Source organism: Lepisma saccharinum, chromosome 2 (assembly GCF_977018435.1).
Source record: "Lepisma saccharinum chromosome 2, izLepSacc3.1, whole genome shotgun sequence".
Taxonomy (NCBI): Eukaryota; Metazoa; Arthropoda; class Insecta; order Zygentoma; family Lepismatidae; genus Lepisma; species Lepisma saccharinum.
The window spans coordinates 19,969,536-20,041,624 of record NC_139230.1 but is presented as its reverse complement, the minus strand read 5'-3'; the positions used below and the strand labels follow the sequence as shown (position 1 = coordinate 20,041,624).

Genomic DNA, 72,089 nt, shown 5'->3' with positions numbered 1-72,089 from the left:
AATGAATGTGCCTCCGAAATTCGAATACTAAAATTTCCGAATCCCAGATATTTTTGGCCATCGCCAGTTCAAAATCAGTGAGCTCCTTTGACTTTCCCATTCTGCTTGCACTAAACAACGCATAGCTCCAGCGACTTCTAGACGTCAGATTACGAGTTAGAAATAAGTGTCCGGATAATTTTGATCAGATAGTATATTATTCACAGAAAAATTCGAAAGACACTGTCTCATTGTGAAACGTCGCCTTATTTCGAAGTTTACCCAAAAGTTTAAAAGTTAATGCGAAACATGTACAGTCACGGTCAGTTCTCTGTTGTAACGATTCCGTTGAAAGTTAATGGGATTGTTACATCCTAGAAGTGTCCATGACTGTACACTCACCTCACTTAGTACTCCGGCAGTTTGTTTCTTTATACATCATATTTGCAGGAGACACAATTAAACCTACAAGTGTATCAATATAAGCTGTGTAAAACACACATTTATACTAACTTCGTTGTCCGTACAACGTAATCATATTTTTCAAATGGTGTCATGACAGCGAAGTTATTTTGTTTCTAAAAGTGGGGGACACACAAATTTTTTATGCGCCTCGGCCCCCTGCTCCTAACTTATCATCGGCACTGCCATTGCATCATATAGTTATCTTCGTGTTGTAATATCACAGTGAAAATTAAATATTTTTCTACCCGTACAAATATAGTAATTACTCGCGTGGATGGCAACACTGCAACAAAAAATATTATTTTTGCTCTTTCCTTGTCGAACGTGATGTCACTCTCAAAATCCCCGCCCTTCTTGTGTTTTCATGCAGTGCTGTTGAACATTAAATCTTGCGTCACGCGGGAAATTTTCTATCGCAGAAACCTGATGACAAAGGAAGGGTCGACCAGTTTCATTGTCTTGTAAAGAAAAATAAGTGAAACTGTACCGAATCGTCTTAACACCTCTGTGGTTTCTATGGGAAAATAATTGTAAAAGCGGCCTCCCAGATGGCGCAGTGGTAGCGTCATCGCCTTGTAATCAAGGGCCCCGGGTTCGATACCCGGTGGAGGTACATAGTGGTTCGGATCCCACTTTAAGCTGTAGGTCCAGTCCCGATTAGCCTTACTGTGCATAAAGTGGACTTAAAACAGCAACTCAAACAAACAAACAGATAATTGTAAAAAATCAATACTGGAACAGTATCTGGCCCTCGCCGAAGCATAGGCGGAGTTCTGGAGGGGCCAGGGGGAACCTGGCCCTCCCAATTTAAAGACTACTAAAAAAAATAACATATGATTAAGTTCAGTTACTACATTTTTGTTATGAAGCCATACCGCAAATCTTAACGTTTGGCATGTTGGCATGTGCGGTAATTGCGCCGCAAAAGCGGGTATTAGACGATTTGATTGATGTGTACAGTTTGAAGAAAGAAAAACGTAAAATGACTTTGTGTTGAGTCAACAGTTACTGCTGAGGCATCAAAAGAACTCTTCAATTTAATTTTTCTAAAATTTCTGAAGCTTTCTATTGGACCGTAACTTTTTTAAAGTAATACGAGTATTGTATCAATAAAAAAATAATGAAATGCAAACTGCAATAATCGTACTGTTTTGCTTCTTTCAAAACTGACAACCAATAATTAATATTTGTTTACTTAAGCGAGGAAATTTAACATTTTCAAATCTGAAAGGCCTAAAACTCAGTGTTTTTAAGTTGTGTTTTTTTTTAATTTCCGGGGGAAGGCCTCTGGACCCCTTATAAACTAGGGAATATTCAATAACCCTGAGGTACATCATATGCTTCTCCCAGAGTCTGCCCCCCCCAAATCAAAAGCAAAAATTCCGCCCATGCCCCAAAGGCGTAGCGGTAACGACGTCGCCTTGTAAACTAAGGTCCCGGATTCGATACGCGGCGGAGGCACACATACCACTTTAAACTAGAGATTCAGTCCCGATTAACCTTAGTGTGCATAAACTGGACTTACAAAACAAAACTCAAACTCGAACCGTATCTCTGGCGTGTCGTATGCATTTTAATTTAGAAGGTTCAAAGTTGCAAGCCGGCGCCCGTGTCTGAGTGGGTTAGCTTGCACATCGCGCTACGACGCCAAAAGTCCCGGGTTCGAATCCCGGCCTGGGCATGGATGTCTGTGAGTGTCCAATCATCATATCACTCATCCCCATCTTCGCAAATTAGACAAAAGTGGCACAATAAGCGAAGTGAAATAAAGCAAAATCAATCCAAGTTACAAATCCACCCTGTATATTTATTTGGGTATGTGAATCTGGGTGTACGAGTATTAATTTAACATTGGTTAAGTGGGAACACGGAAATTTAGTGGTGATGAGATAAAATATGGACACTGATCTCTCTTTTAGGAAATCCTGTACACATAACCCATGTAGTGGCTGAATTTTTCATGTTTAACCTTTCTTTTCTTCCACTTTTGGCTGATCGCGACGGTGGTAATAAATGATGATTACATGACATCGATGAAGAAACACTCACAAGAAACATCCAAGCCCTGGCCGGAACTCCAACCCGGAATTTCAATCGAGTACTCAATAACACGCTCGTTCATCGAGAATGCATGAAGCTGTGGATTACGTCACAGAACAGACACGCTACCGAGAGAAGATTCCTAATTGCGTACAATATTTGATGGTACGTAGCGCATAAATATAACTGTAAAAAAGGAGGGAAATTATGCTGAATTTTCTCATTTTGGTTTCAACTCTGCACGTCAATTCAAAAGTAAACAAAACGGGTATAATTTGCGGCACGTTGCACGGAAATAACTAATGCAAGTGCGGAATATTTTAAGCTAGGTTCTTGCACGAGAACCACAAGTGGTTGCTTTGAAAGGCAAAACAAAATCCCTGCTGATTGGGTGAAAGAAAAACGCAACTCTGCCCGCAGTGTTGCTCAATATTTCGAGTGACAGCCGTGATGTTTCAGAAGCAATGTGCGTGACGGAAATTTGTTGTCGAGTCGGAAAAAAAAAAAGACCAAAAGAAACCTTTGACGTTCTGGACGGGAAACGTTCAAGATTTGTCGACTCTGAAAATGTCCAATTCCACACCATTTCTGCTCTTTTCACATTTCTGGATTGAAATTTGCGACACGTACATTGCAGAAAAACTTTGAGAATTAAACTGTTTTCATTATAAGCCTTTTCAGGGCCAAGGCCATGCCGCTCTTCGCTATGCGAAGTCAGCGCATTGACTCAGTCCCATTGCCGCTGTTTTCTGGCTTTCGAGACTGGAACCCGCTCCATCTTTCCAGTGCGGGACTGGTTCACCGGAACACCTGACAAATACCTGGCGCGGCCTCTCAAGAACACGCATTCGGGTTCTTTCTGATACCATTTTTCACAATCCGTCACAGATGTGGTGGCGGTGAATAAGCACAACCCGTTTCTTTAAGTAATTTTTATTTATTTCTTGTGAAAGAAGGGATTTTAAGGTAGAAAAGGGAAATTTCTCTCTTGGCTAGGAACGTCAAAACCGTAGCACCTTATACTCTGTTTCGGTTATTTCTGGAGCAAGACTGCGCATAGCGTCAGAGAAGGGGAGGAAATCGAGTGGGCAGAGCGAAGCAGTACAGGCTACTGTGAAGGCTGGTAACTGCTGTCGCTTTCCCCCTCTTCAAGCAATACCGTTTCCCCTCGCGTGTTCATTGGTGGAGCCGTCTCGCGTCACTACTTGCGCAGAGACTTGTTTTTGTTCGCTGAATCGAAAGGGGCACCAAACACCATAGCAAAAGGAGAAAAAGTTGAAAAGGAGTAAACGCCACCGAGACCCATGAGAATATTGCCACCCTATTAAAGTTATATTGCCGGCTTGGAAAGAAACACATTTAGTAGAAAAATTCATGTCCGTTGAGACACAGCACCATGTGTCACATTCGCGCGCAATCGCATGGTACCCTTCTTCGAAAGGAACGTACGAACGGAAAGTTCTGTGCAACAAGGTGTCAAGCCACAGGAAAATGTCGGATAACGAGGAAGGTCTGCAGAGCACCTCCTCATATATTTGTGATTCTGATGAGGAAAATGGCCCTCTGTGCGGTGACAACAGCTTTGATGACCCAGACTATGTGTGTGGAGTGTCGAGCAGCGAAATCACCGACTCTGAGGTAAGAAAGAAGTTTTTATTTTCGGTATTTTTTGAAAATTTGGTTAACACCTTATTGTCTCAGACTTGGACACGGTGAAAACGGTTGGTAAGTGTGCGTCGTGATGTGCATGTTAATGCGCAAATCAGCTCACTATGCATTCGTCATGCCTCTTGCAAGTTGGTACAGTAAAATCATGAACTTATTCTGATGACAACTGCTGCTAATATAATGAATGTAGGTTAGCACCATATTGCTGAAATGATTAATCACGCAGAAATCGACATGACACACGTACTAGTACATGGTTCCCTAATAATGACAAATTCTGACAACGTACCATCAAGGACATTGCGATAAATCATATAGAATAAGAAAGGTGGCCTCCCGGATGGCGCAGTGGTAGCGTCGTCGCCTTGTAAACAAGGGGTCCCGGGTGCAATTCCCGGTGGAGGCACATAGTGGTTCGGATTCCACTTTAAACTGTAGGTTCAGTCCCGATTAGACTTACTGTGCATAAGGTAGACTTAAAACGACAAATCAATCAGTCAATCAACAGGAAAGGTATTGCAGAAATAATGTAAAGATAAATAATCAGAATTGTTTTGTCATTTGCAAGAATGATGTGTTTCGGAAATTTCTGTTTGTTGAGTGGATTGGACTGTTATTGCTTAGTCATAGTTTACATTTTCAAATAAATTTGTTACTCTGATCCATTTCAGAATGACCTTCACATCACAAAGACGACAGAGCGATCTCCTGTGAAACATCCTCCAGCCAGAAAAAGACGATGCGGCCAAGATAACTGGGAGAGAGTGAAACGTAAGAGAAGAAGAAATAAAGGGGAGCAGTACACATCCGGGCACACAAAGGATGTTGTTCCAGCCAGGAAGATAGGTGAGCCATGTACTTGTCCAAAGAAATGCTGGAACAAAATTAAGGGGGATGCAGAGTTCATTTTTCACACATTCTAGGACTTGGCTGATTATGCAACACAGAACACATATCTCATGCAAAATATTAGAATTCAGAATACGAAACGTTCCTACACAAAGGGACAATCTTCCAGGAGGTCATTCACATTTTCCTATAATATACAATATACAACAGACGAATGGGCAGATATGATCAGCAGTGCAAACAGAAAGAAGAAATTTCATGTAACACGCATGCAGCAAACCGACTTCAAGAATCTCACACCACTTGTGGCATCAATTACCAAGAAAACCACCACAGATGGTAAGGAGCCCCTCAAGTTTAAAGAGGCTGCGGTGTTCATGATTGAATCCGCTAATCGCCATATTCTGCATGAGAGTTATTCATACCAGAAAGAAGCTCCAGTATGGGCTAGGTGCACCCTAAAGAAAAGAGGCCGTCCACTACCAGAGATACCCTTAAGTGATTTGCCAAGGAACAGATTAACATAGATGTCCGGAAATATTCAGACATAATGTCCCTGTTGGAATGGATCCCTCCAATATACCATAATTTTTATCTCAGCCTTGTTCCGACGGAAGTAGCTGGCGAGGAGAGTGCAGAAATTCTGGATGGACTTGATGACTGATACATTAGGAGGGCCTGGATCAGTTGAATTCAGAATAGTTTGTGCTACCTGCATTCATATGCCACTATTTGGTGTCAGTGCTGAGAATATTTTGGCTGACACTGAATATGAATTAAACTTGTATGTAATTTTTTTCTCCCTACAAACTTAACTTTGATGTTTCATTCTTATGTATTATTATTTTGTTCACAATATAATGGTCATGCATTCCTGTTTGTTGTTATTCCACAGAACTGACACCGAAGATTGTGTGCAATAAGGATCTAACCAACAATGAGAAACAATGAACTGAAAAAAACTAATTTAATCATATTTGCAATAATTGTACCACATTTGAATGTGTCCATGTAAACTGGAAACTTCAGACAATCTTTTGAAATCAACTATACGACAATACAAACAAAACTCAGATTTATGGATTTTTTCAAACTTTCAAATGCTAATATCTCGAAAACAACTTTTTGAGGGTTAGCTCCTTCTTGCACCGTGCCCTTCATATATTTAAACCCAAAGCAAAGCACTTTTCACAGTTAATTTATTTTATGTTGCAAAATTAATACGAATAATCCAATTTAAGATATAAATAAATGGGAAATATATCTCAACAAACCCTCCTCTTGGATACGTCACAGTAGCCGTAGCAACTGACGTGTGAAGTGTCTACAATCATGGAGGAAGAGTTCAGCAAGAAAAGGAAACTGAACTGCGAACATGTAGATGAATAATGTAAAGCCTGGTCCACACGCAATATGTAGTCGTCAGTCTTGCACAGATAAAACTGAGGCAAAACACGCGGCTACACGATTCATGCTTTCTGTCAGTCTTTCCCTCAGTCGTTCCAAATACACCATGGCTGAAGAAAGCACTATTCATAAATATGGGGCATTCCATGTGAAAGTGCCTCTCAACCTCAATTTTTAAAATTAAATGCAATGCTGTAACTTTATCATATCTTGTGAGTGAGCAATCTAAAATTTTCATTTCCATAAAAATTCAAGTATTATACATAATTAAGTTAGTAGATAGTAGGTATTTTACATATTGTGCGCTTATTTTAACTTTTCTATTTACTTTTGTTTTCTATTGTGTCCCACCCGTGACACCAAAAGCAATTAATTTATCCTTGAACTGTTAAGATTTCCCCCTCAACTCCAGTAGAATATTCAAAGGCCAATTACCTTCTCTCTTTGTCATAAATAATGTATATTTCATCATTTGACAATCCACAGGAATTAAAATAAATTTCTTATTAATAAGTGAAGAAGCAGTGTTTCGTCTGTCCCACCCATGACACAAAATTTTTCACTTTCATAGCTACAAATCCGGGAAACTCTTTTAAGAGTAGTCATGCTTAATCAACAGTGATAAGTTTCATATTTCATTGCACAGAAACTAAGAAAAATGTTACTTAACTATCAGAAGAATAGTTACTTTAATATAAAAAAAATTGTCCGCGTGTCCCACTCGTGACAATGTAGTGCCCCATATAATTTTACTCTATGCAGTGAGATATTGGGGGGAAAAGAAGAAGTTTTCACATCGCTCACTGTGATCTCGAAAGTGGTTTCTAAGGGGTTAAATTCTGGGGCGCGTTAAGTATCTGAGCGCTCAGCTACTTGACGGCCAAATAGGCGTTGCTCCGCGAGCCCTGCTCACTTGATCGCTGAGCGAACTTGAACCTTACTCGCCACAGAATATAGCGTTTTTGTGTTTCGATCTCGTGAGGCAAAGGGAAGAAGAGGGAAACTGTATGAGGATGGCGGGGTGGCGACCAATGAGGAAATATTTATGATGAACGGCTTGCGATATAGCGTAATTAGAGAGGAAGTTCAAGTAACAGAAGGTGATGTAATATTCCAGTTTTTGTAATTGCATTAAAATGAAAGTGTTGTTTATTACAAAATAATACATATTAGTAGTTTTGGAAAGTTGTGCAAGGGTGTGAAAATGAAAATTTCGACAGTTTTGTTCACATCAACTATTCCATTTCCATAAATAACAACTTTCCAAACACCGAAATCTTGTCCACTCGACGCAGTCACATTCATCACACAGATTATTCAAAGGCACCGATATTTTGATCAATGAGCAAACTGCGTCAAGTAAATGGTCTGTCTGCTCAACGAGCGAAAATCTTGCTCAGCGAGCGTCGCTCAGAAACTTGACGGGCTCCTGATATTTTAATTTGTTCCGTGAATTACGGCAGGAACATGAGGATTGGCGAATTCTTTACATATGGATGTGGACACCTACTGCAAATTATTAACGCTAGTAACTCCAGAAATTGATAAACAAGGTATTACTCGTTCAATATCAACGAGATTCGGCGCAAAATTAAGCGAAGTTTGACCGATTAGATGGATGTGCGTCTACATGCAACAAGTTGTCTTCCGTTCTGCTTGAAAACAAAGCTCTAACTCATCCGTCTTTCGAGCAGTCTTCAAGCCTCATTCAGTCCATGCAAGACGTCAAACTTGCCATCTACACACAATGTTTTGTTTGATTGCTGACGACAAAACATTACATGTGGATCAGGCTTAAGATTCGCTTTAACCTAGACATACTGTGGTGTCTGCGAAGACGTCACCTCACCACTAATATCACTAATATGGCCCATTGCCTTGACTACCGTCAGCAAAAAGGAAGCTTGCTCGCTGAGCACGCTAATTTGACCGTCAAGCACTTGAGCAATTACTTCGCTCCCTGAGGGCTCAGATACTTGATGAGTATCTACGCTTTCTAGACCAATGTCCTGGTTAAGCTGCGTGATAATTTATTTGTATCTGTATTTTTTGTAATTTACCGTCGCTTTTTGTCAACTTTTGGTTAATCGTGACGATGAAGATGAGTGATGATTGTGTGAAATTGATAAAGGGGCACTAAAAGAACACCCATGCACAGGACGGGATTCGAACCCGGTAACTTCGGTGGCGATATCGAAAGTCGCCACTGAACGCGCTCGGTCACGGAGCCGGTGCATGATAATTTGAACACAAATATGTTGCAGATAAAGTTATCCAGCAGTGAGTTACAGCATATGCAGCGGGCACATTGTTTAAGTACGGTAGATATCCATGCGCAAAATCCCCAGAGTAGTGTTTGCATCCACTGAGCTCTTTTAGCCATTAAATATAATATTTCCAATGAGCTTATCGGAATCCCCCACTGGAAGTATTTCATGTACTACACTGAAAATCTCTGCTGATAAGATAAAATATAAACATATTTGCAGGTATCTGTGTTGCGCATGCCTCAGGCGTGAAACTTTGTAGGAGGCTGTAAAATAAGTGAAAACCAGAGGCGTAGCAAGGGATGGGCAGGGGGAAGTGAGCAACCGCCCGGTCCCTCTCATCCCACAGGGCTTGTACCAAACATTTGCAAGAAATAATGTAAGTGCCGACTTTGAATTCTAGTTAAACGCTACAATTTGAATGAATACGTCAAATATTTATTATTTTAAATAAACCGGGCGAAGCCGTCTGATTTACAAGCCACGCCCCTATAAATAAGCCATGAATAAAATAATTTCTCGTTGTAATTGTTGTTCGTGTTAGGCGTTTTAATGAAACTCGGAAGTGAGCGTTTACGTTTGCACTAGGCAACAATGCACACAATGTAGAAGAATGAAATAACCTTTTCTAGGTTGAAGATAAAAACTTACCTCCCAACAACCATGTCACAAGAACGAATGTCAAGTCTGGAAATATTATCCATAGAGAATATCGACTTAGTTCGGGATTATGCAGAAGTCGTGAGCGAAATCAGCTCCAGGATAAGCAGAGAAAGACATTTTTAGGGTGAGTAAAATGATTAAATATCATATTTACCAGTAACTATTATTATTATTATTATTATTATTATTATTATTATTAAGATTTGATTATACTTTTGCTGACGTTGTTTGCCTGAAGTTTTTATATCGATTCACATTGAGATTTCAAATTTAAAGAACGTATAGAAACATCCAAATCTAGCCCAGGGACTCGCGCACTGGCGTACGCAGAGGGGGGCTGAAGGGGCTACAGCCAGCCCACTCCGAAATTTTGAGAAAATGAACATTTCCAAACAAAAAATTGAAAAACTCTGAAAAAATCCAGAGTGCCATTTTTGAGAGTGAAAATATCTAAATATACGAAATATCTTACTGTATATGCCGCATACTATAGAAAGCAGCTATGCACTATCCACCTTTACAATTCCGGCCCCTCCAGAAAAAAAACAACCTGCGTACACCAGTGGCCTCGCGATATATTGCTACCCCAATGGTGAAAAGTTTTTCTTAACCGCCCCTCAAAATATCCTGGGTACGGACCTGGTGAAAACATTGGGCATGTTTCTGTTTCATGTCTAATTTATGATAGGCTAATCGGGACTGGACCCACAGTTCAATGTAGGATCCGAACCACTGTATGTATCCACTCAACGATCTCTCCACCGAAAGGTTCCAGGTTCGAGTGCTGACGTGAGCATTGGCATTCCTTTCGAGTGTTCATTCAATATTCTAAGTTCAACTCCTGGCCAGAACATGGAAGTTCCAGTGTACTTGCTCTATCACAAATTTCACCCGCTCATTCATCCTCATCGTCGCGATTAAAAACAACAGGTAGACAAACGGTAGTTTCCTCTCGTCTTTTTGATTGTCACAATATGTCACATTTATAAGAAATTATTTTGCCTGTTCATACTTACATGCAGAGACGCAACCACGATTTTTTGTCGGGGGGGCAAGTACCAGAATAAACGTACCAATAATAATAATAATAATAATAATAATAGTAATAATAATAATTGTAGTAGTAATAATAATAATAATTATTATTATTTTATTACTATTATCATTAGTAGTAGTAGTATCAAAGTCGTTATTACCCTCGTAAATTACGCAAAAAGAGTGTAGAAGTCCGTGCTAAAGCATTTGGTTCCAAATGCATTATAAATACAACCCGAATATAATTCTTTTTGTACATATAACATGCATAACTTTCATGTACAACATATGTTTTACACATGTGGAACATGGAGCGACGTAAAATAAGAAAATACATGTGCAACACGCTAACACTAAATTGTGTGCGTATTCAAAGCTTCTTTTAATGCATATATATAACACGTATTATTTAAATACATTACATAATCAATTTATCAACCTCATAATAAACCAACAACAAAAATTACGTAAATTGTGTCTCAAATGGGAACGCCCCTTTTCCTCAAAACAATTGTTCATGCATTTAAGACAAAATCAATTAAGATAAGTCTTATTTTTATATCTCTCTCTCATAATTTACAATACATTACAGAAAACAATGAGACTGCGAGCGAAGCGAGCAAGAAAATTTTTAGATCCAATTTTTTGCAAACTGAAAACAATATTGATTTAATAGGGTGCAAATAATTTCACGGGGTGCCATGCCATTCTTTTTTCATTTAGATCGTTCGGCATCCAGGGTCGACTTCCGTCGCCCCCTAGTGAAATCGATGGGGCAATTGCCCATTCTCTGCCCCCTACAGGTGTCATTGGAAGTCAATGTTTGCTCCCCTGTGGTTGCGCCACTACTTACATGTGAACTTTTACACAATACCATTTGCCGCTAAGTTTCCGTGTTTGAGCTATAAATTATATTGCGTTTACATTGTGATATGGTGTTCACGTAGCCTCGCTGTTGCTCGAATGAATTTGCATTTTCTCACTACGGGAGTCTTTCTCAGTCCAACGTATACATTGCTCAGTCATTCTCCTTCTAATTAGCATTTGTGTCACACAGAAACCGGCATTCGACCTTCATTCGTGCTGTTTTGGTGGTTATAATACGCGTATATATTTAACGATAATAGAATTTTTCTTGTCAACGAACAAGAAGTAATACTTCTTTATCACAAATATATACCATGGGGTCATGTAGCGTTTCTTTGGTGCTCTTTCTCGAGCAGGGGTCAACCAAAACCAGATTCTTTCTAGCCTCAAAACGGGTGCCACTACTAGGGGAAACTAGAGGGGAAGGTGCATAGTAGAAGAATTCGTCACACGGATTTCAGATGTTCAGGGAGGAGTCGTGTTAACTGATGTGTGAAGTGTCTTCAGTCATGGAGGAAAGGTTTATCAAGAAAAGGAAACTGAGCTGTGAACATGCAGAAGAACATATAGCTAACAGTTTTGTAAGAGAAGGTAAGTTATGAATCCAACACAAACACAATATTAATTTTGTATTGTAGTACGTTAACGAGGCACAGGTGTCGGGATGTAACTGCAATATTTTCTCACGTTAGATAATAACACATGTTCATCAAGTCAACAAGTAAGAAAGGCACGATTGGTATGATTACGTAATATTTGCATTACAGACCGTGAAATGTCATTATCGACAATGTAGTGCTGTATTTCGTGTTATGTGGTCGTTGATTCTCTATACTTGTTATCAGAAAATGTAGCGACAGCCCCGTCTAAATTGTTCCCAATGTGATATTTATGGAAGGTGTAATGTTGGACTATTTGGAAAGCACGTGGTTGTTTTATTCAATGTTGGCGGGAATATGCACGCCATTGTGCTGTATGAACGCCGATGAAAGCGTGCCATTGAAGGGGAAATTGCTAGCTGTCTGTGACCTTGAACCAGGCGTGGATAGTCGTTTGGTTGGAAGCAGACGCAGTTATCACAATCCCCAGTTCCGCCAGCAGCATGTTGCCAGGGTTGCCAACGTTGGTTGAAGGAAATCCAGCGACAGAGTTTGTGAAAAGGAAAGTATCTTCTACTTTGCAGTGAATTGTTTCATAGTAACTGTAGAGCCATGTTAATGTCCGTATCTTTATAAAGTTTCCCACCAAACACGTCCAGGTTTCCTATTCACATTTTACCTCCCCGGCGTCGCCTTGTAATCAAAGTGTCCCGGGATTGATACCCGGTGGAGGCACATGTCATACTGGTTCGGATTCAACTTTAAACTGTAGGTCCAGTCCCGATTAGCCTATACGTGCATAAAGTGGACTAAAACAATAAATCAATCTTGAGGTTGGTGCACCCCGAATTCGGTACGGAAATGTGCTTGGGTCACCATAATTATATAGAATAGGTGTGTTTCACCTACGTCACAAACTGTTGCACTGTGGGATCGAGCAGCCATGATTGTGGTGGGGTTCTTGTAAACATTCGGAATTCAAGCGGGCGGGCGGGAGATTTGAACCTTGTTCACGATGGTATACTTTATACAATATTAGGTTGTTTAGGTCGAACAGGCATTCATGTTTATCCTAGAATTTTCCGATAAAGAACAGAATGTGCAATTCACGGCACAGAATTTTCCAATTGTTGATTGTCATGGCGAGAATAAATCGTGCCAACATTAATGAACAAAACAAACAGTACAGAGCGGTGGGGTGAACATTTCTTTTCAGGTAAGTTCATTTATCGCATTTCTCTGTGACTTTTAGTACAAATAGATTGAACTGGTGTTTTTTATCATACTTGCAAGTAGCGTTTCCTTGTTGTTGTTTTTTTTTTTTGGTAGAAAGGTGTTTATAAGTTTGACGATAAAAATGATAATATTGAAAGTTAAATTCATCTTGATAATTGCACGCTTGTACTAGATTATTTATATTTCATTCATTAACACAAACTGTTATTAATTGTTATCCTATTCATGAGAAAAGGTGCCGGTAGTAGGTTTTGCGTACTGTCAGAAAAAGCACTGCTTGGTTAAAACATGTTAATGATATATCAAAGTATCTCAAGTTAATTGATTTATTTTACTTCTTTTTTCTGTTATATTTGGCTAGTCGTTAAGATCAGTCATGCCCAGGCCGAGATTCGAATCCGGGATCCCTAACATCGTAGTGCGTTGTGCCAACCACTCTGTCACTGAGGCCTGCATATCCCAAATTGTTAAAGCAAGGCGTGAAAATACGGTTTTTGAACAACTCAACATTTCAAGTTACAGCGCTTGAACAAACGTTAAAAAGAAACATAGAAGATAATGGCTGAGTCTTGGAATTTTCAGTTAATCTGTACTCAAGGTCCTTGATTATCACTTTCTCCCACCCCGAGCGGGAAACATAGGTTACTTACTGGATGTAAATATTTCAATCAGAATCCGAACCACTAATAAATACGAAAACAAACTGATTCCATGTAGCTGGTTCAAGTAAATAAACACAGGTGAACTAGAGTTGGTCTTTTCGTTGCATTTGTATCCAATGTTACCGACATTTTACACAGTACTAACAACAAACGCACCCAGCTACTGTTTTTAAATTTAAAAAAAAGTAATTTTGGAAATTTAGTAACTTCAATTAACCGTAATTTGATATGTACACAAAAGCGTATGCTTTATGATAATCGGTGGGCGGCCTTGTACCGGAGTGACAACAAACTGCACGCCACTTATAGCGTGCCTCTCGGATTGGACCGTCTTCTCTCTGCCTGGTTTATCGATGCTCAATACCGCGGCGAAATCTCGTGTGCTTCCAACCAAAAAGATTTAAAAAAAACAATAGTAATAAAAAAGCAGCAGCAGCTTCCAATGAACACGAACTTTCTCAAAAAACCGCATTATCCTCCACTTACTCGCAAAAGTAACATCGGAGAATGTCATCAATGCAGACTACACTTTTCTTTGATGTTTCGGCGAAAGACTACTACATACAATGACAGCACACTAGGCATATCATTATATAAACCTTGATTCCGGAAATGGATAAACGTGTGAACGCAGCATTAGACGTTTTCTATTTTTTTTTCACAATATCTATATTTTGCATTTCTTATCTGAAGGGATGATTTATCGGCCCATTTAAGTTTTATTTTTCACTCAAAAGATATAAAGCAGTAATAATTATTTAATTTGTCAAGATAACAACTTTGTAGACAGTAAGCTTTGACTTATCAAATATAAAACTTGCCTATGGTAGTTGCCAATAACCTGATAGCTGTTGACCTTTATGTAGTGGCAATTATTCACGCTGGGAAAGCTAATCACAAGTCGATGGGCCGACCTCCGTGGCTGAGTGTGTAGCACAGCATGCTACGACGCCAGGATCCCGGGTTCAAATTCTGGCCTGGGCATGGGCAGTGACATCCCCAAGAGGGAGTTTGTGGGGCTCATACCCCTTTTCCCCCTTTGGCACAGTATTCATAAGAAAAAGAGTGTCAAAGGCAGGAACAGATGTCAAAATGAGGGCTGACTACTAAGTATTATATGTACCCCCCTCCATTCGAAAATTCTTGGCATGCCACTGAGCGTCGGTGTTCTTTGAGTGTCCCTTCATCAATTCCATCATATCATCACTCATCCTCATTTTCGCGATTAGGCCAAAGTGGTTGAAGAGCGAAGTAAAATAAACCAAATCATGTCAGTTTTTTCCCCTCTTGTCCATTATAGCATTCATCACAATTAATATGTGAGGTAGAAATGGGACGTGTAATATTAAAAGAAAAAATTACGCCATAACAGCTATCCTGGAGAGCACAGTCAGGTGGGAGAACATCCAAAGGCTGAACCTCGCCCTTCAATAAAGGAAATTTGAATTCATGTTAACGAGGCTCTGTTGTCTAGAGCAACAGCCACAATAATCATATGTGGCTGCAAACTTCCTCAACAACTCCATTGCAAATAGTTGTCGCACACCCAAAACCTTGCACGATGGCGAAGGTTTTAAGTTCTAAAACACTGTATCACCAAAATTAGCAGATTTACACTTACATCGATAGTTAAAATGTGTTGCTTAAACTTTAGATAATGTAGATGAGTCAAAAAGAAAGAAGACGAATACACTGTTAGAAGAGAATAATATATTTAGCTTAGTACACATGTGAAACGAGTAATTACCAGTTACATTTTTATGGAAAAGAAATTATAATTGTTATTAACTCCTGCAGATAAGTTTTAAAACAATAATTATCAAGTTTCGCGAGTTGAAATTCTCATCATGAAATTTGAGCATTGCCAGAGACTTACGAATGAGATATAGGGAAGCTACTGTGAATTTACAAATAACTATTAAAAAAAAAATCACATATTCGACGGTATCATGATTAGCCAAAATGAGGGCAGGGCTTAATTCTTAGGAGCAAGAAAGGGAATTTCCAAAACTAAAATAACAACTGCACTTCTGCAAACTAAAAAAACATTAATAAAAGTTATTATGGATAGTCTGAGTTTTAGTGAATGATAAAATATATGTGAGAGACTCATGAAATAATTGGTTATTATTTTTTATTAATGATAGTATTTTTTGTAGTTATTACAATTAATAAATAACTGCACATATATAATCAGCAAAGGAAGCAGTGATTCAATTATAAAATGGTTTCTTGAAATTTAGTGATAAAACAAAGTGTGGTCTGTGAGCCACCCCTGGTATGTAAGTTTCTCATATGGCACGAGTAAGCTAGGGTTAAAATTAAACGTGAAGTACTAATGAGCACATCTGGCCATGAAATTGACTTAAAACAGGCTTTTACATGTTTGTGTCTCAATTTAAATGTTGATGTTATAAAATATGAAACAAATGTTAGTATCAAAATATTCGATGTTTCGGGACAATTGAAGATCTTGACTGTTCACATCACATATGCAGAAGTATACGTATTACGTGAATGTGTGTATATATCCTGTTTAACGGAGCTTTGAGACGGAAGCGACACGTGGCTCTTGGAAACCAACCCTTAAAAGTAAATTCAACCTTTCGAACCGAAGGAACATAAGCTGCAAGTGTCGCTTGTCACTTGGCCTGTACCGTTTTCTCAGGGAACTTTCAGACCGAAACATCAAGTGACATGTGTCACTTGGAAGCAGTAATCCATTCAACCTTTTGAATTGAAATGCGACAATGAGCTAAACATGTCACTTGCATGTTGCTCGGACTATACTATTTTCTCAATGGCAGGGTGAATGTTTTGCTTTATACTGCGCCCCAGTCTTGTTTGTGCATGTGTGGTGGATGCTTGCTTACAGACTGAAGGTGCCCATGTCACTTGTCACTTCAATGTAACCCCCTAACAAGATTGTTAGCTACTTCATCAGAGATTAAGATTTCATTTAGCCTGTAAATCACAGAACAAATTGCAAGTACTGTTGATGGAAAAGGCCTGCTTTTTGATAGAATGTTCCTTTTATAATCATGAATTGGCCTCTGGATTTGATTGATTGATTTAGTTTATTTTACTTCGCGCTTTGTGCCTCTTGGCTAATTTGCGAAGATGGGGTTGAGTGATGAAATGATGAAATTGATGAATGGACATTCACAAACAACCAAGCCCGAGCGGGATTCGAACCCGGGACCCTTGGCGTCGCAGCGCGATGTGCTAACCACTCGGCCACATGGTCCAATTGGCCTCTGGAGTGGAATAAAGTAATGCTGTTGCCTTGTAATAAGAAGGGGTCTGAGGTTCAATCCTCAGCGGAGGCAGAGTGCCCCGGATCTAATTTCAAACTGTAGGTCCACTCCAGATTTATTTTATAGATTTTTTCCCCATTTGCGGCCAGTCTTATTTGCTTCTACTTCAGTTTTAGTGCCAGTGTTTTTCAACTGGCGGGCTGCAAAAGTTCCGTTGCACCCAGGGGTTGACGACAAATCTAAAACTAATTTTATATTTAACAGCAAGTCTATACATATTTGAACTCCGATTATGCCATACTTGATATATTAATATTAATTAAGGTTGCATATTAATTTCCATATAAACTTTAAAGTTCAGAAATGTATTTATGAGTGAAATTGTTGGAATCAGGGCATCGACTTGTAAGAAATAAATTTACTGAGCTGTGGTCTCACGAAGGTCGAGAACCACTGCAACAAGCAGCTCCGTGACCAGGTTTAGCGGCCATTTAACCAAATTATACATGATGTACTGGAAAGCCAGAATACAAATATATATATTACTGAACACACAATTTAATGTAAATAGATTTGATACTAGATTTTCAAAAGGTATAGCAGTATTTTCTTTTTTGCTTCATGTACGTGTTCGTATAACAAATTCAAACATTGAAAATCATATCATACTATTAGGTTCTATTAAAAACACATACAAAACTACTCTAGTTATGTGAATATGCTTATACTGCATAGATATATTTAATAAGCCTACCGAAATATGAAGATTAGCACTCGGAAAGAACCGCCCATTCAAAAAAGCCAGCTTTCTTGAAAACACTGTTTTTGTCTAGCTACGAATTTCATATTGTAGGGAGATAAACGAAAACCATGAAAGAGGAAAAATACTGCCAACTCCTGTATTTTTATTGATTTGAGACACTTTTGTAAAAAAAAAAAAGCCCAAAAATGCCGCGGGGAAAAACCCGAGGTTTTTTTTTAAAAAAGTCGGGCTTTTTCCGACCACTTCCAACTCTACTTTTGGCTAATCGCGAAGCTAGGGATGAATGATGATATGATGAAACTGATGAAGGGACATTGAAGAAGAACATCCATGTTCTGGCCGGGATTCGAACCCTGGAGCCCTAACGTTGTAGGACGCTGTGATAACCACTCTGCCACGGAGTTAGGTGAGGAGAAAAATAAGGAATTACAATAATTCAAAGTTGCAAAAGAATGTTTGCATTGTTTAACTTTGTAATTCATGTGCGACAGAGGTGGTGGGTTAAGCGGACACGATAATTCGCAATAAATTAAAATTGGCTTGTGTTTTGTAAATGTATTTTCGGTAAGCGCACTGGCGGAGTATCTAGCACAATGCGCTACAAATACAAAGTCCCAGGTTCGTATCCTCGATAAAACATGCGCTGTTATATTCGTACTTTCATGTTTCTTTTCTTCGACATTTGGCAAAGGCACTCGAAGAAAAAAAGGGAATCTTAGCTTCTAGTGTTGCCCACGGGACGAGACGGGACAGGCTTTTAAAAATTCGAGACGAGACGAGATTGATCATGTGTCCCTTTGACAAACGAATATTTTCGAGACGAGACAGCATTTCATAGCATTTCCACGAGACGAGACAGGCCAAAGTCTCGTCTCGTGGGCAACACTATTAGCTTCTATTCTTGGCTAAACTTTTGCCCTTTGTATCTCGATTAACCAATGTCACTTAGGTTCGCTGTTATCTTCTCTTCGATAGTGATCAATAATTGATTTCTCTCACACACACACACTCTCTGTTGTGTGTGTGTGTGTAGCCCGCTCGGTCTGGGGGAGTGGGTGTAAAATTTCTCTGATTTTAGGCTGGCTGTGAACACCCAAGGATTTACTCCACGCGACGCCACTGATATGTAATTCCAGTCCCGATTAATCAGAGCATACAGAACTTCAAACAACCTTTGAGCGTCTTTTCGTGTTGGTTGTTTAATTTTATTTCTAGAATGCCCTCAGAGATGGTGATTGTCCTATACGTGGCTGTGTTTTTTTCTGTTTCGTTGGTTAAAGAAATCTTTATCGCAATTTAATATCTGATAAATAAATTATGTAAATCTACAAAACGCGTAGAAGCGAGGACCTTAGAAAGACTTGTGAAATGTAGACATGTAATTTTCAATCTGGGATGAATATGACCATAACTTGTTCGTAAGTCTCAAGTACTATGGAGAAAACAAGAACATAATCATAATAATAAACAAGCCATAATTAATAATAATGGCAATCCACGAGCTTTGCAAAATGTATATGCATTATGAGATGGTTAAATAAATATCTAAGGGTGTTCAAATTGAAAAACATATTATTCAGTTCTGTGTCGTACGCGATAAATTCGCTTTCATCTTGCTTAAATTAGGAATACCACAAGCTGCATTGCATTTTCGGTGGTTATAACCGCTCCAGCCTACTCCTGCTGAACATCGCCGTCGCCATCAAACAAGCCCCTATTGTGATAAATCTGTTGGCTGAAATGTCACTGTCGGAACTAGATCAACGTAGTGTTGCCAAACTGAATTAGAGAAAAAGAGCCAAATCTCACCTCAAAGGGGGCTTGAAGTAGCTTTAGTAAAATAATAATAATAATAATAATAATAATCCCCTGTGATATGAAGTTACACAGGGGGAGTGGCCCCATGCATTTTCGATCTCGGGCATTTCGCAGGTGATGTAATCTGCCTCTCCCCGGTAGTCGGGTAGCTACAGATCCGCTTTATGCAAGGGCATTTGAGTTTTAGGTACACTTTATACACAGATAGGCGAATCGGAACTGGAGCTGCGGTTTAAAGCAGGATCCGAACCAGTATGCGCCTCCATCGGGTATCGAACCCGGGAGACCTTTATTACAAGGCCACGACGTTACAGCTACGCCATCGGGGAGATCCTCCATTTAGATTTACGTAAAATAAACTTCCCTTGGACCAACCACACGGGAATCGAACTCGGGGTCTCCCCGTGTGGCAATACAAACTCTACAAAAGAAAGAGCCAAATTACTCCAAAATTCTGATGCTCTTTTGGTTATTATTATTATTATAGGATACTTTGCAGACGTCGCCATCCCGATTGCACCCTCAAATTCTCATCACTCATTCCAAAAAATTCTATTCCCTGGTCTTGATTCAAACTCTGAACATTAATCGCCCTTTACCATAGATGACCATAGCACACTCCCAAAGAAGGGATTGGATTGTCAAATACAATACAAAAGTATATTTGTTCAGGGTGTCTACTAGTCTGGAAATCCCGAAAAGTCAGAGAATTTACTTTTTCTGGAAATGTCAGGGAAATTTAATCTGTTTCTGGAAAAATCAACATTTTTGTAATAGTTAGTCCTCGGATTTTTAGGTTCTAAAAAGTGTGGTTTTAGGTTCCTAAAATAGGCTCTAAAAATCCTAAAGTAGGTTCTAAAAACCTTAAAATAGGTTCTAAAAATCCTAAAATAGGTCCTAAAAATCTTAAGTTAGGCTCGAAAAATCCTGAAGTAGGTTCAAAAAAACTTCAAACAGTTCAAATTTCCTGAAAAATGCTGATTAGGTTAGGGTAACCAGATGTCCTCTTTTATCCGGACATGTCCTCCTTTTTAGGTGTTTGTCCGGCGTCCGTTTAGAAATCGGTAAATCTCCTCCTTTTTTTGGAAAGAGTATAGCAAATGTGTTGCATAGAGAATGCTTCCACACATAACGATCATCATATCACTTGGGGGGGGGGACTCCCAGATGGCGCAGTGGTAGCGTCGCCGCCTTGAAATCAAGGGGTCCCGGGTTCGATACCCGGTGGAGGCACAAGTGGCTCGGATCCCACCTTAACCTGTAGGCCCAGTCTCGATTAGCCTTACTGTGCATAAAGTGGACTTAAAACACTAACTCCACATATCGCTTGGGACGCGTTATGTATATTCGAGCAATGCTCACCTAGCATCTTGGAGCTCACTTTGCCCGATTGAGCTCATTAGTATTATTCTAATTCGTTACTTCGCCCTCTTAAATTGTTTATTTTGCTTTGCTTTCTGCCATTCCTGGCTAATCGCGAAGATGAGGATGAGCGATGATATTATGATTTTGATGAAGGGACATTCACAAAGAACACCCATATCAAATCTAAACTACCTAAAATTATATATATTATTCTTTTTTTTGGAAATAAGCAAAGCTTACTCTTACATTTGCATTCATTTATGGGAATATTTCATTCTAATATCAAAAAATTGGAAAAGGAGTAATAAATATGCTGTGCTTCAAATTATAGATATTCTTGTTCTGATTGTCATGTGTTAAAAATAGATTAGGAGATTGCATTCGTTGCTTAAAGGTAAGAGGAAATTATTGAAGAAGATCATCTGAGAAGTATCTGTAAGCTAAGTGTTGGTAAAATATTGTATATTAATTAAATTATGAGTAATGGCAAATGTGTCTCCATTTTTTGCGGTGTCCTCTTTTTTATGACTTTGTTCTCCTTTTTCACCTGCTCTGTCCTCAAATTTGAATGTGTGTGTCTGGTCACCCTAGATTAGGTATAGTCACCGGCAATGAAAATGGGACACCTATATCCTGAAATACGCACTATCTTGCATAACGTTGTGTGTTGTCTAACCCTACGGTGATGGCAGAACTTACCATTGGAAATGTGCTATTAAAATCCACTCTTCGCCGTTTAGTTAGGCAACAATCGTTTTTCATGTTATCCACAGTCAAACTCAGCAATTTTGTCTGCGAGGATTATCTTATATGCTGAAAATAATATTTCAACAAAAACCTAGTCATTGGTGTAAACTTCAATGCTGCAATATAAGTTTGCAAGGCTTGAAGGCCACAAAGCACCGAAGTGACGCGAAAGTGAGCAAGACGACTTTGGATCGTACAGGTAACAGTGGCACCAGACATTTTGCTTTGTTTAGAGCTTTGAAAAATCACCATGGACTTGGAGGAAGATAAATCGACAGGGAGTACGTTTCAAACACGTTCGTCATTGACTTTTTTCGTGACCAAACAAAGCAAATGCCTCGGTGTGACATAAAAATCCTGTAAAACCTTAAAAAATATATAAAAACCTTAAAAAAAAGGCTTGGTTTAGACGCATAAACCTAAAATAGGTTCTAAGAAGCACAATACATTTTTTTAGGCACTATAAAACTTCATCAGCTGTTGCGTTTTTTTTAAACGAAACACTGACATAACATATTATTTCTTACATTCCTGTAAAGGAAAAATAAGTTAAAATCAGAGGTCTAGTAATAGTACACTAAAAGTAGGTTTTTGAAGAAACAAGAAATTTTAAATTTGTTGTGGACACACCATACTTCAGTTTGATATACTGAGTACTACCAGTAGTTACAGTAGAAACTGTATATTAATTACTCTAGGAAAAGGTCATTTTTGAACTATTTTCATGTCTGACTCTTGGAATTTCCCACTTTTTTGTAACACTGTTTGGATTGTGTTTAGTAGTTATTAGAAATAATACCGATATTATTACTAAGTTTTGCTATAAGTATGTATTATTTATGCTATTATTTATTTTTTATAAAAATATATAATTCTTTGATTACCATAGACCAATCCTGCCATTATCACTTTTACATGTGATGTGATTTTTCTAAAAACTTATATTACAAGTGTGATGCTGGCCAAAGTATACAGAGTGTATCAGAAGTCCCTTACCACCCCTTGTAAAAATCGCAGTGATGTATTTTCATGGAATTTGATATATGCGATACATAATAGGCCTCGGGGGACACCTTTTGGAGTATGTCACGCGGACGGCCGCCATCTTGAATTCAACTTTTTTATTTAAAATGATAGGTGGGTCATGTGATACATGACCATAGGCTATATGGAAAGGCACATTCTAGTAAACTGCCCTGTAAAATATTTGAAAAGTTTGATTAAAGCAAATAAAAAATGAATTAAATGTAAATGTACATATTTCGGTTTCTGATGCTGTACATATGAACCTATTATGGAAATGTTTGTTGAGTGTGTTAATGAAACTGTAATACATAATTTCAGTAATTTTTCTTCCAGTAATATAAAACATTCTGGATGTACTCTACAATTGCAACTGAAAATATTTTTTAGTGTTTGTAGCTGAATTTTAGTATTTTTTAAATGATAGTTTGCAAAATATCAGCTGTCATATTTATTTACAGTTTAATGATAATGACACTATTTACGGTTTAACATTATTAGTATTTTGTATATTATTTATTCTACACATGCAGTTTGCTTATTTTGCCTATAATAATTGAATTTTTTATCAAGATAAATTTAAGTGTGTTTACAGTTTGCATATTACATTTCCTTTTGTAAAGGTAAAAAAAAAAGGTAAAGTGCTCCCCTGTGCTTAGCACCACGCCATGAAGGCGTATAGGGGGTGTGGGGGTAACGCCTCACACTTTCTTGATCCGGTCGTGAGTGGGGGTGGTGTGATCAGCATCACGCCCCTGACCGCCTTTACCCCCCAGGGTTTCCCCCAGGTACCCATGTTATTCGACGCTGGGTGGGCGCCGGGGCCGCATACATTTCCTTTTGTATGAGCTTATTTTCTTTTCTGATTTAAATGAGTGATTTTTTTTAAAAAAAACCACCTGATATAAATCGCGATTTAAATCAATCCATCTTGTGGAAATTTAAGGGAATTTTGTTTTTACGAAATTATAGACACCCTGTTGTTTCCTCGGTTTCTCAGATGTAAATACACGGAGACATACTACATATTTTGTGCTTTGGTCAATCATTCCGTTCACCTTCACGTCCGTACAGTTAACACTGAACTAGAAATAGGCATTGGACAATAAATCACAACACACTACAGTCCCGGCGCGGGAACCGTCTTTATGGCAGTGACCGTCTGTTGCCCCGTTTACCTAGGAAGGAACTTAGGGTCAAACAGCCAATTAGACCCACCGCTGCCCCCCCTCCCCCCCTGTTTGGGGAACAAGCGGCAACCTTTGAAACCCTCCTCCCCGAAGCAGCCAGCAGAGAAACAAGATTTTGTCAAAATTGCCGTCCTGCGCTGCGATTGGACACCGGGGGATATAACGGCAGGACTGTAGTTTTAAGCAGTTCGTGTGAATTCCATGAACGTAGACTACGGTTTTAGGAGCCATGTGTAGGACAGATCTGGCTTCAAAAAAGCTGAGTTGGCAACATGAAGAAGTGTGAGGGCAGTCGTGCGCGTTTTGCAGTAGTGACGTCAATACATCGCTGCGGGGCTGAGGGAGAACACACGAGAACCGGTAAACAGTGCAGTCGGCAGCATCCGAAAATTAGCGGTCCACTGACCTTCACAACACCCACCCTTGCCCGCAAATCAGCGTCCTTCCTTCTGTCGGAGTCAGTTGTGTACAGGTTGACCAAGATAAGAATGTTCCTATGTCGCTATATCCTGTCCCAGTCATCTCTGGAGCAAAGTCACGCATAGCGCCAGAGAAGTGGCGAAATCGAATGGAGAGAGCGAAGCAGGTACACGCTGCTCGAAGGCTGCATTCGCTTTCCCTCCCTCCACACAATCCCGTTCCTCTCAAGTGTTCATTGGTTGAGCCGTTTCGCGTCACTATTTGCGCAGATATTTGTTTTCGTTCGCTTCCTCCAGAGATACTGGGACACAGTGTAGAGTCGTGGGGCTCACAGGAGCGTGAAAAGAAAACAAATGACTGTGCACTTTAGTTCGCGAGTTTGCCGGGGACATGCTTATCTTGGTTAAGCCGTAAGTAATACATTGACATGATATCAGGACTTTTAAAATGTTTAGAGGTTAGGTCGCCAGATTTACGATTCTGTTTTGTTGAGCTATGTTTTTTTTTCTCGACTAACTAATGTCTTCGCACTCCCATCTCCATGGTTACACGTGACGGAGTTGTTAGTACAGCGCGCTACGACGCTAGGGGCCCCGGGTTCGAATACTGGCCTGGGTATGGTATCCCTTCGTCAGTTTCATCGTATCATCACTCATCCTTATCTTCGCGATTAGCCAAGAGAAAAGCGAAGTACAATAAACCAACTCATGCAATCCATTGTTACACAGCATTTATATCTTTGGAATAGTGACAATGGAAATACAGGGTGACAGATACTTGACTTCCGTACACACTGTCCTTTACAGCCCCTACAGGAAATCCAATGGCGTCATATCGGAAGAAGATGGGGAAGGGGCAGGATATTGGTCCATGGCGATCAATCCATCTTGCATTGAAATGCTGATTCGAAACATCAAGACACATTGTGTGCCCAGTAGTAAAATGCAAGTTGATAATGTGCAAGGTGTTCAGTCTTTCTGGAAACTGGCGTTTACTTGTGAAAGAAGAAAATGTACTTCTCAAATGACTAATGAAGAACTCGTTCGATTCAATCCTCACCAGTTCCGGGTTTAGCCACTCCTTTTCCTGTCAAGAACATTGCCGTTCTCCAAAAATTTTATACCACTTCTGAATACTGTTTGCAGATCATGGATCTTTTGGCACTACGCGCAGAGATTACTTTGTGGTTAGATAAGTTTGTCTTGATATACTAACTAACTAACTCTCTAGCCTTCTTAAACCCGAAGGTTCATGGCTGCAGCAACACAGGCCTTCCATCTGTCCCTATCTTGAGCAAGATCTATATACTCTTTTCCATCCCTACCGATTTCCCTTAGGTCCATCTCGACGTTGTCCCTCCATCTTCGTCTTGGCCTTCCTACTGGTCTCTTACCATCAGGTTTCCCAACAAGAATCCTGTAAATTCCTCTTTCCTCTCCCATTCGTGCCACATGGCCTGCCCACCTAAGTCTTCTTGATTTAATTAATCTAATAATGTCTGGACATGAATACAAATTATGTAGTTCTAAATTATGCAACCTTCTCCACTCACCTGTCTCCTCATCCCTTTTAGGTCCAAAGATTTTCCTAAGGATCCTATTTTCAAATACTCTCAATATATGTTCCTCTTTCAATGTAAGGGACCAAGTTTCACACCCATATAATACTACAGGCAAAATTACTGTTTTGTATATTTTAACTTTTAGTTTCTTAGATATTAAACGAGAAGACAAAAGTTTATGAAGAGAGAAGTAACATGCATTTCCTGAATTAAGCCTACTTTTTATTTCCTCTTTAATATAATTTTCATTTGTTAATATTACTCCTAAGTATTTGAATTTGGAAACTGGTTCAAACGAGTTGTTATCGATAATTAGATTTTGATTATTACCTAACACTTGGTTTCGGCCTGTAAGCATATATTTAGTTTTCTCTTTGTTAACTTCCAAACCTATCTCTTTAGCAGTTTTGAAAAATATTTTAGCATTATTCTTAATTGTATTCACATCATCCCCCAGTAAGTCTACATCATCTGCATATGCTAACAACTGAGTCACACCATTTAATTTTAGTCCTTCTTTAGTTTCGTTTACCTTCCTAACAGCATATTCTAAGGCAAAATTAAAGAGCAATGGAGATAATGCATCTCCTTGTTTTAACCCATCATGAATTGTAAATTTGTCAGACATATTAATACCCACACGAATTTTACTTTCTGTTTCACTGGTGCATATTTTTATCATACTAACAAGCTTCTTAGGTATTCCAAACTCTACTAATATATTATATAATTTATCTCTCTTGACCGAATCATATGCTTTTTTGAAATCAATGAATAGCTGATGGACATTTTGATTATATTCCCACTTTTTTTCAAGTGTCTGTCTGATGTGAAAAATTTGATCTGTAGTTGATCTGTTGCGTTTAAATCCACATTGATAATCACCTATAATTTCATTAGCATATGGGGTTAGTCTTGTTAAAATAATGTTAGATAATATTTTATATGTTGTTGAGAGTAGAGAAATTCCACGGTAATTATTGCAGTTCATTTTATCACCTTTTTTAAACACAGGAACAATTATGGATTATTTCCACTGTTGAGGGATTTCTTCTTTATTCCATATTAAACAAATTAATTTATGAATTTGACATATTAATGAATTTCCACCATATTTAATTAACTCAGCTGGTATTAAATCAATGCCAGGAGCTTTGTTATTCTTTAACCTTTTAATAGCATCTTTAACTTCAGTCAAGTTAGGTTCTGGAACTAAAGGTTCTGCTGTGTGTACTTCATTCACTTCTGATTTATCTCCTACATGGACATTTAAAAGGTCATTAAAGTAGTTCTTCCATCTATTTAGAATATCGTTTGGGTCAGCTAGAAAATCACCGTCTTTATCTTTTATCAAGTTTACTTTAGGTTGCCACCCCTTTCTAAACTCATTTACACCTTTATATAAATCTCTGATATTTTTATTTTTGCTGTTTGTTTCAATTTCGTTAATTTTGCTTTTCAAGTAATCTCTTTTTTTACTTCTAAACGTGCGGTTAACTTCTCGCTTTATTCTTTTATAATTGTTTAGATTTGTATCATCAGAGTTATTTAACCACCTAAGTCTAGCCTTATTTCTTATTTCTATTAGATTATGACATTCATTATCAAACCATGGCTTACTTTTTCTCGGTTTATGGTATCCTATACTTTCTTTAGCTGCTGATTCTATTGCATTACGTATGTGCTCCCAATTCTTATTTACGTCTCTTTCATTTATATTTTCATCATCATTTAAATCCTGCAAAACATCAAAACTATTTGACAGTTTAATTTGGTAATCTTTCTTAATTCTTTCATCAGTAAACTTTCCTGTATCAAATTTTAGAACTTTTAGATTTTGTTGCTTATGATTTATCACTGAGAGTCTTTCTCTTAATTTAGCAATTACTAAATAATGGTCACTGGCACAGTCAGCACCTCTATGTGTACGAACTTCAATTATACTAGTATGCCTTCTCTTATCAATGAGAATATGATCTATCTGATTATGAATTTTACCATCTGGAGAAGACCAGGTATATTTATGGATATCTTTATGTTTAAAAGTGGTACTTTTCACAATTAAATTCTTTGAGGTTGCAAAAGTAATCAATCTTATACCATTATCATTACTTAATTCATGAAGACTTTCTTTACCAATCGTGGGTTTAAATGTCTCTTCTTTGCCAATCTGTGCATTACAGTCACCTAACAGAATTTTCATATCATACTGAGAAAATTTATCAAAGACCTGTTCTAACTCTGTATAAAAATCATCTTTAGTATTATCATCTTTAGTATTATCATCTTTATCTTCCGTTGGTGCATGTATGTTTATTAAAATAATTTTACACCACCTACCCTGTAAAACTGCATATGATATCCTATCATTAATAAATTCTACTGTTTTAAGAGCCGAGATAATTCTATTATTTATGAAAAAGCCTGTTCCAAAATTATGATTTTCAGTACCACCATAGAGAAAAGTATAATTTTTAGTTTTACAATTCCCTTCTCCTGGCCACCTAACTTCCTGGACAGCTACTACATCTAATTTATACTTAACTATCTCATTAACTGTACACTGAAATGCCCCGGGCCGGTAAAGGCTCAGAACATTCCAGGTGCCTAATTTAATATCCTTATTCCTAATGTAGATTTTATCCTTAGTCCAGGGACCTCCCAAAGTAGTCCCCACCCGGAGATCCGAACGGGGGACTATTTTACCTCCGGAATATTTTACCTTGGGAACATCCATGGCCTTATATTGCTGATTCTTGACATGGCTTTTTACAGTGCAGAGTTGTCAGCTCTACGCCTAACCCCCAATATGAATGGAGGAACTACTACAGAAGACAAACACATTAGACAGCACAACTACTACACAAGACACACACAAACACATCACAACTATAACACAATATAAACACAAACACACGACAACTACTACACAAGACAAACACAAACAAATTAGACAGCACAACTAGTACGCAAAACGAACATACTAGACAGCACAACTACTACACAAACATACAAATGCAAGAAAGTAATGGATTTGTCGAAAGAAATTACCTTTTTAACATTTGAGAAATTTGTCTTGATATATACCACGCTCATATTCTGTTCTTCCTGCACCTGAGCCATTTTCTGATCAACTGAAGAAAAACTTAGGAAAACCTGGTAACACTGTTACCAACGATATATTTAGGTATAAACTCAACTTTTTGAGTTGATCATTCCAATAATAACATTTATTACTTGCTAACTTATTTTACACAACAAAATTCTGAAAAAATATTTATGGAATAAAAAATATATACACCTAAAAGACGTAACGTTTCCACCCTCCATCAGGGTGAATTGATTGATTGATTTGGTGTTTTATGTCCACTTTATGCACAGTAAGGCTAATCGGGACTGGACCTACAGTTTAAAGTGCGAACTCGAGCGCCCTCCTTGATTACACTACTAGCAGCCATGGATTTTTTTTTATACATGCTGTTTCCTGGCTGATGATACAAACTTTCAGGGACGATGGAGAAGGGCACATGTATCAATTTGAGATAAGGAACCTTGGTCCGGAAACGACTTAGTCGAAAGTTATAAGCGAAAATCGGTGTTTGAAGATGTAATACTTTTATTACCTGCACAAGTTTCATAAGCTGCTACATTCACAACAGTTGTTCAAAGTGTCATCCCCCAGCTTCCCTGCAGGTATGACATCGTCCCACAAATTCCTGGTATACCCGTTGGAACAACCCCGGGGTCGTTCGAACAATGTCACAGGCAGCGAGAATTCTTGCCAGGAGATCATTTTCAGTCTCGACAGGTGTCTCGTACACAAGACTTTTCGCATGACCCCACAAGAAGAAATCAAGTGGGGTCAGATCAGGTGACCAAGCTGGCCACGAAAGAGCTTGTGAAACTTGTGCAGGTAATAAAAGTATTACATCTTCCTCCACCGATTTTCGCTTATAACTTTCGACTAAGTCGTTTCCGGACCAGGGTTCCTTATCTCAAATTGATACATGTGCCCTTCTCCATCATCCCTGTAAGTTTGTATCATCAGCCAGGAAACACCCTGTATACATATATGTACGTATCAGAGCAACCACACAATGGTTAAATCATGTGCTTCGCAAAGATCACTCAATACCTTTGAATCCATATAATATTCAGGTTCGAATCCAGCTTGGGCTAGGGTGTTCCTTGTGAGTGTTTCTTCATAAATTTCATTTCATCACTCATCTCCATTGCGATTAGCCAAAAGTGGCGGAAAGACGAAGTAAAATAAACCAAATAAATCAATCAAGTATGTGCGTGTACAAATTGACTTGTGGACAATATTTTTTCGTTCACTTTCTAATCTCGCGAGAGCGTGGATGTATGACGAAGATGTCAAAGGACAGTTGAATTCTATTTTTGGTTATTTTGCCTCCTTTTTAAACGTCACTTTTCATGGCATTAACTAATACTTTCAGAGACTTTAAAACGCGTACTTTAGTTTGTTTAAACTTCAAATCATTACACAATTGAAGCGGACGTTTCATCAAGCTCATTTATTTCATGCCTTATAATCAAGGAGTTCCTGGTTCGATACTCGGTGGAGGCACGTGATGGTTCACTTTAAATTGTAAGTCCAGTTACGAAAGCTTCTTATAAGGTGGACAAAGTCGTTGATTATTTCATAAATTTATTCATGCGCATTCATACGTTGCGTTTGACGTACAGATGTGGAAAAAGGGACGTAAAATAATCGAAAATACACACAATTTCCGTGTTGCGATCTGATCTCCAACTCTCCTCAATTGACTCTGCCAACCCTGGTGTATTGCATAACCTGGAATTGCTGGTTCCGTGTAGGTTTGGCAACTATGGTTTCCAGTGCATCGCATGACATGCCAGGTGGGAGGATGAATCAGAAATGTGGTGAGGAAAATGACCCTCCATCGCACAGCGTTGCCACATTTATCAGCTCTCCCAACTTCCGAAAGACGGAAGGAGCTGAATTTTTGAAGAAAAGTCGGTTCGAATAGTGGCATGGATTTTGGTTTTAATTTAACATGGAACTCCTTCGGAATAAATTCGTATCCGTGGCACAACATCCAATTGACAAGGCTTTCTAGACCGAAAGTGTGCACTAGATAAGGAAAACAGATAACAAATTGGTGTCCCAAACACAAATGCTACAACACAAAATAAATAACTTCACATTATACACTGCAACCCGTATGTTATCTTTTGTTCTTCAATTATCAACACGCCGTGGTGCTGCAATGAGTATTATTGATACAAACTGCTGGTCGAGCATGTTTTAACTGTTAATAATCACACTCTTAAGAATTGGTCACCGTAGCAATTCACGCTGTATGTGAGTTGTAACAGTAACAAGCAAAAACACATATAGTATTCGTAGTGCATCTCCAGATTATGTTCCTTGTGCATCTTTATACGAAGGCTGAATAGCATAGATAAAACAATTTATCTTTTGTCATTTATATTTCCAAAATTTGCGAGTGAAGATTTAACAAGTTTAACAAGCTTGTTATGTTGTGATCGAATTTAGTTTGAAATTTAGGTCCAAATAAAGCTAGTGCACTGTGTGAACTTTATGAAAATCATTAAAGTTTTTCTTTCTGAAATTTGTTCTTGCTATTACATACATTGTTTAGAACCTTGTGTAATTTTCTTGTGCAGTTATCTTGAAAGATTTCGAAGGTCAAGTCCCAGCATTATGATAAGTGCGATTTAGATAATAAAAAAAACGATTAGATGTAATTGACGATATTGTATGTTCCTTTCCGTCATTCGACCAAATTTCACATATTCTAGAAACATTTTTGTCACGCGTTAATAATACCGATTTACCTCAGGAAGATAGTAACTCTCCTCCAAGCCTTATTGGAGCCCTTAGGCACCATGGATAATAGAATCAATTGGAACAATTAATTATGTATACTGTTTTACGTATTTATTTTTTTGCACCAAGGCAATTCGCATGATATCAAAAGCAGGGTAGTTTTAGTCCCAAGATGAGATTTCACATGCCAGTGTTGTTTCCATGTTATTTCCAGTGTGATCCGACTATAGCAGATTCGTTATACGAAAATAAAATGGTTTTATTTTACTGTATTTTTGGTGACATCGAATAGTTCATATCCTCTACCGGTTTCCTTGGTGAAGGACTAGTGTCTCGAAGTCAAGAGTTCCTAGGCTCGGATGTTTTGTCTTCCCCTTCCCTTTTTTTTCAGTCATCCTCATCTTCGCGACGAACCGAAAGTGTTCAGAAACAAGCTATGAAAATAATTTAAATGCAAATACGAATAATGCAATATGCGCAAGGTCGACCAAGTATAATGTTAATTAATGAGATTGAGACACTATAAACTTTTACTTTGTGTATCATTAACATGATTGTGTTAATGGTTTGGTTACGCACTGAGTAGCATACGCATAGTCTATGAACATAAAGTGCGCCCCAGTGAACAAATGGCGAGAAAAATGTCGCTTGTTGGCTATTACAGACTGTTTCGTGTTTGTATATGTATGTATGTAGGTGGTGGAAAATAGCCAACTGTATCAATATGTTTTTCTGCTGAAGCATCTTGCAGCAACATTATGAAACCTTGCAGTGCATTTTTTGGTACCTTTCAATTCTCTGCATACGCTTGCACATGTCATTTCACAGGTGTCGTATGAAGTCAAGAGAGTGACCTTGAGGAAATATGTGCTGCGGTAACCGCAAAAAGGCCGTTAAAATTCTTACTCAACTGTTGAAAGATTCGCCTCCGTGCTACCTCTTGCAAAACCTTCAAGGCATCCATATCTCAGTTTCCTGCAGAAGCATATCCCCGACATGTATATCGTAAGACTGACAACGTTCATGATCTAGCGAAGCCTCCTCGATGTAGTCGATCGACTTGGGTGGTCGACTTAATCCTTTAATTCCTGGTTAGCCAAATGCAAGATATTATCTTGGAACCTTTCAACCGTAATGAATCAAACTTTGTCAACCATACTGTGAATAATGATGCAATTAGCCTATTTCCGAAGCATTGTATATTTGCAGTTTTTGTTTCATAAAAAGAACTGGGAAATCTCTTTGTGGAACACAAATAATCAAATGGATAACATATTCTCTTATTTTTTTTTTACTCTTGCAGTTTCTGATACAGAACAAATAATAATTTACACTGGCACTAAATTAAAAAAATCTTAACGATTAGTAAAACGGTAAAAACCTTTGGAGATCTTAAATAAAGATGAATGAAAGGAAATGCAAATTGAGGAAATGATATTTTTAGGCCTACATGCGATAAGGAATGTGTACAATGCAACTAGTTGATACTCTTGTCTTTTGAGTAGTTTTTTGAATCAATAGACAGTATTATATTAATCTGTGTTGATTATCTCAAATGCATAGCTTTTATTAATATGTTCTTTGTATTGAATGTGCCGTGTAACATTTTGCAAAAGAAAAACAATGGAAAAGTGTGGCAAAGTCACTGTATGCTCTGTAGGACCAAACCTCCAGTTTAAACTGAGATCCAAACTACTGTGCAATGTGCTCCACCTGGAATCAAAGCAGGGACCCCTTGTTAATGCAACAGCATTATTGGGTATAATTTTGTCATTTAATGAAACAGTGCGCATATTTTTCTCCTCTATTCTACCTTTTGCACATTGAATATATACTAAAAATATCTGAATACTCAAAACTTAAGCATAAATATGAAATAAATTTATATTATGCTGTTTGTGCTCTTGCTTCGATATGCTGCATTCCAAATTCTAGAGCCGTGTACTTCATATTGCCATAGCTCTAACGTAATGTAAATGGAAAACATTAACAAAAGAAAATTTATATTATTTCATGTGCTTTGTTTATCACTCTTTGTTCTCATTACAATTGACGGTAAAATGAAGTTTCAGTACGTATCTTACAGCCGAAGAAAGTCTATCGGCTCTTCTCGTGTTAAATATTTTTTGCTATAGATTTAGCTATGACTCACTGAAAGAGGAAATCGCTTTTCTCTGAACTATTACACAACAGTAATTTCATACAAGAGGTCCAGGTGCACAGCCAATTCCTGCCATTGGAAAACCCCGCACGGTTCATATCTGATGTTTCATACATAGTTATTTTCTAGCGCGGCGAATCCGTGGGAACAAAAGTACGTTGCCCTAAAGACTGGGCGTTGATTTTTCTGCCTATCATTTTTCTGTTTCAAGGAGTGAAAGTAGTGAAAGTGGGTCAAGAGGGTGTGTTATTGTCTGGCTCTCTTTGGAGATGAGCTATGTGGGTTTATTCACTGTATGCCAACTTACGGGAAGGTGCGTATATGGCCGATACAAGGTGCAGAAGAAAATGATATATTCCTGCGCAACATTATTTCACGTCAAAGGATGTCGAGGAAGAGGCATGGATCTGTTGTATCTCACTTGTTCATTACTTGTATGTTTGTGCCATCACCAGTCACGCCTTTTTCATTGAGGATAGGGCTTACCTCTGTGGCGGAGTGGTTAGCCACGGCGCGCTACTACGCCAGGGGTCCCGGATTCGAAACCCGGCCTGGGCGTTCTTTATAAGTGTCCCTTCATCAATTTCATCATATCACTCTGCAAACCATCATCCAGAGAATTAAAACGCAAGATGACTACGATTGCCAACTTACGCCAACAACTTTCAATCCTTTGAGATTCCTACACTGGAGAGCATCACTCATCCTAATCTTCGTGATTAGCCAAAAATGGCAGAAAAGCGAAGTAAAATAAACCACATCAATCAATCATTGACAATATGATAAGTAAATTCTTGAAGTGTTCATTCCCACGTCACATCTTGCACTACAAATCATCTCTGGCGTCAACAAAAGTCTTATTAGATCGAGTCAGTTGTGATTGATTGACTTATTTTACTTCGCTTTTTGTGCCACTTTTAGTAATTTGAAAAGATTGAGATGAGTGATGACATGATTAAATTGATGAATGGACACACACAAACATCCATGCCCAGGCCGGGTTTCGAACCCGTGACCCCTGGCGTCATAGCGCGATGTGATAACCACTCCTACACGGAGGCCGGAAGTTGTGATCGAGAACGTGCACAGTCGTAACATCCAGTCCTTCTGTGCTATCATCGCATGGTTTTTAGCCTACTCGTAGAAACTCGCCTGCCTAATCGAATATGTGGCGGTTATCACAGTGATCTCTTGTCCATATCTAACACTATACTGACTAACCACAAATAATACTAGTCACTAAATGTTTCTCTAATGTTGATAGCTGAACAATTCTCAAAACATTGTGTTTTGGTTTGCTTAATCTGTATAAGTTGATTGTTGTCACATATTAATGGGTGCGTGAATGCTTAGGCTATTTGCTCCAAAGTCCCTCGGTGTCCAAGAGCGTGGAGTGGTCCACTCACGATCTCCCTACGTAAAGCTCCATGTTCAAGTCCTAGACTGGGTATGGATGTTCTTTTGTGTTCGTCCCTTCATTAATTTCATGTAACAGTCATCCATCGCCATCGTCGCGTTTAGCTTAAACAGATAAAAAAGCGACGTAAAGTAAAGACCTTCCCGATGGCGTAGTGGTAACGTCGCCGCCTTGTAATCAAGGGGTTCGCGTTCGATACCCGGTGGACGCACATAGTGGTTCGGATCCCACTTTTAAACTGTAGGTCCAGTCCCGATTAGCCTATCTGGGCATATAATGGACTTAAAACATAAATTCAAAGTCAACGACGTAAATGTGCTCCTCCCAAGTCATGCACGGACATGGCCTTTATCTGCATCGAAAAAACAAGTCAGTTCTCGCGGAATTAAAACGGTGAATATCTTGATTAAAACATGTGGACTAAATTCCCCATACTTGTAATAAAAAACTGGTATGTTGTAGGGGGTCACTTAGCACGCATAAGGAGATGAGGTAGGACAACATCCAAATCCATCTAATCCAACCTAATTTTCTGCTTCTATAGGTTAATTGTCACGATGAGGATGAATGATGATAAATTTGATGAAGGGACACACCGAAAGAACACCAATGTCCAAGCTAGGGCTCAAACCCCAAACATTCCGTGGCCTTCCAACCCCTTGTTGGTCTCGTAACGTGGTAGTCTTGATCTGGCCGAATACGTGATCACCTAATAAGTTGTTTTTTTTTTAAAAAAAATAGGAAAGATATAATTGTTTCTTCATTGGGGGGTAAGGTCAGTTGTCTCTGTTTAATAGTTTATGTAGTTACAAGAAACTTGTTTCTAAAATTATGCACTTACCACTGTGAAGGCATAATTTCTGACTAATTTCGGAGAAAGCTGTGATTTTCAACAGAAGTAACATCGAAAAATATAGGTTCCAAGCCATTTAAAATGCTATTCAGTTGACTGAGTCCGTTTCGTGGTTAGAAATGACATCCACAGTAGGCGGATTTACAGATTTCCTACCCACCTCGTTCGCTAACAGGGAAACGAACACCACATATAGCTGTAAAAGAAATGTGTTTTTTACTTGTTCTCCACAAAGACCCCGTTTCCGCTTCAATCTTAAGAAACTTTCTTTCACGTTTTCTTGTCAGTACCCCCTTCTACCTGACAGGAAGCTGCAGTGATATGAACTTTACCTCTCTTTTTTTTGTAATCTCATGATTATAGTTTGAGGTTTATTGACCCCAGGTTTTGCACGAAATCGCCTTCAGCAGTCCACCTCACCTGCCTTGCTATCCATTATCGGCTTTTTGTTCGCGCAGGCGCCTTTTGCGTGGGGGGGCGTCATTGCATGGTTGATTATGGAATGTTCTCTTATCTGTTTCTTTCGAACAAGTCAGGAAAACTGCTTAGATGGGAAACAAACAATTGAGAGGCTGTGAATGTACAGCGACAACCGATAGTGCTATTCTCTCGTTCATTGAAAATTACTTCACACAGCCACAAGGTAAGGAAATCTTCGTTGACTTGTGGTCAACACAAAATTAAGCCTGTCGAAACGCTTTGAGAACATATTGCTTTCAGCAAATGCGACGTTGCCGACGTAACGTCGGTCACGCAAAACTTGCATAACTTGTGCGCCAGAATCGTTGCTACTTTTTCGTCTTTACATCGTGTATGTCGATCACCTCCTTGAAATTTACAGCTTTTCCTGTGCACAAAACGATTCCCCTTGCTGTCTCTATGTGCATAAACCCATAATGCTTTGTGTTTTAGCACGCAAATATGTATTCTTGACAGAAATCATTGTTTAGCAATATCCATGGCGATATTACTTTCTGGTCTGGATGGCCAGTGGATGGCTGTCAACGATTTTTCTGGGTCACATCCTAAAAATAAAAAATAAAAATCAGGTTCATTTATAACTTCCATTGTTATTATGTCATCCAAACAAGGATCAATAATAGCAATTTAAAATATTGGATTAAAAGTACACACACGTTCAAATGTGCACTGAAAATCTGTCAAGTATTAGAGTCCATTACATTTCACATGAAAATAACTGAAAATTATAAACTAAATAACAGTGTGTTGATGGGAATATGCTACTGTAGACTTCCATCATCCAGAAGTTAGCAAGGTGTGCTCCGAACGCAACCTGAAATTCTGGATTCTAATAGTCATGAGGGCCCGGATAATTATATACTAAAAACAGTAAAATATCTAGATATATATGTATTTAAAAATCCAAAAATATGTACTGAAACCATTCAAAAAGTAAGAAATATGTAAAACATCATATTACCGACATTTTCATCCAGTTTTTTTTAAAAACAAACTTCATATCTCAAATACAGCATTAGCAACATGTTTTACATATTCTTGTTACTTTTCCAACACACGATCCCCATAACAGTAAGAAGCAAAAACTTCAAATGTGAAATTTCTTCTATAATCGCGTTCTAGGACTTTCTATTGGCTAAATGATCTTTCCGCTTCGCACGAATCTTCTGGCGTGTACTGATCTTCCAAGGTGTTGGAGTTATTGCTACACTGAGCACTCTGTTAATAGCTAAAATTGTATTGTATTGGGTTCTGCTCCAAGAGGGACCTTTCTTCGCTGCGTCCCTAACTGATCTTTCTACGCTTTCCAAGCGAGTGTGGAGTGAAGAACTTCAAGAAGAACTTGTGTGTCTATATGCAAGGATATTTTAAAATGACTAAAACTGTAGGGAAATATGTAAACATGTAGGCTCGATTTGGCACAAGACGGCAACCTTTCACTGATTTGATCAGAAAATGTTAACTGAAAACATGTAATTACATAACTATCCGGATCCTAGTCACCATATTCATCAATTACATTTTGACAGGGTGAGCCAGCAGGTCGGCCAGGCTGGGTTTCGTTGGTTCATGGCCTCCTCTCGCTGAACCTTGTCGTCGGAAATGACCAGGTGGCCTACACACACAACTTTCACATATGCACGCGTGGTGGTTCAAAATTCCCTAAAAAAAATTACGACGTCAGATATACAAAAGATTCTAAAATACTGCAAGGACAAGGACATTGAGACTTGTAACGGGGAATAACCCGTGACAACGTGTGGTCAGCGCGACGAAGACCCAGTCGTCGTTCTAGGTTTCCGTGACCGCGACGACGTTACCATTACGCCATCGGCGATGGGTCTCAATGCATTGACTACCATGGCCCTGACCTTTCAATGGCTGTTGCGCCACAGACAACAGTTTATTTTTCAGTTCACGTTTATCCGACTACTCTCTCCAAAATCTTCGGCTTTTTAACACCATCGGAATGAAAGATGACATGAGATGCAGGGAATCCATGTATTTACAGCATTGCTATATTTAAAATTCGATTTCAATTTTATAAACCACTAGCTGAATGTCCGGCGTTGCCCGGGTATTTATTTATCCCAATCTTCTCTGAGACAGGAATATAATGAAGTCTAACTATAGTGTAAAATGAACTTGGAGTTGAACGGCATTGGGAGTGTCACTATTCATTTCAGTGGTCCCGAAAACTATGGATTCCACACTAATATCGGTCGTTTTACATATCACCCCCTTCCCACCCCCACCCCTAGGGGTGCCAGGGGTGTCTTGGAGTTGAATGGCATTGGAAGTGTCACTATTCATCTTAACGACCCCGACAACTATGGATTCCACACTAATATCGGCCGTTTTATATGTGACCCCCTCCCCATCCCCATCCCTAGAGGTGCCAGGGTGTCTTGGAGTTGATCGGCATTGGGAGTGTCACTATTCATCTTAGCGACCTTGACAACTATGGTTTCCATACTAATATCGGTCGTTTTCGATTATTTTTACATTTCACCCTCTTCCCACCCCCTCCCCTAGGGGTACCAGAGGTGTCGTACCCGCACAGTATTTCTTTTCAGATTGTAAGTCATATGTGTACCAAGCTTGGTCATCGTGAATGTCACCAATTAGCTTAGAGACTCCGAAAACTATGGATTCGACACTACTGTTAAGTCATTTTTGACATTTTTTCATCCCCTCTTACCCCCCATCCCGATAGATGTTGAACACTAGAGTTGAACGGCATTGGGAGTGTCACTATTCATCTTAACGACCCCGACAACTATGGATTCCACACTAATATCGGCCGTTTTATATGTGACCCCCTCCCCATCCCCATCCCTAGAGGTGCCAGGGTGTCTTGGAGTTGAACGGCATTGGGAGTGTCACTATTCATTTCAGTGGTCCCGAAAACTATGGATTCCACACTAATATCGGTCGTTTTACATATCACCCCCTTCCCACCCCCACCCCTAGGGGTGCCAGGGGTGTCTTGGAGTTGAATGGCATTGGAAGTGTCACTATTCATCTTAACGACCCCGACAACTATGGATTCCACACTAATATCGGCCGTTTTATATGTGACCCCCTCCCCATCCCCATCCCTAGAGGTGCCAGGGTGTCTTGGAGTTGATCGGCATTGGGAGTGTCACTATTCATCTTAGCGACCTTGACAACTATGGTTTCCATACTAATATCGGTCGTTTTCGATTATTTTTACATTTCACCCTCTTCCCACCCCCTCCCCTAGGGGTACCAGAGGTGTCGTACCCGCACAGTATTTCTTTTCAGATTGTAAGTCATATGTGTACCAAGCTTGGTCATCGTGAATGTCACCAATTAGCTTAGAGACTCCGAAAACTATGGATTCGACACTACTGTTAAGTCATTTTTGACATTTTTTCATCCCCTCTTACCCCCCATCCCGATAGATGTTGAACACTAGAGTTGAACGGCATTGGGAGTGTCACTATTCATCTTAGCGGCCCCGAAAACTATTTATTCCACACTAATATCGGTAGTTTTCGATTATTTTTACATGTCACCCCTCCTACTCCCACTCCTAGGGGTGTCTTACCCCTACAGTATTTCTTTCCAGATTTTAAGTCATGCGTGTACCAAGTTTGGTTGAAATCACTCCAGGCGTTCGAGAGTTATGCCGGAACAAACAAACACACACACACATATACACATACATCCATTTTTATATACAGTACAGTATATAGAAGATAATAAGATAGATTAGAAATGTTTGTATAGTCGTTACACGACACTCTTGCCGAACATTTCCACGCATTCGTATGGCGCTTTCGTTGATTAGGTCGCACACGCAGACCTCCGTGGTGGAGTGGTGTCGACCTCCATGGCGAAGTGGTTAGCAGAGCGCGCTACAACGCCAGGGGTTCTGGGTTCGAGTCCCGAGTAAGGCATGGGTATTTGTGTTCGTCCAGTTGATAAGAAACAAAGGAAAATGTAAGAATTGAAAAGTGTAAAAGTGAGAAAAAGAGTGAATGGTGGGGATACCTCCGTGTAGGGGGTATTTCCTTTAAAAAAAAAAAAGAGAGAGAGTGGTTAGCACAGCACGCTTCGACGCTAGGGGTCCTGGGTTCGAATCCCGCCCTGGGCGTTTTTTTTAGTAGATCTTCATCAATATCATCACTCATCCTCATCGCCGCAATTAGCCAAAGGTGACAGAAAATTGACACTAAATAACAAAAATGAAATAGTTAGTCTCATATCATGACTAACCCGGAACTTCAATTCGCTTCAGCCTGAAGACCCAACTACCACCAAATCCCAGAAATCGCACAGTTTCCAAGCAAGCTCGTTAGGTCACTCCGACCTTGTATTGTTCAAATACGTGGTTCCTCATGCATATCATCATTATTATTATTTAGGAAAAGCAGTGCCCTTGTGCTTTAGCTATGTTTAACAAAATCTTCTTGCAACCCAGTGAAAAATTGCATTTTGTCAAGTCAATGCGACACAGGAAATGACGTAACAAATTGCTGAGCAAGTAGTTAACTTCTTGCCTCAGGAACTAAAGCTTCCTTCCTCCTCAGGCATTGTTCTGTGCATCAAAAAATGCAGGCTGTGCCGTAGCAAAAGGCAGAAAAAGGGTAGGGTCTTGAAAGCCGAGTAAAATGTAGCTCTAATTATTGAAGGAATCCTTTCACCTTCAGAGCTTTGCAATGATGTAAAAGGAAGGTTGGAGAAACTAGTGAAAGGACTTCAGAGTTCTGATTTGGTCTGATGTAACAATAATCACTAGGAAGTGCAAAGTGCCCGTAAGATGGGATGCTGCCTGAAGCGCTACGATAAAAAGTGATGATTTTGTTATTGTTACGCATTCTGGCACTGTTTTTTCGCACCTTAAGAATAAGACATTTGTGAAAATCTTGCAGTCATAACTTTTTCCTGATTAAAGATAGGTTGGAAAAAACCTCGTAAAATTCTAGCCTGATCTGATATATCACATCACCCCCTTCCCATTTAAAATTTTTGAGTTGAATTCAATATTACGTCCACCAATATGGCTGACGTCCTCTTGGAACACATGGTTTCCCCTAGACCTAACCTGTTTCTATCATGACCATTTGTACCGAACCTAACTCCTTTACATTTTATAGGGGGTGTTAAGGGACTTTTGAATCACCCTGTACTCGTTAATTTATCGGATATAAGAAATATTTAGAACTGAGTTAATCCTCCCAAACAGGAACTGGAGAAGCATCTCAACCACCAAATTTACATAAAGCCCAAAAATGTGATTGTATTTGTGCAAAAATGCCAGTGCCACATACACCCTCCTTGCCTATGATAGCTATATAATAAACTACGTACATGCCAATTTTTAACCCTAATCAACACTGTAGATTTTAGCCGAAGATTGTAAGTTACCGTCAGTTTTATGAAAGTATTGCTTTTCTACTTTAACGATCCGCCGCTTCTACATATCGAATTCCTACATGTGTGTATCATGAAAGCTTTGACGTGAATTATGATAAAATTGCAAAGGATTTCTGATAACCATAGAGTTAAAGTGATAACAAACATTCTTTGAAGTGCTTGTATTATGTAATATCATGAGACCGGTATTTCAGTAGACGTGCTCGTATTCCTCATCTCCGAAACTCACCATATTTCCAGGATCTAACCGTGACGATAATTAAATATGAGTATATGAAACAGATATAACAACAAAGAATACCCTGGCGAGAACTCGAAGTAAGAATTTTCAGTCAAGTTCTCGTAATTTCCATTTTTACTCGTACAAAGATCTGTTTTACAAAGGTTGCAATTATTAAGTAATACAAAGACTATTTTAAAAAAAATAATTGTAGCATGGCACCTTCAAGGACGTATTAAGGTAGCGTAACTACTTACCAAGTACTAAAATGAAATAATCAAAATAGACCTATACTTGTTTTGCATTTCTTGTACAGTCACGGACACTACTGGGTTGTAATGAACCCATTGAAAGTAAATGGGTTTATTATAACTCGACAATCCCCCCGAACTAATTCGAAGGCAGGGATTAGATTGAGATCATACAGCTTTGAATGACGGTACTAAAGTACACTATAACTTATAATAGGTAACATACATAAGCTATTAATCAGGAGCTTTACTTTTTATCAACTAGACCTGACATCATATTTTTTGTTATTGAATAAATATTCATTTTCTTTAGTTTTCACATTAATTTCCTTGCCAGGACAGATGTTTTTATACAAATTTTAGCGATCCTAACTACACGTGAGTTAGATAATGAATACCTGCTGTTATATCGCTATTCTTATACAGTCGTTTTACCTTTCATGTAATAATAACAATAACAAAATTAATGTACATATTATTGTATATGGACATGTAAATTATATTAACGTATTAAATATAAACATTTATTATTAGTATAATAATTATTAATATTATTATTTCTGAGACATTTGGTTCGGACCTCTCTGGAAATATACATATTTCTAGATACATGCTTGGGCATCCCATTCTTATTCATATCCTGCCACGGGCACTCTGGGTTTCCACCACCTTACTGAATTCCATTTTAGTCCTTACAACCCAGAACTGTGAGCGTCTGTACAGAAACATCTGTTTGATTCTTCATCAGGTAAGGTTTCGGCTAAGCAAAACCGTAATGACTGTTGAGATATTCCAACAATTGTCTACTGTTCCTCATTTTCCCACGTATTCGGCTTGTTTTCTTTCTTTGGGCAGATCATTCGCAAAAAAAGGAACTTTCCCAAGATGGCTTCATTTCTACCTGAGTTTCGTTGCTAAGAATGGGTTTACCGTTGCAGGTATAGACAGTCTTCGAAATCCGTCTAAAAAAGAACGCATTACAATGGGTTTGGCTGCTGTTCCTTGAGAGGGAAGGGAGTGGGGTGTTGAATGGACATTGTAGAATATTGCTACAAGGTGAAATGTACAGACGCCATCACCTTCGGAACTCTATGGTTTTCCCTAGAGGAACAGTTATGAGTACACCAATGTACGCTTCAGTTTTCGTTCGGATTTAATTTAGCCTGCAAATCCGACTAGCTTGAATGTAGAATGGCCTCATTGGCCGACGCACCGAGTGGCTGGCTCGCGGTCTCGCCAATGAAGGTTCTGGGTTCGAAACCTGACATGGATGTTTCGTTGTGGTTGGGTCTTCGTCAATTTCATCGAGTCATTAATCGCGATTAATCAAAAGTGGAAGAAAAGCGACGTAATAAAAAAAATGGCTCGCATGTGTATCCATCAAATGTGCTGAAAGTAACAAATGATTGCCGTTGAAGAGAGATACACTTTCTAGCACAATCGCTAGTTTTAGCAAGTGATAAGTTACAACTAAAGCGTGTTATTGTTAGAAAGACAGGTTACTTGATTTGATTTTTGTTATTTAGCGTCGCTTTTGTGCCACTTTTAGCTAATCACGACGATGAGGATGAGTTGACGACACGATGAAATTGATTTGGTTGATTTTTACTTACTTTTTTCTGTCAATTTTAACTTCGCGAAGATGAAGATAAGTGATGATATGATGAAATTAATGAACGGACACTCACAAAGAACACCCATGCCCAGGCCGGGATTCGAAACTGGAACCCCTGGCGCCTAAGCGGGCCACGGAGGTCTGCTGGGATAGGTTACTGAAAGTAATTGTAGATAATGTATCTGTAGATTTAAGCAAAGCGGTGAGTGGTTTCTTCCAGCTCATTTTTAAACTGTCTTATGCACAATCGACGCTAATTTATATTTTCTAAGCCAATTTTCCATCACCATGTTCAGACACTATTTTTTTCACTATGTGAGTGGCCCTGAACTGAAGTAAAAAGGCCAATAAGCAGAGATCAACATCTCCTCCAGCATCAGTACAATGCCGACATCCGTGGCGGAGTGGTTAGCACAGCTCGCTACGACGCTTGGGGCCCAGGTTCGAATCCTGGCCTGGACGTTCTTGGTAAGTGTCCGTTCATCAATTTCATCATATCATCACTTGTCTTCATCTTTGCGATTAGTCAAAACTGGCAGAAAAGCAAAGTAAAATAAACCAAACCAATGAAAAGCATCAACACAGAATAAAAAATGAACGACCGTAGCGCTACACAATTTGTCTGCAGTTTTCGTAGTCGATGATTTCGATGAAATTGATAGTTTTGAGGTTTTAAGCCCAATTTATGCACAGAAAGGCTAATCGCGACTGAACTTTCAGTTTAAGTAGGATCCGAACAGCTTTGTGCCTCCACCGGGGTATCAACCCGGGACCCCTTGATTACAATGCAACGACGTTACAACTACTCTACTGGGGAGACCTCACCTGGTGGATTCCATTATAAATCGCTTCCAGTTGTGTCTCGATCTTCGCAGTTTATGGTACGTGCTTTCTTATTAATATGTATGTGTCAGTTGTTAACGAGTTCTGACTTGAAATATCAAGATGCAGTCAACAAAGCGTTGTCCAGTAAAGTGTATATCCTATGTATACCAAACAATCTTTACGAACACGTGTAAAACGTTGCTTTTTGTAAATGTAAATACTGGGAGCGTCACTCTGTTACGAACACGACAAAAGGAAGGCTAGAAGTTGGGATAATCGTGTGTGTTTTATGTACAATCACGGACAGTTCTGGGTTGTAATCATAGCATTAAAATTCAACGAAGTTGTTAGAGGGAGATTATTTCCATAACATCTTTGGCTGTTATGCATTTGAAGCTTCGGAACGAGTCACAACTCTCGAAGCAGCCAATGAACGAAGCGAGCCGCTGACGTCAACTCAACCCAGAACCTATAGCTAAGCACCCTGCTCAGGCTCTTAACGCCCACTAGGCTCGCTAGACAGACTCGCGTAGTCTGCTGGAGATGTTCCGAAAGTAATTCGACTCTACAAGCCAGAAGTGTCCGTGACTGTACGTTTGGATAATGTAGTGTATAAATGCGTTCCTTTATGAATATACAGTCAAGCGAAGTTGAGAACGGAAGATTTTTTTCCCCTTTGACGACACAATTACTTGAGTGCAACTCGCAGATTTATGTGTCAAGTTCTCATGTGCCTTGTGATAGTCTGCAGAAAATAGTAACGTTACAGGGTACAACCGGTTTTTGTTAACGTCATTAGCTAAAAAACATTTGGTACACAGGAAGATAAAATGTAGTCCGACAACGTAACTTGTTTTATTTATCAACTTCAGACGTCACCCTGAGTATGGTAAAGACGTGGTTATATTTATGAAACTTCCTAGATTTCAACAAAGAGGAATAAAAATCTTTTGTGGGTAAGTGAAATATATTTCCCCGTGACTTGACGTATCGTAGTTAGTAAGTAATTGCCCATGGCCCATTTTAGTGTATCAGATCAACAGTGATGGGGATAGTGTGCTGCGGAAACAGTTATACTACAGTCATTGCGAAACATAATACTCAGTCATATTTTTATTTTAGTTTTTTAACATGGCTTTTCAACAATGCAGTTTGAACTTTTTTATACACTCAACTCAAGGCGAGGTGCCGACTTTTTCGCAATATACGTATTCAGGATCTTCCCCAATACACATTACGGAATCAAGTAGCAGTACATTAGTGTACTTTACTCTGTTCTCTCTGAAATTCCGAGCAATCTTCATAAGCATCTTTAGTGCATGAATCTTGTATTCATCAAGTACCTTGTTCAATTCCTGACACGCCCAAGTTTTATCAGTTTTTGGAGATGTTTCTTTAGATGTCTACGGATAATGTCAGTAGTGGAAGCAGTTTAAAATGATATTAAAGTGTTGGCATACAGCAAAAATTATTTATGCAATATCACAAATGTCAGGCTTAATCGCAAATTACTTATGCGTGGCGTGCAAAGCCAGGGTTCTATGTTCGAATCCTGGAAAAAAGGGTATGAATGTGTCAATCCCATTATTTATTTCGTATATCATCCTCAGCCTTGTGATAAAGCTAAGAGGTAAAAAATTGATGTGAAATAAAATAAATTAAAATAGAGAAATATCAACAAATTTAGAATTAAGGCGAGGAGAGACAATTTCCCCTAATTTTTTTTCCTTGGGCAGCTACCGATCACTGTTGCCAACTTCGCTCTTTTGGAGCCAGATCTGGCTCTTTCGTGCACTCGTTTGACTGTGAACTGTGGCACCCGCCCTCTGCCCCACTATGATGCCACCACTGGCTCCGGCCCATAAATACCAACTTTTGCCATGAGTGTACATTTTGCACGTGACGTGATATTCGTATAGCTATAGGCTGCGTAACTCACCTCTTCTTTCCTCCCCATGCTAAGATGAAGATGACAATTTTGTTATCCGGGAACCCTTTATTTTCGATTTTATATTAACATCATTGGATTATTGAGATGGGTGATGCCGCCAAATCTAGGCGGTGAAAACTAAGAATAAATTGCCACTTTAAAGCTAACGGTAATAGCAGCACCTCCACCCCTCTGACAACTAAAATTACCCTAGTAGGTACTTTATGCAGCCTTCGTTAATCTAGCTCCTTGAAAGTCCTCTTTAGCTATATAATGGTGAAATTTAGCTCTATTATGCACATCAGGTTTGGTAACACTGCCAGGATGGCCGGAGGAGGCAAGGAGAAATGCACTAGGCTTATGGGACCATTATTTTATTCGTTCTCTCGGGAATATCAAACATCCGATGACGTAGAAAAGTACATGGACGGAAAAAGGACACGTTGAACTATGTCATAGTAGTAGGAAAAGTCGAAACTCCCATTTTATGAGCCGTAACTTGAAGTTGATGTCCCATAACGAATACATGGGATTCGGTAAATACTAATTCATCATATTTTTCAAAAATCGTATAAGGCTTAATAATCAACTTAGGAAACCGCTTCCACTTGCCACATGGGGAGAAATTCCTGCTCTTCATTTCTGGCGGAGGTCTTTTTAGTAGCATTGCTCATTCCGACGATATTTTCGAAAATTCCTCTCTCCTTTCGAAAAACCGATATGATATTCCAAATTCTGAAATATTACAACTGCTTGGAATTCCTTCTAGAGCATTCACGTGATATTAGCGTGGTTTGATTTCCCTCTTGTTAGATACAGTAGTTTCGTGGCTACGTAAGCCTATTTTTAATCAAATATATCTAGACAACAGCAAAAGCAAACCATACGAAAATTCACGTAGTGTTCTGGAAGGAATTACAAACAGATGTAATTTTGCAAAATTTGTAATATCATAGTGGTTTTTCGACATGAGAGGAGGTTTTTTTTTTTTCGAAAACGGCTTGGCTGGCACAGGACAAAGATCCAGGGAACCTTAAAGAAATATCGAGGTTATGATTTTATATTAAATAAATTTTGATTATATAATCAGTGCATGTATTTATTTGAAATTACAAAACACGTGGAGTCGAAAAGGAAGTTTGTATTAATCAGATGAAATTCTCGATGTAGTCTGTATATTGTGCAAGGAAGTAGTACAAATGCAATGAAAATGAATTTACAAATTAATGTAAGATAAAATTGCCGCCGTATGTTCAGAATATTTGCAGGATGGTCCCTTCTTTCCCTGTCCCATCTCCGTTCCCCAATACTCTCCCCCACTCGCAGAACTGTGGCAACGTTGGAAAAGCCGCTCCGAAGTTCCCACGCCAGCTGCAGAGGGAATTACGGAACGGTTGCGGAGGTTAGGGTTGAATGGGAATTCATTTCCATTTACCGTCACTAGAGCATATGGTATCGGAGGAGGGAAATTTTCCACGAAGATTTTTACAGCCTTCCTATCAGATTGTGGCTGTATCAGTGGGTTTTTTAAATTTCCGCCGCTTTATCTGACTAACTCTAACACAGTTTAAATGCAATCCTGTTCTTTGGGTCACAATTTATAGAATACAGTGTTCTGAGCGGGAGCTGAAAATTTTGAAACTTGGAGGGAAATTATTTCCCTTCCTGAATGGGAAATCTGCGCGTGATGCAAGAACATGCTCTACCCGGCGATCACTTCAGTTCACTTCACTTGCAGTGTGGTCTGCTTGCGTACGTCACTGTAGACGGGAACCGGCCTAGGAAAGAACTTAGTATCGTGGTTCGCTTCAGTACATTTGTTGTATATTAGGTAAGGAAGCAGGATATAGACTTTTGTTTTAAGTAATTGATTATACTCAATATCTGTTTGTAGCAGTCTTGTAGTTAGATACTAAAGTAGGAATACATTTTTTTTTAAATATATAAATTGGGGTGGAAGTCGCGAGACAAAATCGTTTGTCATTTGTTGGATTTTACCACCATCGTTACCACTGCAGCAAACTTTGTTCTTATGGAACTAGATCTGGTTTTATTATTTTTTTGTACTTAGTTTTAAAGTCGTAAAATAATTTCAATAAACTTCAGGATTCGCAGGAGAAAATGTGACTTTAAACCTAGCCTGTTGTGTAGGTTAGCTCGTTTTCAACTTTCATGCAAAATTTCGCGCAGTGAAATTGTGATCTGCGATAGTGTAGTGGCAGACTCGATCGGCTGTGGGGGGGATTTGATTTCCGGAAGGCGTAATGCATAGTGCCTTTGTATCCCGCTTTGGGCTGGAAGTTCGGTCCCTATTAGCCTATCTGATCATAATGCACACACCGAAGAGGGAAATATATAAGAATACCCCCATGATTTATTTTACCAATGAAAATGAGGGAAAACATTATTTAGCTCCGTATAGTGTGTGTAGAGTCAAAAATATTAGATCCCTCCGATCAGCAATTGCCACCTTCGTAACGCAAGCTCTTGATTATTCAAACTTTCATATACAAAACTCCTCATGATGACAGTAACTTGAAAATGCCATTAGTACGAGCTGTAAATATTTTAGACCCAGCGTCGTGTGTGGTTTTTACTCAATTTAGAATCTGGCCTTTTCTGTTGATGGCATTTGGCAACACTGGCCTGTGATTGAACGTGTTGTCTAGGTCCTTGAAGGTAATTCATACCTAGTTTAATGCTCTGCACAAGGAAGTGAATAGGTGCGTTAGACTATTAGATCAAATGCTTGGAGTCGCATTTTATCGTAGGGAATGTATTAATTATTATTATTACATACTGTTCATTCCTTTAAACGCATTTTACTTCAATGCATGTTGGGTGTTTTCTTTTCACGTTATACCTTACATTCACAATAGTTTTGTGATAGAGAATATGTAATTCTAAATTGCATTGAATTTTGGCGAGAAGCTATTATTGTGGCAATATTTATATTCGTGAGACTGACCGTGAGAGGCGATGCGACGCGTTCTGTTGTAACAAAAAATGAGACGGATCAGGCTGAGGACACTTGAGGGCTTACGTTCTTTTAACGTAAAAGATCGGGGTTAGTAAGTTCATAATCATTTAACCTAGATTGTAGGGAACAGTCATGTGGGTGAGGAAAAGAGAATTTAACAGTTTGACGTTGCGAATGTCCCTCTTACATAACATGGCAAGACCACTCAAGCATGCTTTGAGCGGTAATGGTTTGATTGAACGGAACCGGCTGTTGAATATTGCATTGCACGTTCGATGTTAAAAGTGAAGGTCACTATACAGATGTAAATGCCGAATGTAGAACGATGTTTTACTGATGTTTCCGTGTTAGTTGTTTAATTTTCTAAGCTAACTTTTCACAATGAACGCGTCCCATTTTTTACGTTAACATCAGTACTGATGTTATATCTAAGCAGATAAAAGCTGTCAGTACCTTCCAACTGTTTTTTTTTGTGCTGCTAGACCTAGACAATATTTTGGCCTTGCAGTTATTTCAGCATTTGAATCACTTTGCACATTTCTACAGAACCACATCACGGTACAAATATTTCCATTCAGGATGCATAGACTGACTGCATTTTGCAAACTAACGTGGCTCTGGTGCCCGGAATTTCAGGCCATATAATCCTTTATGGAACTGTGTGGTTGTCCCTTCTATTTCATCTTATCACCAGTCATCCCAATCTTCACAATTAGACAAACCAGTAGGGTTCCCTTGACCCTCTGTACCCCCTGAAGCAAGTGAAATATTTTGCATGGTTTATGAAGATCTTGTTTATGAAAGTTGATTTTTAGCTCTCGAAAATGTGTTATTGTGAAGTAAAGTGTGTGTTATTTTACAGTGTAGCAGAACAGCCCGAAGGCTTCGCGCAAGTGAATGTAGCACCCAAAACTACTTTCCACATCATCAGCTATAATTTTACATAGTTAGGTTAGGATTGTTAGGTTTGGTAGTGATAGTTATTTTCGACGTGTTCTTTCGCTATTTTAGTGTGCATTCAAACAGTTTTTACTAACAAAAAGCTGCAAAAATATTCCGAAATTGCAGGTTTTAAGTGGGCCATTCTTTGGGATCAAATATCTCCGATGTTTGTGCTTTCCTAATGCTGGGACCACTTTTGCATTACGTAAAACATTTAAATCTGTAGATTAAAAAAAAATTGATGTGATTCTCAAGGGGGTACAGTGGGTAAACTGCCCCACCAGCAGAAACTAAAAGTAAAATAAATCATTTATTCTTATGTACAGAGGTCCAATCTGATGGTTTTGGTGACTGAGAAAGGTGTAGGTGTATTGAATTTTTCTCAATTTTTTTTGCAATCTTGAATGTAACCATTGTGCTGAATTAAAAGGTGTTGTTGTAAAGAATAACATCTCGCGTAGATCTCTTGCATGTACAGTTTATTTACACATACCTTCTCTTCTCCGTATATACATCTTTGTTACAATCCATTAACTGCTTTTGTCACAATACAGAGAAATGCACTTAACAGGGCTTCACTCTTAAGAGTGCACTATTTAGCATAACGCTAACCTGCTCTCGCAGTTTATAACGCAAGAGTCCCTACGCCTTCCTCTCATTCAGTAATGTCCATCTTATCTGAGCTATGAGTGCACTATTTAGCATAGCACTAACCCGCCCCTGCAGTTTATCATGCAGAGGTCCCTATACGTACGATGCTCACTCTATGCATCCATCTAACTCAGTAAAAAACTGTCTCAATCCATCGGGCTTTGTATCGGAGTATCTGAGAGCATAACAAGTCTGACCTCGGTATATATACCTCGTGACAAACTGGCCTGCACCCAACCACCGTGGCAAGGCCCTATTGTTACTTTTCAAACAGGAAAGCGGTTGAGGGATAACAACTATTGGCTACTGGGCAAAAAAGCAACCTAGGCAAGAGCATTTACAAATATCCAAACTTTTACATATATATATTTAAATTTTCCAGCTGTGTGCATTAAAACCGTGCATCAGTGTGTTAAATATGGTAATCCCAAGTCATGTAGAATAAATGTAAAATTCCAATCTTGAAGCTACTTCAATTTGATTTTTGTACCTTTTGACAATTTTGTTAACTAGTCATTTCAGAAATTCATAGAGCATTAAAGCATAACTTTGCAGTTACAAAGGAGTTATATTTATCTGAGTGGTTTTGGAGAAGGGTGAAATTTGTTGGTTTTTGTAGTTCTTGTACTTAACCTGACTGTGCACAAAAGGTAATGATTAGGGAGCGAAAGTTTATGACCTAAGAAATATAGGTATATGACCTATAGAATGTCCTAAAAATTTACGTAAAAAATGACCACTAAATTTGTTAGTTTCAGGTTAGAAATTGAAATGAAAAGGAAATTAAACAAAATGCAATCTTGCTTTAAAAAGAAAAGGCACCAAATGATACCATATGCACATTTCAATTAATATATGCAATGAGGATTTCCAATGGAAACAACCAAATAATTTTAAAACAATTTAATGAAAAGGTTGTATACACTGAATAAATTGATGTAAAATACATTAATTTCCCAGTTTCCCCCAGACGGACACCTGCTGCTTTCCTCCAACACCACAAAGACTGTCACCATTTCTTTTGCTTGTAAATTGCAATCCTGCGAGATATATATAGGCCTATGTTCACTTGGTGAAAAGACTCAAGAATATTACCAAAATGAAAGAAGTGACAAAATATGATGATAGAATACACCGAATATTGCGAAAAATGACGGGAAAATGCAGAAAATTTGGGAAAATGACCTAAAACCTGAAAATTGGCAAAAAATGCACTTTAAAATTACCTTTTTTGGGTTCTAGACGAAGTGTAAAATTGTCTATATTTAATGGGAATCGTGTCAGAGATGTCAGAAAAAAGATGACATTTCATCAACTTCCACTCCCTAGTAATGATTGTTATGCAAGGGGCATTTGAAATGTTCTTGGAATAACTTGCGATAACATTACCATATGTAAACACACTCTTAAAGAGTCGTTTTTTTTCCCTTTCAATGAAGATGCGAGTTCATTTGAAAATGGAGAAAATTTAACAGCAATGATAAACTTAGCAAGAAATGGTATGACCTCCAAAGTATTTATTGACACACATACCCCCTTCCCCCTAAAAGTTGAAACTGTCAATTTGCCAAAGTGGGCTACTGAACTTTAACATGGCATGAAATCATTGGTGATCCTGATGTGCCACCACATCAGAAAGTAAAAAAGATGCAGGTTATTATATTTGAAGGGTCTATGAAAGGTCAAATACTTATATAGTTCTAAACTTTTTGGCCAAGTGAGTTTCTTATTTCGTTGTAATAAATATTTTGTGAAAAAGTTATCATACCATATTTTGCAACTAGGCTTCTACACTGTGTAAAATTATTTACCAAGAGACAGTTATTGACCGGCCATTCCTTGTAGTTAACAGATTTTTTTTGTTTGCCTTACATGTGTGCATTTCCTTTCCCAGTGGCACAGTGGCAATGCAGTTGCCTTGTCAATAACTTGTGGGTTCGATCTCCCAGTGGAGACCATATTGCATAGTAGTTAAGTTTCAATTTTAAAACTGTAGTTCAGTACTGATTAACCTATCTGAGCATAAAATGGACTTAAACTTGCATTAGTTTATCTCTCAAGTCAAATAAGAATGGGCCTCCCAACAGCATAAAGTAATTCTGTTCTCTGGCATCAATCTCAAATGGAGACAGTGGTTCACATCCCAGTTTAAACTGCCAGATTAAGGTATAAGGTTAAAAAAACAAGTAGAATAGTGGGAATCGGAGCTTACTTTGGAAAAGAAAAAAATACTGCCTGTGGTCTCTGAAGGTTGAGAACCACTGCATTAGGCAGACAAAATACATCATGACTTGCTCTGTGACCAGGTTTAGCGACCATTAACACCAATCATACACATAAAATTTGCATGTTCCTATGTCAGATTCAAACCTTGAAAATTATATCCTACTATTTACAAAAACTAATGTGTGTGTGCTATTTAGATCTGTTTAATATGAAATATGAATATAGCTCTAAGAAGAAAAAAACATGTTTTCCAACTGCTGCTTATGTCTAGCTATGAATTCAATTTCAAAATGGAATGTACCTCGAACCACAGCTACCATATGTTCAGTGTGTGTATAAACAGGCTCCACTGTCCCTCCAGTAGTAAATGAAGGAGCTTGTCCCCATAGATTTTGAAGGCTGCAAATAGCCTTAACGACTGAGCCAACAAACATTTTGATTTCAATCGATCATTCATCATTGTGGAGATTGCTTGGGTCATACTTGGCTGGATGCATTGGAAATATAACTGAAACCAGGTGTTTTAAGGTTCCCGTGTCTTACATCATAAACCAAAATTGTGTATTGACAACTATTTTATGGTGTGGTCAGGTTATTCATATTTTTTTCCTTTTTCAGAGAAGAGCATGCCTCTGCCGGAATTGACTAAGACTGCTCCTGATTTCAAGGGCACAGCTGTGATCAATGGAGAGTTTAAGGATATCTCTCTTTCGCAGTACAAGGGGAAATACTTGATTCTATTTTTTTACCCACTAGATTTGTAAGTATGAACATCTCTTATCAATGAACTTGCGATAGAGGAAAGTGTACAATCTGATAGAATATGTATAGCATATTACTTCATTAGGACTGGAAAACTAGGTTTCCAATGCAGAATTGTAAAATCTGTGGTATATTGTCAGCAGCTGTTTTCAAACTTTTGCTTGTATGCAATCTGTACATCACTGTTTGGCCATTTTGTCTCTTAAGTTTTGAGTTAATAAAACCAAATTGAAGAGGTGAGAAAATGTAATGAAGCCTCTAATATGTGGTAGAGAAACAGGCATACAGTAATATAAGATTATTGTATAATTTGCACTAGCTTTTAAGTTCTTTGTGTGATTTTTTTTTTGTAATAGAGCTGAAATAACTATCAGTAAAATCATTCTAAAATCTGTTTTCAAATAAATCTTGAGTACGTATAAAATAATTTTGTATTGCTTCAGTGTTTTAGGAAAACTGTCATGTCAGTTGCTTTGGGATGAAAATTTATAGAGTATGGACCCTCTGACTGACGGACTATTGCCAGAATTTAGATATGGTGGGCAAATTCTGATAGCATTGCTATGCACAAGGATTTCTTCTGGTTAATTTATCATAGTAATTTAATTAATTAAGATTATCGTTCGTGTTTTACTATTTTCATGTTTTGATAGTGAGATTAAACTTATTTATTCCCTTATTAAAATTGAACTGCAAAATTTTATTCACACTGAAATGTTACCAATAATAAATGAAGTAGTACACTTCTCAACTTATATGACCATCTTGAATATTTTCAGTGTCTAAAATTTGTTAATGTTGCAGCATTGCTTTGGAGCACCAACTTAGATAAATTTCTTTACCAGCTGAAAAGCACTGTCATGAAAGATTTAAATTTTCACTCATTCCTTGAATGAGAAACTGTAAACCAGCATTATACACTCATTGACAAAAAAATGAAGCACCTGGAAGTAGTAGTGGAAATGAAATGAAACTGCACCTGTTGACAGGTTATGTGACTTTTGCAATGATTACAAAATCAGATCAAACTGACAACAGTGTGTGCACTATGGGCATATATCTTTTACTTGATCTTTGTTGGTTGTGAATTGTAGGAACATTGCATAAAGGTTTTCAATTCGAAATAAGTAATATGTGCGAGGTGCTCCTTTTGCAACTTGAACATTGGAAGGCAGTATTAATTAGACAATTAGGATTTTACCCAAGTAGATGTGATGGGCATGTGCTTGTGTGGAGATGCCCTGCTATGTGTCTCTTGCCAGGTGTTGTATCCGTCTCTGAAAGTTACCCAACTGCCCTGAAAGATTTCAGTTTAGAAATCATCAGCACATTGTGCTAAGATGCCAGGGGTCCTGGATTCGAATCCTGACCTGGGCATGGATGTTTGAGTGTCCATTCATCAATTTCATCACTCATCCCAATCTTCTCAAATTAGCCAAAAGTGGCAAAAGAAGCTAGTAAAATTAAACAAATATTACTTGACCAAGAAATCTGTAACCATATTCCAACATATTATGAGGGAATGAAGCAGAAAACTTAATATAAGGGATTATGAGATTTGTGATTCTGTGTTAAAATTGGAATGTGAAAATTTTGGGAACTTGGAAACGCTGCACTGGCTAGTGGTCCACTTGGAGAAAATCACTGTCAAATCTGAAGGCAGACATAATTAAGTTCAGGGAAATTATATTTATTATTATTTTGCAAAGTAATATGCAATGCACAAAAATTAATTTCTCACAACCTTGCCAACATATTTCCTTAAGTGTGGCATGAGATTTCCTGAATGTAAGGTATAGGTGTCGCTAACCGTTGCATTCTGCACCAACTGCAAAACATGTGCAAAGCTCTTAATGCAAGAGCCAAATATCAATTACATCATTGACAAGAAGTAATGTAGGCTCGCAGCTAGTTGTAGCAGAGAGTATAGAATTTGTTCTGATTGTAGGTAGTCTTATAGGCTTTTATTTTTAATCTTGTGTGGATTTCATGATGAGTGTGCTCCAGATTTGCTCACGCAAATGTGGTGTTGAAGCATGTAAACTTCAATTAAATTATATATAGCTTGTTGGTAAAACTGTCACAGACTACATTGTCCTCAATTGTATACAGTGTATTTTTGTAAACCAACTAGGTAAACCTTTGTTTACTTTAATTTTTGGATCACATCACTAAAACATTTGCAAACATTTAAGCACAATGAAACTTGTCGTAATCTCAACCAGGCCACCCGTACACGCAAGCGTGAAGAGCACTCGAGGGCTTGCCAACATGGCAGTTGCACTCTCTTGACACGTCACGTGAAACCTGCCTATAAGCTTTTTTTTTTCTCCAGAATGCTTGCAGTAATTACTTTCGTGTATGATTTTACTAATGTTTTTATCTGCTCAGCTGAGGTTTCAAGTGTTCAGATTTGATAGTGATTTCCTCCAGGTGGACCATTGGTGAGTGCAGTGTTTCCAACATCGCAAAAATTTCTCTGCATTCAATTTGAACAAGCAGAATTGTAAGTTTTTTTCGAGCATTTTTCTTCCAACTTAGGTTTTCTTTTTGATTTTCTACTATAATGGTGGTTTAGTATTTTAACCTCATGATATGTGAGAATGAAAATCTCTTGGCACAGTGTGTGTAGTCTGGTAGAATGCTACCCTCTGCTGGTACCACATTTACAATTTATGGTAAGTTTTGTAAGAAAAAACTCAAATTATGCTGTTATATTTGCTCGTCAGTTACTTGCTCTGCAATGTAGTGTATGCTCAGAAATAGTGTTTCCCTAATTCTTTTGAGCAGTTTAACTGCAGAACCGCAGATGCAAACTTTTATGATAATGCAGTTTAGATGGGACTCTGCTGTGCTCTTCTTACTTCTTACTTGTCCTTAGTCCATTTTGTGTAGTTATGTTTATTCTCTTCATAGAAATTAATATAAAAAGAACTCCTGTAAAATTACTAAAATGAATAATCAAACTCTGCTACCAGTTCACCGATAATATTTTCCAGATCAACAAACACCTAGCTTGGTAGTTAAGTTTATAGTCATGGGCAGTCCTGCTTAAATATGACCCATTAGAGTAATTTTCAGTCCTTGTATAGATAAATAAATCCTTACCAAGTTTGGCTTCATGGAATTTCTTCTTTCAGCACCTTTGTTTGCCCAACTGAGATCATAGCATTTTCCGATAGAGCAGAGGAATTCCGTAAGATTGGTTGCGAGGTTGTTGCTGCCTCCTGTGATAGTCACTTCAGCCACTTGGCTTGGTGAGTAATGTTACGTGCAATAAATTATAATCTAATTCATATGAAATTGCATAAAGTAAAGAATTTAGGAATAGTGTCTAGTAGTTACTCAATAATAAAAGTTTCCAGTTTCAGTTGATAATGGATCCAAAGGATATGAAATACAAGATTGCGATGCAATTGTTTTGTAAATTTTTGCAAACTTTACACCCTGAGAATCGGTTAAGGCTCCACAAGACCTTTGACTGAAGCCAGCCAGATATTTAAAAAATAAAATTACATATGTGTAGAATTCCTTCTAGAGATTCATGTGGTTTGCTTGTGCTGTTGTCTAAGAGATGTGTGATGGAAAATAGGCTTACATAGTCACAAAACTATTGTAATACCTAGGCAACAGCAAAAGACCACACAGAGATTCACATGAATGGTGTGTTCAGAATTTAGAATACATTTTTTAATTTTTTTAAAGAAATTTTCGAAAACTGCTTGTGACATTGGCCAAAGGTTATGCATGCCCTCAAGAAAATTTTTAGGTCACTTCAGATTACCTAATGATTTGGCATGCACTATGTAGACATTTCAGCAAAAAATGCTGGGTAGACAAAGACTGAACCCAGGTCTGTGGCATACCCTGCCATTGCTCTACCAACTCACCTGATTTTTTGGTGTGTCTGTTGTCTTTGAAACGCTGATGTCAGGGTGGCGACAAATCTGGATAACAGGGAAAAGTCAGGTAATTTGAGGTGTCAAAAAAAGTCTGAATTTTGTAGAATTTTTTTTTTTATAAAAAATCTTGTTATGGAACACTGCATGGGAACAGGAAATCTTGTTGCTAAGTTTCGGCCTGAACTTTTAGGCCCCTTTTATGCACAACACAACCACGGCGCCAGAAACCAGTGATGGTAGGAGGAGAGACAGAAATTTCCAGAGGGGCAGAAAATTGTTAGGCCTCTAAATATTCCGTGGAAAATGCATTGAATTATAATTTTTTTTTTGTCCATTTGTGAGTAGTAAGGGGACAAAAATGTCAACAGAGGGGATGGGAGTGGGTGGTGCTGTCCGATAGTTGTCGGACATTGTAGTAAGACATTCTGTTGGACAAACTAAAGGAACATGGAAACAAATAGGCTTCATTCATACAGTGATTTTTGTCTAATATCGCCACCCGACAAAGTATCTCACGAATGCAGATTTGTGTTTCAAATTTTCGTGATAGTATTCTATATATCCAGTTTTGTTGGATTCTTCTTGATATCTAAGAATAGTGCAATGTCATTGTAAATGTATGTTAACTTGTGCAAAACCAGTAATACATCAGGATCATGAAAGAAAACCTTCGTAAGCACTGCTACATTAAATAAGGTGAAGTGAACCAGAAGAGGAATAAAATTCCAGCAACATATTTGCAGTCTAAAGCTGCTCTTGTTTATGCATGGAACTTTTGTTGGATGTCTTTGGACTGCAACATCCAACAAAAATCAATTCCATAAGAGTGCCATGCATGCAATTTCTGTTGCATGTTGTAGTGAGATACTTTGTCAGGTGGCGATATTCGACAAAAATCACTGTGAATGAAGATTATTTGTTTCCATGTTCCTTCAGTGTGTCCAACAAAATGACTTACTATGATGTCAGACAACTATCGGACAGCATCACTCGCTCCCATCCCCTCCTCTGTTGACAGTTCTGTCCCCTTACTACTCCCATACGGACAACAAAAAATTATAATTCAATACATTTTCCACGTAATATTTAGAGGCCTAACACATTTTTCTGCCCCTCTGGAAATTTCTCTCTCCTCCTGCCATCACTGGTTTCTGGCACCGTGGTTGTGTTGTGCATAAAAGGAGCCTAAAAGTTCAGGCAACAAGATTTCCTGTTCCCGTGCAGAGTTCCATAACTATATCTTTGGGAATTTTGTCTTGATTGACTTTTTTAGACTTTTGACACCTCAAATTCCCTGACTTTTCCTGGTTTTCCAGGTCTGTCGCCACCCTGAAATTGTATTTCTTAATCACTATCATCTCATTTAGTCGTAACTTTAAAAATAATCAAGTATTTTATTTTAAACTTACTGTGTGTGATAAAATTCCATAATCCTTCCCTAGCTTGTGAATTGTAATAATTTTCCAAATTCACTATTTTGCTGTTTGAATTCAAATCATAGAAAATAGAGAAATTAATTCAATTTCATAGAAGATAATATTGGTACTTAACAAATCCATACCTGGATCTGTAAGAGTTTATTATTTCAATTTGCAAAGACATCGATTTAGTTTAGTTTGTAATTGTCAGGGAAAAATGTAAATTTTGTCCTGGAAAAGTCAGGGAATTTCATTTCTGCTTGTTTGTAGCCACCCTGTGATTTTGACAGTGGCTAGTTTCTCCCAGCACAGAGTTGTACATTTTTTTACAATTTCCAATTTCTCATTTGGAAAATTGTTCAATAACTTTGGTCTGGCTTGTGGCATATCAAACATGGAAATTACATGATCTTGCTAAATATGATTTAATTTTCTTTCCTAGTGATAAGAATATTGCCTAAAATTGCACTGTTTATTTTTAATATTCTGTTATTCATAATTGTTTATTAGATTTTTGTGTAAAGCAATAAACTATTGTTTAAACAGGGTTAATACTCCACGCAGAGAAGGTGGCTTGGGTACAATGAACATACCTCTGTTAGCTGATAAAAATGCATCGATTGCAAAGTCCTATGGTGTTTACAAGGAGGATGCAGGCATTCCTTTCCGTGGATTGTTCATCATTGATGGCAAGCAGAATCTGCGCCAAATCACCATTAATGATTTGCCTGTTGGCCGCTCCGTTGATGAGGCATTAAGACTAGTGCAGGCTTTCCAGTACACTGATGAGCATGGAGAAGGTAAGTACCTTAGTTCTTGGTGTTCACCTTTTTTAAGTCTCTGCATCTTCTATTGGTTCACTGATGCTGCATCTTCTATTGGTTCAGTGATTTTTCATTCAACCCTAATTGCTATAGATGTTGAAGTTGTTTTGTTTACTCCCTCTGTCCCATAATTATTGTCTGGTACACCTTTGGTTGTTGTCTCATAATAATTGCCCAATATTCAAACTGTGACATTGGTGTGTCATAAAACATAAACATAAAACAAGGGAATGAGTCATACAACTTTACTACTCAAGGATCAGTACAAATTGGGCTTTCCATCTGCCTCTTCGTCTGTCATTCCTGTACTACCATTTTGGCATACTGGACTATAATTATGGGACAGAGGGAGTACCTGCATAAGTCCTGATTGTTTGATTTAGTTTATTTTACTTTGCATTTCTGTCACTTGTGGCTAATCATGCAGATAAGAAGAGTGATGATATGATGAACACTTGCAAAGAATGCCCAGACAGGATTCGAACCCAGGACCCCTGATTAATTCAATTCTGTACAAATAATGTAAGAAAAGAATTGCGTCAAGTAAACCAAACTACTTACTGGAAAAGTTGTAAAAGTTGGAAGTGGCATGGTCAATAGGGTAAACGGGTATAACTATGGCCTTCCTGCCACAACAGCATGCAAGTGAGGGAATGTCAATGGAAACCATCCATGTATGTGAATCAGCCAGTGTCAAAGCTTGTTGCATCCTTATTGATAGGGTCTGAGTCTCTGCATGTTATTGCCTTTTCCCTGCTGGTGCACCATGTACTAGAGAACATTGGCACCAGTGTATCCAGGTGACTTAGCATAGTGTTGAGGCTCAGTGTAACAATGTTTCAGGGCTAGTTAATGTGATGGTGGCTCTCTTACGTAGGTGTACACATACACACTCACATGTATATTCACTGTACCCACAGTCAAATACAAGGTGCATCTGAAAAGTTCGGTGAATGGTCTCAGAAAATAAAGGAAACAACAGTTACAAACAAAATAACCTTTACTGGCCTTCAAAGTAATCACCATTAGCTACCACACACGTCTGACATTGGTTGTAAAGCTTTTGGAAACTGGCAGCAAATGCTTCTTGTGGAATCTCTAAGCACCGTGGTTACGCGTTGTTGGATATCCGCAACATCTGCGAAGCGGAAGCCTTTCAGGGCTAATTTAAGGCAGGTAAACAAACTGAAGTCTGCCGGTGCCAAATCTGGAGAATACGGAGGGTGTGGAAGAACAGTAACCTGGCATTGAGCGAGAAAGTTGACCACTCGGATTGCAGTGTGTGCGGACGGGCGTTGTCGTGGAGGAAAGGTCACTGTCCACTTCGGTACAGTTCTGGCCGAACCTGCCGGATGCATTGAGTTTCAAACCTCCCTTGTAAACTTCCGCATTGACAGTTTGACCCATGGGTAGAAATTCATGATGGATCAAGCCCTTGCTGTCAAAAAAGGTGAACAACATAGTCTTAATCTTGGATTTTGTCAGACTTTTTTTGGGAGGCAGGGGAGACTATGAACACCATGCCATTGACTGTCGCTTGGTCTCTGGATCGTATTGGTAGCACCAGGTCTCATCTCCAGTAATGATTGTTTCCAAAAACTGCGGATTCCGGTCAGACACGTCGATGACATCTCCAGACATTTACATCAGAGTTTGCTTCTGCTCATCTGCCAGCGTGTGCAGTACAAACCGGGCACAAATCTTCCGCTTTTTCAAATGGTCATGAACAATAGTGCGTACACTGTCTTTGCTTAATCTGAAACTCTTCTGTAACTCTTCTGTGATCATCTGCAAGCATCCGTCGCACTCGTTCGATGTTGTCTGGGATTGTGCTTGTTGACTGTCGACCCAAACGTGGCTCATCCTAGACACCTTCCTTTCAGTCTCTTAAAGCATTTAAACCACTCAAACACACACTTTTTTACTTACTGCTTCAACACTGTACACTTGCACTAACATTACATGAGTCTGTCGCAGTTTTCCCTAATTGGAAGCAAAACTACATGTTAATGCGTTGCTCCATTTTGCACTCCATGTTGCAATGACACGAATTCGCACACTCACTCTGTTAGCTTGGTCGCAGCATGCACCACTGCTTCACTTCAGTGATTTGCACGATAGGGGGTTGCTTGTTGACATGTCTCTCAATGCGCATGCATGGGCATGTCATCCTAACCAGTGCGGTTTTTCAAATATGGGATCATTCACCAAACTTTTCAGATGCACCTTGTATTCACCTAGCTTACAGCTAGACTAGGGCCACAGAGACTCTTCAAGTAAAATTTTCTTCTCACCTTGTTTTTTTTGGGAATGGGATACCATAATTTCCCTTCCACTAGAGCACAATGCTTTGAGGAACGAAAGAAAAGACACAACTGTCGAAGAAAAATATTTCCATTACATGATTTTTTATGCATTTGAAAAGCATCTTCATGAAAATCTCCTTCGAATAGAGGTTAATCACAATGGGGTGAATGGTATGAATCTAACTAGTGATAAACACAAGATCATATGTTCCAAGACTTCAGTAGTGAGATTGAGAGTCTAGCACTGCATACTTTTCAACCAATGTAGAACTGTATGAACTGTGGCCATGTGATCTACGGCATCATGCATTGGGCTCCAGCTACGGGATGCACGCAGGTTTGAGTCTCCTGGAGTGAAGTGTAACAACTTTTCTCCTGAAATTTTGGCCAGTGTATGGGACTGGTGGGTACCCATAATCAGGAGGAAATAGGGGAGCTATGAATGAGTACCGTAACCCGGTCACGGAAACCTACAACAATGACCACATGTCACTCCGTAACCTCAGCAGGTGGAAGTGAGGCCAGCGGCATCTCATCTTTACAAGTAAGGGGGGGACAGGGAGGTTAACTAATTTTTGTGCTCTAGATTAAATTACTCAATTGAACTCTATTCAATGTCCTATTCCATGTATGTAACTACAACTTTGTTTTGCCTGGAGCAACACCTCCAATAGGCTCCTTGTCCTGTTTCTTCTCTATCCTTCAATGACACTTGCATGATTCTCTTGTTATTTTACTTTTTACATTCATATATAAATAAATATCTAAATCCCAAATCATTTGTAATTTGGAGAAAAGACAAGTTAAATGCCACCATGTGGTGCCAGTCCATATATGGAATGCTTGCATCCTGGGCTTTACCAGTGGTGCTCAATGTATGGCCAATTAGGAGTGTAAAGGCTAACTAACTAACTCCCTAGCCTTCTTAAACCCGAAGGTTCATGGCTGCAGCAACACAGGCCTTCCATCTTTCCCTATCTTGAGCAAGTTCTATATACTCTTTTCCATCCCTACCGATTTCCCTTAGGTCCATCTCAACGTTGTCCCTCCATCTTCGTCTTGGCCTTCCTACAGGTCTCTTACCATCAGGTTTCCCAACAAGAATCCTGTAAACTCCTCTTTCCTCTCCCATTCGTGCCACATGGCCTGCCCACCTAAGTCTTCTTGATTTAATTATTCTAATAATATCTGGACATGAATACAAATTATGTACTTCTAAATTATGTAACCTTCTCCACTCACCTGTCTCCTCATCCCTTTTAGGTCCAAAGATTTTCCTAAGGATTTTATATTCCAGAGTGTAAAGGCTAAGAATGGAAATTAAATAAGTTCCCTTGTTTCAGTATGCCCTGCTGGATGGAAGCCTGGTGAAAGAACCATGAAGCCGAATCCCAAGGAGAGCAAAGAGTATTTCAAGAAGGAATAAAACACTAAAGTACTGGATTCGTTATTCTTGAAAGAAACTACAATCAGTTACCAACACAGTATTGTTCTGTTCACATTTGTTTTGTCAGGTTCACTTATGCCTAGTGTAACCCACTCAGATAAGTGTTTGCATACAATTCAGTTGCAACATTCATTATGGACAAGTCATTTTCGTAATTTATATGCAAATTCTACAGCTTTTACAATTTAATGTTCGTTAATCAGTATGTAAAATATCCAAAGTAGGATATTTCAGAAATGGGCAGTTTTTTAAAAGAAAATTTAGTAGATGCAAGCAGATTGGAATTGTATTCACAATAAACACTAATGTTTGTATGTTTGATATAAGATTCATTGTATTTTTGTTCCAAATACATGTTCAACAATTATTTTTTTCTTTTTTTGTGACATTTTAAAGATATTTAGTGCACACTTTTCTAAGAACAGTTTTAGTAGATACATATTACAGTAGAAGTAAGATGGCCTGGAGTCCTTTTTTTTTATATATATATAAATTGATACATCTAGGTAAGGTAATATTTTGAAATTACTTTGTAAGGTAAAGTTCCCCATGCGTATAGCACCGTGCCATGAAGGCACATTCATGGGATGTGGGGGTAGTGCCACACACATTCTTGATCTCACCCATTTAGGAGGTAATGTGATCAGCACCATGCTCTGCTCACCTTTACCCCCAATGTTGTTGGGGAAACTAAATGTTTCAGATCTAGTGTCAGGCCCTTCAAAATCAGAAGACTAGAAAACTCCAGACTCCACAATAGAAGAATGAATGAGTGTAATGTACTCTTCGCAACACCTTATTTGTCCACCCTGAAAAAAATTCAGTCCTGAATTCATAAATTTGACATAGTACTTTGGATGAAACTTTGCAACAGTTCCTTTCTAAAATAAAACTCTCTTGTGATTTTCTAACTCTTTCACATTCCATAAAGTTTGAAACCCTAAACATAATACATAATTAAAGAAGAATCTCAAGTAGAAATACGAATGTTGAAAAAAAAATTAGGATTATTCACTCTAGAATTGAAAATAGGAAAATGTATGTGCAGTTTAAAACCATGAACAGGTTCAGGTTCTCCCCCTACCTGGATAGAATTGTCACATTTGAATGCAAAGAGGCAGATTTCTGACTATTTTAGGCGAAATTTCAGTGAAGATACCTTGCACAATACTGGATGATTGTGCAAAGTGAGTATTTTCTTTGATCTGTGGCGAAAAATGGTTTGGAACTCTGGCACATGGTTGTTTCAAAGTTTCAAGTTAGTAATCTCATGGAGCAGTTGGTTACCCTGTTACACTTTTGTCAAGAACGAAAGATTGTAGGTTCAAATCCCACCTTCTCCTGCTTCTTTTTTTTTTCCTTGGTATTACTGAGTACGAAGTGTTGTAATAATGTAATATATTATAATGAATAACTAAGTATTCATGCATTAATCGAGAAATAATTCTGCTCAGCTTGCTTGATTTTTCTTTGAAGTACTTATCACAAGTTCAGCAAAACTCAATGATTGCCAGGATTTTAGGCAACACCTTTTGTTTCATTCGGCTGTCATAAGTTATGTTAACACACATTAAGAATTTGTCATAAATATCTTAAAGGGGGTGTTGTAATCTAGGGGTCCCTGGTTCAGAACCTGCTGGAGGCACATTGTAAATGGTTCGGATTCCAGTTCAAAATGTAGATTGTCCCGATTAGCCTATCTGTGCATAAAGTGGACTTAAAATGACTTAAAACAATACAAATATATATATACAAACAGTATGTTCTTTGTGATCTTCGCTGCAGACCAATAATGCAAGTCTGATTTTCCATAATGCTGATGCTATTCAATGTTTGAAACTTCCACCTCAGAATTTACTTCACATGTTTCTGCTCATTCCACGTTGCATCTTGCTTACTGCAATTCAAACATCTTTCAGAAATACTGAATGTAAATTTCATAAATATCAATGAACTCCAATTTCCCAGAAATGTAGAGAGGCATTCTCGTCCAAGGTCATTTACTTTCCTGCAAAAGGTTCTGCAAAGGCGTAGTTTTGAACCCACAACCTTCATTCCGCAAGGGAACACGTTCCCCCTACACCACACTGCTAATGTTATTTTAAGCACTCCATTCGAGGAGTTCAGACACACATTTCTGTAGTGTGAAGTCACTGTGGCGACAGACCTGGAAAACCAGAAAAAGTCAGGGAATTTTGTCTTGATTTAAAAAAAAAAAAAAAAAAAAATAGTTATGGAACTCTGCACGGGAACAGGAAATCTTGTTGCTAAGTTTTGACCTAAACTTTAGGCCTCTTTTTAGATGTCATAGTAAGGCATTTTGTTAGACAAACTGAAGAAACATGGAAACAAATAGACTCCATTGATACATACGATTTTTGTCTATTATCGCCATCCGACAAAGTATTTCACTACAACATGGAACAGAAATTGCATGCATGGCACTTGTATGGAATTGATTTTTGTTGGATGTCTTCGGACTGCAACATCCAACAAAAAAATCACATGCATAAACAAGAAGAGCTTTAGACTTCAAATATGCTGCAGGAATTTTATTACTCTTCTGGCTCACTTCACCTTATTTAATGTAGCAGTGATTACGAAGGTTTTCTTTCATCATCCTGACGTATTACTGGTTTCGCACAAGTTAACATATGTTTACAATGACATTGCACTATTCTTAGATATCAAAAAGAATCAAACAAAACGGGATAAATATTGAATACTATCACGAAAAATTGAAATCTAAATCTGCATTGGTGAACGTTACAAAAATTGTCAAGTGCATGCTCCCAACCTCAAATTTACTGCAACACTAGTATTGCAATGAAATTAACACCACTCTTTGTCCTATCTGTTTAAACTCTCGTCCGTTCGAAATAATGCGAATTGTTGGAGTTTTTAGCGATTTTTTTTTAAATGTCCTTGAACAACGAAAAATTCCATGAAATCCAACATTCTTGTCTTTTCTAGGCCATGTTTGTGTACATAGAACGTGCAAGTTAGGCATAAATAAAACAAGAATGTCTGTTGTAATTTATTGCATTAGTAACAGTCCTAACCTAATTTTCGGCATAATCACCACCGTTCTGGCATTTGTCATAGCATGGCACTAAATTTTGTATGCCCATGGCATATGTGTCTGACAGCAAAGACTGGAACTATCTCGACCGCAGTGTAGCTGTCAAATCCTTGTCCTGCCAGAAACCTCTTCAGTTAAACAGAGAGATGAAGGTCTGTACATGCAAGGCCAGGGCTGTACAGGGAGTGGTCCAATATCTCTCACCTGAAGTGATGCAAAGGGCTCGCATGTACTCAGCTGTATTGGGGTTGTGCACATTCAATTGGCCTTCCGTGAATTGTCTGCACCATCGTCTGACTATACTATCACTCACGACGTCTGGTCTGCACACCTCACACGATTACTGGTGACTCTGTGCCACATTCTGAGAGTGCAAAAATCTGATTACTATATTCCTTTCCCGGATTCTCTGGAGTAAGAGAACGCGTTCTGTGAGCATGTTGAAGGGTGTGCGCCTCCTCCAATGAACGTGGGGAGGGGAGGGGCATCCATGGGGGGAGCTCATTCGCGGTCCAGTAGTTCCGTAGTAAACATGTCAGCTCGCAAGTCTAGGGGAACTCTGCATTCAGGTGAGCGCCTCATAGTGTTGAATGTGTTCGAGAACAACTTGTTTCAAAAGTTTAAAACACATGGCTTTGTTGGTTTTTTTACAAATGTTTAAAACAGTGTTTGAAACATGTTTTTCAGACTTGTTTAAAACAGACTTTAATACATGATGTTTCATAGTTTGTGGTTATTTGCATGTTTTTTTTAAAATGTATGTTTAAATTTGTTTTATTTTTTTCTGTTCTTCATAGCATCAAAAGTCAAATAAACGTGCAATATTATGTTATTTGTGTAAAACAATACACTGGCCATTGTTAAGAATAAAAGAAGATATTGGCAGCAGAAAGCATTTTGCTTTACGGCCATTACACCGCACAGCACTTCGTTGCTTTCATCCCGCACCCTTCCCCACCTACTCTGGCCCGGCCCACAAGCTTTCCCCTCTGCGCTTCGCTACTCCAGAGAATCTGGAAAAGCAGTATACATGTAGGCTACATCGCAGTCGGGGGGAGACTGTATGAGAGCTGCAATCTTTAACCTAGAACTGTCCTGAAACGGTTGCATTGCAATTGTACCAGATTACAGCTACATGCCACTTCTTCCTGCAGCATGTGTGTGTCGCTCTCTGACCACTAGTGCTGCATATAGGCACCATTGGAGCTTTTTTCAGGATGCCCCTCATATATCAGGGTGGCGACAGACCTGGAAAACCGGGAAAAGTCAGGGAATTTGAGGTGTCAAAAAAAAGTCGGGGAAATGTCAGGGAATTTCGTCATCATTGACTTCGAACACTCTTTTGACGAAAATTGTTATAACTCTGGCACTATGGGAGCAATCTACTTCGGATAACTTTTGTTTTGCAGCTAAAACATCAGTGCATGCAATGGTGTACAATTTACAACACCGGACCGAGGAAGGGGGCTTGGGGGGCACGTCCCCCGAATTTCAATGGAAACAACAAAAATTTGGAGTTTGCCCCCTCTTCTCCCGCTATTTTGGGGAGAAGGTGCAAACTTTAGTATTCTTTTCAAAGAATTTACACTTCTCAAGAGAATGAAACATGTTTTATGTTCTTGGGTGCCATACAAGTTGAATAATAAGCCAAAATGTGATTTTTTTTTTTTTTTACAAAAAATAACTATTTGCATTTTTGGAGGAAAATTGTTATAACTCGGGCACTATGGGAGCAATCTACTTCGGATAAGTTTTGTTTTGCAGCTAAAACATCAGAGAATGCAACGGTGTACAATTCAGAACGCCGAACCGAGGAAAGGGGGTTTGGGGGGAGCGACTACCGAATTTCAATTAAAAAAACCATAAAAATCTGGAGTTTACCCCCTCTTCTCCCGCTATTTGGGAAGAAGGTGCGAACTTTAGTATTATTTTCAAAGAATGGACATTTCTCAAGAGAATGAAACATGTTTCATGTTCATTGCTGCCATACAAGTTGAATAATATGCCAAAATGTAATTTTTCTTTTTTTACGAAAAATAGGTAATTTGCATGTTTGGAGGAAAATTGTTATAACTCGGGTACTATGGGAGCAATCTACTTCGGATAAGTTTTGGTTTTCAGCTAAGACATCATAGCATGCAACCGTGTACAATTCAGAACACCGAACCGAAGAAGGGGGGGGGTTTGGGGGCACAACCACCGAATTTCAATGAAAAAATAACATAAAAATCTGGAGTTTACATCCTCTTCTACCGCTATTTTGGGAAGAAGGCGCAAACCTTAGTATTCTTTTCAAAGAATGAACATTTCTCAAAAGAATGAAACATGTTTCATGTTCTTTGGTGTCATACAAGTTAAATAATGAGCCAAAATGTGAAAGAAACTCTGTTCGGAAATGTAGCATGGATATGTTGCAGAGGGGGGGGGGGGAGGTTGGTCATCAATATGAATTTCCCAGGCTTGCTCCAGACCTGTGTCAGCGTTTCCACCCAAACATAAGAGTATGAAGGTCCAAGAAGCACATTCATTTCGTAATCAGCACCATGATACCATATGGTATCATCGGGCCAGTACGACCTACTCTGATGATACCATATGGTTGGTATCATCGGAGGAGTAAAGGTTAAGCCTCTAAATATTATGTGGAAAATGCATTGAATTATCATTTTTTCTTGTCCGTATGGGAGTAGTAAGGGAACTTGTCAACAGATGGAGGGGATAAGAGCGGGTGGCGCCGTCCGATAGTTGTCGGACGTCGTAGTAAGGCATTTTGTTGGGCAAACTGAAGGAACATGGAAACAAATATGTTCCATTGATACATACGATTTTTGTCGAATATCGCCACCCGACAAAGTATCTCACTACAACATGCAACAGAAATTGAATGGACTGAAACATCCAACAAAAATCGCATGCATAAGAGTTTTAGACTGAAAATATGCTGCTGGAATTTTATTACTCTTCTGGATCACTTCACCTTATTTAATGTAGCAGTGCTTACGAAGGTTTTCTTTCATCATCCTGACGTATTACTGGTTTCGCACAAGTTAACATACGTTTACAATGACATTACACTATTCTTAGATATCAAGAAGAATCCAACCAAACGGGTTATACTGTATATTAAATACTATCACGAAAAAGTGAAACACAAAACTGCATTGGTGAACGTTTTAAAAATTGGCAAGTGCATGCTCCCAACCTCAAATTTACTGCAACACTAGTATTGCAATGAAATTAACGCCAGTCTCTGTCCTGTCTGTTTAATCTCGTGAGAGATGGTCTTAAATCTCTCACTGAGTGAAGTTAATGTCCAATATTATGAAATAAAATACTAATAATAAATACGTAAATATTTTAATATCATATTTACTCGAATTATTCAATCATAACAGCAAATCACTTCCTTCAAGAATTGACTTTTCTCTGCCAGCCCTGCTAAATTTTCACTTTCCATCTACTGATTTATACGAGGGGTGGCCAGAAAGTAATTTCCAATTATTAGGTACATTGAATTTTTGCAAACTCCAAAACTGTGAAAAATAGTAATTGCTGCGAAGTTATGTTTAGGAATGTGCAGTGATGTCTGGACACATTTTTCGCCCATTCGAAATATCGAAATAATGCTAATTATAGGCATTTTTAGCGATATTTTTTAAAGAAATGTCCTAAAACAATGAAAAATTCTATGAAATCCAACACCCTTGTCTCTTTTAGGTCATGTTTGTGTACATAGAACATGCAAGTTTTCCAACATTTTACTCAAGAGTAAACTATAGAGTTATACGTACGTGGAATAATTCCGATAGCCACATTAAATCATTTATTTCCCACGATTTTTTCAACTTCTATCAAAACCATTTGCATCACAGAGCAAAGTGGCAGGGTTCTAACAGGAGATCGAGTGTGTATCACACGGGAGCCACATCTTCGAATTTGTCGCACGAGATATGTTTTGAATTACCAAGCTAAGTGCGCACTATCGGCATTTGTCGAGTGAGTAATAATGGAGCTCAGTCGTTAGGACATCTGACTACTATGTGAGAGACCCGGGGTCGATCCCCTGCGGGGGAGAACCGGGATGTTTTCCACCTATTCAAACTGCTCCGGCGCCCACCCAGCATCATATGAAGCTGGTACCTTGAGGAAACTTGGAGGGATAAAGGTAGCCAGGAGTGTGGTGCTGATCACATTACCCCCACCTTCAGCCGTGATCAAGAAAGTGTGGGGCCCTAACTCCACACCAAATTCCATTATCTAAAATCCTTACCTTAAAATTAATAAAGGGGTATGGAAAATAACTTTCCCAAAATAACTTTCAAGATATCAAACTCTCGCGAAGAGGCATAAGCCATGTGACTTACAATTTGAAACAGTAGTTTAAAAACACCATGAAGGTATAATTTCAGATATTTGCCAGAAATGCGCTAAAATGAAAATGTGAATTTTGGGAAAAATTTTCGGCATAATCACCACCGTTGTTCTGGCATGTGTCGCAGCATGGCACTAAATTTTGTATGCCCATGGTATATGTGTCTGACAGCAAAGACTGGAACTATCTCTACCGCAGTGTAGCTGTCAAATCGTTGCCTTGCCAGAAACCTCTTCAGTTAAACAAACATATGAAAGTAGGTACATTCAAGGCCAGCGCTGTACAGGGAGTGGTCTAAG

At 38.6% G+C, this 72,089-nt stretch overlaps 1 protein-coding gene across 5 annotated transcripts; it reads left to right on the top strand.

Annotated features, from left to right (window-relative positions):
• The first annotated feature begins 11,668 nt into the window (after positions 1–11,668).
• Positions 11,669–64,703, top strand: LOC145983947 (peroxiredoxin 2-like). 5 transcript variants are annotated; one of them, XM_083117143.1, is made up of 5 exons: positions 11,669–11,831; positions 54,296–54,437; positions 57,580–57,696; positions 60,306–60,559; positions 64,233–64,703. In XM_083117143.1, exons 1-5 carry the CDS (start codon positions 11,729–11,731, stop codon positions 64,313–64,315), a joined length of 699 nt encoding a protein of 232 aa, XP_082973269.1. In that variant the 5' UTR covers positions 11,669–11,728; the 3' UTR covers positions 64,316–64,703. The 5 variants fall into 5 exon arrangements, with proteins under 5 accessions (XP_082973269.1, XP_082973270.1, XP_082973272.1 ...); XM_083117144.1 differs by lacking the exon at positions 11,669–11,831 and adding an exon at positions 36,640–36,794; XM_083117146.1 differs by lacking the exon at positions 11,669–11,831 and adding an exon at positions 48,552–48,709.
• The last annotated feature ends 7,386 nt before the right edge of the window (positions 64,704–72,089 follow it).

Bases quoted from the DNA above. Each gene is read 5' to 3' on its own strand.
- LOC145983947 (XM_083117143.1), top strand. From the start codon at position 11,729: ATGTGTGAAGTGTCTTCAGTCATGGAGGAAAGGTTTATCAAGAAAAGG. The intron at 54,438-57,579 runs GTAAGTATGAAC...TTCTTCTTTCAG, and splicing joins TTTTTTTACCCACTAGATTT to CACCTTTGTTTGCCCAACTG. The intron at 60,560-64,232 runs GTAAGTACCTTA...CCCTTGTTTCAG, and splicing joins CACTGATGAGCATGGAGAAG to TATGCCCTGCTGGATGGAAG.